Here is a 72,089-nt window from a genome sequence, read left to right as displayed (position 1 = left end):
AGGAGCATTCCTTCCCACCATTTTTTAATATCGGGCATAGGGTTTGAACTTTAATGATTAAAGACTGTAAATTACAGAGTATGTTAAATGTCTAAGAAATGGTTTAAACACTATTTCATACTCAAAATTTACATTTTTTAGGAAACTTTTTTTAAAAAGTAGTTTAAGCATAAAATCTAAACTTAAAAACAAAACTTACTTAACAAATGATAGAAATTTCTGTACATCTTTCAGATTGCAGCAGAGGTTTTCCAGAGAAAAGGTTTTAGGTTGAAGCTCTCAGCATTATAATCATCTTTAGAGAAGCTTTTTGGTGTTTTTGTTTACTTAATTCTTCTTCCAAAACCACTTCATGTTAGATAACATGTAACCTGTGACAAGCCATATGCATCTAAAATGGCGAAGAAAAAAATGTGGAAAAATGTGTCCTAAATCATTCCTATAAACTATTTAAAAGGATATTATAAATTATGAATAGAAACTTTTAAACCTGTTTCATTCACATACACAACATGGGGCATCTACACAAGTTTTTCGAAATATAATACTCCTTCTTCATGCTTTTTTGGTTCGAATCTCTACTTGCAACTTTCCTACTTTACTTTAGAATAAGTAGAGGTTCAAACTTTACTTAAGAATATCTGTCATGTCCCTGTCATTAAGACAAAAAAAAAATGTTTTGAGTAATTTTGCTCAGAGAAGTTACGGAAAACGAAAAAAAAAAAGAAAAAAAAACAAGCAAAAAAAAAATAGAAATCCAACTTTTCAAAGAAATGGGGTTTAGTATAAATGAAAGATATAGCTATGATGATGAAACGTTACCTAACGTTCTTTAATTGAAGGTTAATGGCGCATTTTTTCCTAAATATAAACAAGCAACACTTTTTAAAATGTGTTTATTTAAATTTTTAAAATTAAATTACATAAGTAAAATTTGTATAAACGCACTGGAACGTGTCACCATAGAAAAAAAAGAAAAAAGGTATATGTAATGCTATGATAAATAATTAACGGCGTTAATTTTATAGCAATAATGCTTAAAGAGTTAATTCGGCAAAGAGTTAGTTTCTTTTTATTTAAAGTGCGATTAATTTTTTTTCTGACTAATTGCAATTTGAAGTGTCAAGCTTTCATCGAGTTATTTGCCAACTTTTATTAGCTATTGATTTTATGAGGCTATTTTGTGTATTTAAATGATTTGTATATCCGTCTATTAAATTCCCATTCGCAATATTATAAAAATTTAAAATAATCACAAAAATGCTTTATTAACAGGTTATTTTATTATTAATTTTAATTTTTTAATTGCAACAAACAATTTCATGAGATACTAAGCGCATAGTTTTAGTCGTTTATTATTATTTTTTTCAAGTACTTAATGTATTACGTAAAAGTTATTACATTTTAAAGCAAAGCAGAGAATTTCAACACTTTTTTAAATTGATTCAGATACCAATCAATGTGTTTTTTCAGTTTCTATGACTTCTAATGAAACTATACATTAACAAAACAACTTTTATGAGTAAACAAATCTTTACTTAAATTCAAACTACAAATGCCATTTTAAAAACTCGTCACATTTATTTATAGTTTTTTTAAAAAAAATTATCACACTTTTAGCTGGAAACCGAAACACCCGACAAAAAGTCTTGTTGATCTTGGCCAAATATATTGAATTACAGAGTTAGTTGTTTAACAGAAATATTGATGCTGTTTTGATGAATAAATTTTTATTGAAAAAACTTTCTAAGAAGGAAGGTAGTTGGCAAAATGTTTTGCATTCAGCCTATTGCTTCTTATATTTTTGTTGAGTTCAGCCTTGTATGTTATCAAAGTTTTGGATATGTTTAGCTAAAATGTTTCTTGAATTTCCGAGCTTATTTAACTTTATAAATAAAAAACGTTTAATTTTTAAATATTTCAGTTTTAGTCCTTACAAAAAACAGTTGCTTCTTAAGAGAAATCGTAGCATTGCAGCTGATTGACAATAATACCATTAATAAACAACACTTATAACAGTCTGATCAAGGTTTTTGTTTGATCAAAATTTGTTTATTATGAGTCATCTGCGTTAGATCAAGAGGAGTCATCGGCAGTGAAATAATTCCCATTTTACATAAAATAAAACTACGCCAGCGATAATGCCATTCGGTTACCTTATTTTACAGTCGACGATTTTCCTATATTGTCTTATATCACCAAATGTCACTACTAATCTTATTAGATTCCTTTCTGATTCTTTGTTAATTTCTCTGTTATTTTTGAAAATCTAGAACAAATATTAAAATTGTAGACATCCATAAATATATTGTTATTAAGATTTCAATTCAAGGAGAGGTTTGTCTGGGGATATTCAAAACAGCTAGCTTTACTCATTAAGAAATGGTAAATAAAAAGTACTACTCGTAGTAAACAGTTTACATTATCAAGTTAAAAACATTTCTGCACGGATTTACTTCAGGTTTAATATTTTGTAAACTCCGCATTCCCACAACTTCAACAACACTAGAAATTAAAAAAGATTTGATATTAAAGTATAGGTTAGATGGATATTTGAGGAGTTTACCTTTTAAGGGCAGTAAACTCTTTAAACTAGTCGTAAGAATTTTTTCTCGGGGAACCTTTTCTTTAAATTTTTTAAAATTTATGATCACCAAGAACCCTTCGTGTTTGTGAAACTAAATGATTTTTCTTTCAGATCAATGAAATTTATATTCGCAAGTTATGCGAATAGATATTCGATTAACAGATAATAGATATGCGATTGATCTTTCGTAACTAAGCTCTTTTTTTGTAAAGTACTTAAATACAATTGGCTCATTTGTCAGACCACCAAACACGTGCAAAAAAAGTGTCAATTAGTTGACGCAGAGGATATGGCGCAACTCATCTTTCAATAAATAATATTCTGATGTAATTATTCAATGGTATACACAGCGCCCATTCACATTTCTTCGAAAAAGTGTTAATATTAAACATTTACTTTTTTATGATATGAATAATCAAAATTTACTTAATTGAAAATTTTTTTGACATTTGCTATTTTATAAATAATATATATATACTGGGAGACCATCAGACAAGCTAAAGCCAGGCTTCTACAAAACAACACTTAAAGAACCTAAAGTCTTAATAGAGTACTTTTTTCTTGATTTGGTAACAAAACATAGCTATCAAGAATCTTAGAAGAATATACCTCATACCATTAACTTATAAATGGACTAATATTATATATCTTTAAAAAATGTTTAAACAAGATTGTTGTTTAACATTGATTTACTACAATATATGTTCTAAAAAGTTCTTTTAATATTTAAAACAAAAAATTGAAAAATTGTTAACAATCACTTGAAATTCAGGACATAATCAATTAAATATTTAGAAATATGAAATCAAAACTTTAACCAAATTCATTTTAAAAATTTGAAAAAGTACCTTTCCTTGTAAAAAAAAAAAAAAAAAAAAAAGTCTTAATCTAATTAACACCAAAATTAAAAAACTTTTTATCTAAAAATTAAATAATAGTCAATTCAGACTTAAAAAAACATAAGATTAACTTAACTAAAATTAAATTATGAATAATAATTCAACAATCATCGAATAGAGTTTTCTCTCCTAGCTAGCTGCTTTTGAGCAGAAGCAAGAACAATACGACCACATATGTTATCAATGTGTTGTTGAATTTGATTGTAGACAACACTATCTCTCTTCGCCATTACAATTTGAACAAACTTTGTTCGGTTCATCATGATGTTGATTTGGTTCTGAATCTTGTTAAGCGTCTCTTTCAAATCATGGTAAAACTCTGCATGTCGCATGAAATTATAATCTAAGCCATTTAGTGCTTTCATAACCTGCTTCAGAATGCACATATATTTGTTGACATGATCTTTGTTCTTTTTAGCAGAGATGATCAATTCCATACAGTTCTGAATCGAGGCAATCACTGACATGTTTGCTACTTCTTTGACTTTATAAGACAAAATTATTATAAGAAGTAATACTTGTAAGTATTAAAAATTTTACCAAGTTCGGGAAACTGTAGCTGTTGTTGGCTGAAGTAGATTTAAGTTATCTATTTATTATGATTTAAACCAAAAATATAAATAACTTGAAAATGACTTATTCATTCAAAAAGTCTTTAGTCTATCCCATTGAATCTTAAGTATGGTGGATGAAATTTCTAACTTACTGCTGATATGATAAACAAACCAAACTTTTACTTTTTAAACGTTTTTCCAAGTGTACAGTATAAATTGATGAATCTTCTAGCTACCGTCGTCGAATATCTTATAGAATAACAAACACAGAACACATTGAATGTTGTTACTGATTAATCGATATTCACTGTTGCAAAGGTAAACCATCAGGTTGGATAGTCACAAGAAACAAAACCTTTTAAGCAGGCAGCAGTCCGGTTTTCAAAGATGTGTAGTTGAATAATTCGAGTATGTGTTTTATTAAAGTAAAACGCGATTTATACTTATGAGCTGTAATTTCATTGGTCTAAAGTGTTTAAAATGCCGAACAGATTTCCATTTTTCATAATGGATTATTGGAGTATAAACAAACTAGTTAACCCCAAAAAAGCCGGATGTTCCCATATTATTAGACTTATAAATCGGACATACGTTACATTATTCACGTCTTTTCTTGTAAATAGGTTGTTACCATGGATGTATAAGAGATGGACGTGTAAAATTGTTTTATATCAAAGAGGCCGCAGAAAAGAGCGACTAATGCGAGTTTTCGACAAAACTCTAACTTTTCCGCCGTCAACAAAAAATCTATTGAAATGGCTGCAGACAGATTTAAAACAGAAACTCTGATCACGTGGTATTAGTTTAAACTTTTATAGCATTTTTTTAATATGACTGTTTAGGATAAAGTAGCTACTTCACGCAATTACAAATTACTAAACAAATTACACTAAGGTAAAGGAAATTAGTTGTCGGCACGAACAGATTTTCAACATCTTTTCAAGATAAACATTTGTGAACTTGGAAACTTTTTTCGTGAAACACAAAGTCTGTCAATGATAAAGTAGACCTGTAGGGATAATTTTAAAATGACTCAAAAAAGTATAGCAAAATATAAAAAAGCTTAAATAAAACTTTTTTTCAAGATCTGGTTTCATTCAACTCCTTGGTCCTTCATTCATCAGCCTTAACTTTGTTTATTTTTTTAGCATTTTTTCCGATATATCGCCATTTTTTGTCTCGACTACTCTATAAGCTCCATAATATATATTCCACTATGGATTATTTTTTTAGTTGGTGTTTGATAAAGCAAAGCGTTTTAAAAAGTTCAAATTTATTACTCGCAAAATGCGGCCAGAGATTTCATGTTTTCATTTTTCATATTTCATATATTATCTCATTTGTCATAAAAAGCACATTATGACCCATTTGTATTTATCAAATAAAAATTAGTTTATATATAGCTTTAAATACTTAGTTATTCTTGCGGTTTGCCATAAAGTGGCTTTGCTAAATTCTTTAAAATTGTGACAAGCTATTTTTTTTCTTTGTTTTATTTATATTCGTTATATTTTTTTAACTATATATATATATATATATATATATATATATATATATATATATATATATATATATATATATATATATATATATATATATATATAGTGTATAGTACATTGGAATCCATTGGACTTAAAGTAAGAGATATAGTGTTTGTTGGAGCAAGCCCATATAAAAATTTCTATGATATTCATAAACTGGAAATCTACAGCAATATAGTAGATGGAGTAGTTCTCTGGACATGAAACCATTGTGCTCTAGATAGCTACAAACCTGTTGATATTTTGTTTTATTTTTTATATCTCTAGTCATACATGTACTCAAGTAGTTAAGTAAATGGTCTCAATCTTTATATCATCATCAGCGTTATTTCTTTAAATATTCAGAATGTCTAGCTATCCAAAATTAAGCTTAAAAGTTGGTTCTATTGCTGTTATCTTGAATAACTAAAAGGAAGTTGATGTGACTGGTTAGACGAGATCAAATATTTTCGACGAATCCAACAGATTTCAAGAGAATCAAATTTCTATTGTTTCAAAAGATTTGTAACAATGCGCAACGAGCATGGTTCGCAAAAAAAAACAAAGTTATTTTTATTATTTCATTTATGTAAATAATACATCCATTACGCCCGCGTAATGGATGTATTACGTCTCCGATGTTCAAATACACTTTCTTAAAAGTTATATAATTATATCTGATTCGGTAAAGTATTATCTTTAGGATTGCTTCCATTTAGGTTTGAAAAAAAATAACAACTAACTGCACTACAACATCCACACTACACATTTTCGGCGTGTATTTTTATTACAAGACAAATATGTTCTGTAGAATCTATTACGATTATCACAAAATAAATGTAACGAATATAAAAGTCGAGGTATAAATGACTTAAATGCTTTCTGTTTTTAGTTTCTACTTATAAAAATAAATATCGTTATTTAAAGAAAAATTTGATAAGGTTTGAAATATTGAAAAGGTTAAAAGAAATAAAGTTGGATTTTTTAAGGCTTATTGCATGTATTTAGTGTTACTGAAAAATGGTAGAAAGTTTGATAGAAAAATAATTTACAAACCTGACGAAGTTAGCATTATAAAATTCCATGAATTGACGTTCTTCATTTTGAATTAGTAACCATGGCAACAACTGATTTTTTTTTTATTCATCCTTCCTAAAAAATACCCCCAAAATTATCTGAAACTGATAGTTTTCAAAAACAATAAAAGGGGGGTGAGCCCATATTTTGAAAGAAATGGAACGCTAAACTTGGAAGCAATAATTTTGCTTTGTAAGACTTCATGTTGTTGGAAACAGATGTTGCCAACAACATGCCAAGCAATCCATTTAGCAATAGTTCTGAGAGCAGGAAAAACAAGAACCACATGATCAAGTCTGAGTAACAGCAAGATAGTAATGTTTGGGGGTACGAATTTCTGGAATTTTTCTATTCTCGGAATAGCGGAAGAATTTGTTACCTTACCGAAAATTTTTATTAGTCAAAAGAGCAAATTTAAAACAAATTGTGATCTTTTGTGAGTAGCTTCAAACAAATGAAATTCTATATGCAGATTTGAACTATTTTTTTTATTTATTTTTGATAAACTTTTTTTCATTGGTCAGCTATTAATTCAGACCACTCACTTGTAGCAAGTATTGCCATTGTTAATAACAACATTATCAACTTTCTGTAGCTACTTTATCAAACATAGTATTAAAATAAATCATCATCCAAAACTTTAGAAGAAAATCTTATTACCTTTTTTTCCTTCTATAATTATCTTTTTTCTTTCTACGAGCAATCTTTTAATCAGACCATTCCTTGACTAAACAGTTTTCTTTAACATCAAGTTCTTTAAGCATAAGATCAATATGTCTTAAGCTATCAATAATATTGCATTTCTTCTAAAAATCATTTCAGAACCTCAATCGTTTTAGAACCTAAGGTTTTTGCTAAATTTTCAATCAAAAAAAGTTTAAGACATCAGACACCATTAGTTTTTCTAATCCTAAATTCACCGGAGATGCTAAAATTTTTGTGGATTTTGCTACTTTTTTGATCTTGATTAATTTAAATCATGGTCAACATTAAATTCCTTTTGAATCCAAATTTCGTTTTAGTCCTTTCACAAAATGATCTTTGGAATGATGTTTTAAAGTGAAAAATTTTTTTTAAAGATCTCCTTCATTGACAAATTGAATGTTATTATCATCTTACTTTTAAAAAGTAAGAAAGTCATTGCCTATTTTTTACCATTTCCGAAGGATCATCATATCTAGAACAAAGTGTATCAGCTGACAACTTTTGATTAAATAAATCATTAGACTTAAACAACCTTTTCAGTCTTTCTAATTCAAGATTATAAATCTTCCAATGAAGTAAAAATATTTAAAGTTTAATTTTTTGAATATTTATCTAAATCTATTTATATAAAAATATTTATCTATTTATCTAAAAGTTTGAATCCAATTTCTTTCATTTTAAATTTTTTTTTTTTTTTTTTTAACGACTTCCTTATTATAATTGTAGATAAGAGTCATGACATCTATTTGAATTTTTGGGGAAAGGTAGTCTTTTTCTCGATGCAACTCGCAAACTTCATCAGATTTTCTTATTCCTTTTATAGAAAATCTATCTGCAGCTGTAAAACAAATAAGCTTTTTACCCAGTAACATTTCATTTATCATTTAAATTTGATTGAATGCAATATTATTTATTAGCTGACTCTTCCCCCTTTTTGAAAAATGAAATTATGAACTTTTCCTATATGTCTTTTTAATCTAACTATAGAACCGCCTTTAAAAGATAGTAGTCTAAGAGAACGTCTTCATTTTGTCTCGTTTTTTTTCTGCAGATCAAAATGGCTCCAAAACGTTTTTAATATTTGAATGAATTTTAACATTGATTTTCTTTTTTAAAATAGCGTTAAGAATTGTTGGGTACAATTTAAGGCACAAAGAAAACAAACGCTTACAGTTGCATTAATTACTGTAGTTTAAAATTTAAAAATAAAACTTCTTCGCGTTATGGTTAAAAAAGAAGTCATGAGCGTAAAAAAAGGTTGTAACATAAAAGATTATACATAACACACGTGACATGTGACATATAAATCATGTTAAAATAGGGAAAAAGTGCATAACGTATTAAATGAGAAACACGTTAAACTCTATTTAATAAAACGATATATGGGTAATTCCGCATCAAATCACCCAAAATTTAGAAAATTTTGAACCATGGGTCCTCAAATTTTTTAAAAATTTCTTTGGCTGTTGCATCTTAAAAAGAAAAGTTAACACATAAAATTTCAGCTAAAAATGTTGAGCGGTTGACAAGATACTGCAATTTTAATATTGACCTGGTTTCCCAAAATAACCCGGTTTTCATAACATTCTGAAAAAACATTTTTCTTAAAAAAATAAGAAATAAAAATGGCAAAAATATGAAAATAAACATATATAATGTTTTTTTGATGCTGAATTCAATAAAAGTACTTAAAATGCTCAAATATAAAAGGAACATGCTTAAAAGTTAATAAAACATCTAGTTTCTATAAACCAACTTTGGGGCCCAATATCTCAAAACACCCCTGTCAAATTTTTTTTTTTTTGCTGTTAATATTTTCAACTGCTTATAATCTTACTAGGCACAAAAAATCTAACTGGAAAAACAACTGAAACATATGGAGCTTTAGTTTCAATGATTTATTACTTTTTGAAGAAATTATTTTAAAAAAAATGCAAATAGAATTCTGTAAAATATTATATTTAGTTTATAGACTCCTTAAAAAAAAAAAAAAAAAAAAAAAAAATTTTGTTATATTTAAGGAAGTCTTAATTATATGATAACTTAGTTATTTGATCTTAACAACTGAAAAAAACATCCTGTTTTGTTTTTATATAAAAACTGAATAAGTGTGATATTGATGTGCATTTGTTTTTAAAATTTTGACAACTATATTTTGTAAAAGTTTATAATAACTAGTTTATAAAAAGTTCAGTTATAAAACAATATTTATTGGTAAATTTTATTTAAATTTTAACAAATTAACAATTTCATATATATATATTTCATATATATATATGCAGATTGTATATATATATAATATATCTATAATGAAAATAACCAATATCTATCAGTGTAAAAAAATATACAACAGAGGGATTCTGAAAAGGTTTGAATTATTTCTTTATCAAAAAATTTTCCAATCTGTCTAAATTACATATATTCACTGATGGTTGCGCAGGGCAGTACAAAAATTGTAAAAGCTTTTACAATCTATGTGAATTTGACCTTAGAAAGTGAATTTGACCTTAAAGTTGAATGGAACTTTTTTGCCACGTCCCATGGAAAGTCACCATGCAATGGGATTGGCGGTACTGTAAAAAGGTTAACAGCACAAAAAAGTTTAAAACGACCATACAGAAACCAAATTCTCACATCAGAAGCTATGTATGAATTTTGTATTGAGAAAATCAAGGTTGTTAACTTCATTTACATAAAGGGATTGGACTTACAATTGCAACATGAAGAGCAAAAAGAAAGGTACACTGGTGTAACAACTCTACCTGGTACTGGTAGCTTTCATCAATTTATGATCTTGTAGATTAAAGGGTTGGGGCAAAGAGGTGTAGTACGGACATTAATTATTTAATAATCCACAATCTTAAAAAGAAACAAGATATATTTCAACTTGATACTGTTGCTTTAGGTTGTTATGTAGCTGTAGTCTGTGTAGTAATGGATCGGCATTGTAACTAAATCCAACCTAGAAGAAGTTGATGCTAAAGTTAAATTTCTTCACCCAAATGGTCCATCAATCTGTTTTAACTGGCCTGAAAGAGACAACTACTGTTTTATTCCCAACACCAACATATTGAAAAAACTATCTGTTCCATAAGCTTGCTCTAGTTCCGGTAGAAACTATGTGTTTGAAAATGCTGAAATAGAGGAAGTACAAGTAAAATGGGAACAGTATTGTAAACTATTACAAACACAGTCAAAATAACTTACATCTTCGATACCTTTAAAAATCTTGTATATTTAAGTGACTGTTTAAATTACGATTAACTTATTTTTATTTTATTTACAAATATTTTTTGGGAATTTCTTGAAAAAGTAATAGATCTTTGAAATTAAAGTTCCATATGTTTCAGTTGTTTTTCCAGTTAGATTTTTTGTGCCTAGTAAGATTGTGAGCAGTTGAAAATATTAACAGCAAAAAAAAAAAAAAATTGACGGGGGTGTTTTGAGATATTGGGCCCCAAAGTTGGTTTATAGAAACTAGATGTTTTATTAACTTTTAAGCATGTTCCTTTTATATTTGAGCATTTTAAGTACTTTTATTGAATTCAGCATCAAAAAAACATTATATATGTTTATTTTCATATTTTTGCCATTTTTATTTCTTATTTTTTTAAGAAAAATGTTTTTTCAGAATGTTATGAAAACCGGGTTATTTTGGGAAACCAGGTCAATATTAAAATTGCAGTATCTTGTCAACCGCTCAACATTTTTAGCTGAAATTTTGCATGTAATATTTTTTTATAATAAGGAATAATGTGTCAAAATATAACACAAAAGGAAGACACATGGTTCAATGGACTGGGTGATTTGATGTGGAATTACCCACATTTTATTCTATTTATAAACTATATACTTTACGCTATTTAGTAAATGTAAAAATGTATTTAAATGGTCGGAAATCGACGTAGAGTGTTTTTAAAGTGACCATTATGAAAAATTGTTATATTCTGAATTCTTATGATATTTTCCTAAAATCTCTTACATCTCAGATTGTCGATTATAAATTTTCAATTCTGGAAATAACGTGACATGGAAAAGATATTGATTTACACTTTTTTGCAATAACTTTTTTTGTTTTGATGTTTACTTAAGTCTTCAGCTGGTTGTGTTCGTTTTTAGGTTACATTGTGCTGTGTTACATTATGTATGTGCTCCTTAAATAAACAACTGTCGCGCAATAACTAGGAAGTTATTGTTTAAGTATGGGCGGGAGATTGGTTTTTTAAAACCTTTTTTCAAATCAAACTTAACTGGTGTATCCTTGCTTACTTCCATGTAGAATAGAAGAAAAAATGTTTTTCATTACAGTTTTAAATTTTAATGTTATAAACTTCAGACTGATTTAGAAGGATTTTGTTAAAAATAATTAATAGTATAATTCCTAATAAAATCCCATATCAATGTTATTCATTGATACATTGATCATTGATAGATTGTATAGGAGAGCGATGATTTTTATCACGTTAAATTTTGTGATTTCGCCATTGATAAGGGTACAATTTATTCTTTTAAAACTAGTAATTTTTCTGCACTGAAATGCTTAAAAACTTTAGGGCTCTGAGGTTCAAGTAGAGGGTCTATAAGCCCCAGGTTAAGATCAGTTTGATTAATACCTAGAAGTACACTAGTTATTCTTTAATGGAATTGTTTTCCTGTTTTTCTTCTGTACACTCTCCTAGGTATTCCAAAAAAGTAACTTTCGTATTACCACGATGTGGCAATGTTTTGAATCTCATATTATGCACAATATTTTGGCATAAACTCTGATCATATTTTAAAGACAATTAGAACTCATGTCAAAGTATGAGCGTGTATAGTCAATATTAGTAATTAGAAATTTTTAAGAATCACGAATAAGAGAAACTTCATTTACATCATGCCTAACAACTCAGTAAAAATTAGAGATAGGATCATAATTGCTGTTATTGTGCTTAGATTAATGTTAGGATTAATTGAACATAAAATCAGATTGAAACATAAACCATTTAAGACCACAACTTTTGATGTTTTAAAAATAAAGACAAGAACCTTTTTAGACACTGAAACATGTTTAAATGCATCTAAAACAAGAACATGTTTGAATTATAACTTATTTTAATTTTTAGTAGGTTTTTGCTTTAAAAAGCAGTTGTCTTTTTCTTAGAAGACCTTGATTTGAATTAAAATAAAAACAAATTAGCCAAACTAGTAGTTAAAAGAAATCAGGACCTTTAGCCTAACATGATTGCATAACTGCTTGATAGCTTTTGAAATTTAAAACAACCTAAGGAGAAAGAGGTTCCGACATAAAGCTGAACCACAACTCAATTAGGAAGCACTAAACTTATATTGAGATTTACTAAACAATAAATATTACATAAATTAATTTCAAGATTAAAAAAAGTACAGTACACAATAATTATTGAGCAGAATTGCCTCTTCTAGCTAGCTGCTTTTGCGAAGATGCAAGAACAATACGTCCACAAATGCCATCAATATGCTGTTGAATTTGATAAAAAGTTACACTATCTTTCTTTGCCATTATAAGTTGCAGAAATTTTGTACGGTGCATCAAGATATTGATTTGATTCTGAATCTTGTTAAGCGTCTCTTTCAAATCATGGTAAAACTCTGCATGTCGCATAAAATTATAATCTAAACCATTTAAAACTTTCATAACTTGTGTCAGAATGCACATGTATTTATTGACATAAGCTTTGTTCTTTTTGGCAGAGGTTATCAACTCCACACAGCTCTGAAGAGAGACCACAACTGACATGTTTTTAATTTCTCTAATTTTATGTTAAATTAGTAGAAAAGTTCTTTAAGATAGTTGTATTAAAAGTTTGGGTAGCTGTTGGGTTTGTATATATCTTCGATAACTAATTTTCACAGTTAAAAGCAAAAATACACAAGCCTTGAATGACTTTACTTATTCAAAAAAAAAAGTCAAAAGTCTATCACATTAAACTATAAGAACGTTGACTGTAAAGCTTCGTAAAGGTAGGAAAAACAGACCAAGTTTCAGTTTTCTAAACGGTTACCTCTGGCAGTCAAAATTGAAGAATCTTCTAGCTACCGTCGTCGAATATCTTATAGAGTAACAAACATACAACACATTGAATGTTGTTAATGATGAATCGGTAGTCACTGTTGTAAAGTTGAACCATCAGGTTGGATACTCACAAGTAGTAGGACCTTTTAATTGAGTCGTAGTTGATTCTTTCAGTCGAGAAGATTTAAAATTATACGTTGAGCCAAAAATTTTGAAAATCTGTATTTATACTAATGAGCTAAAATGCGATTGGTTTAAAGTGTTTAAAATGCCGAACAGTCTTTGAACAGTCATGGAAAGATAACGAAGATAAAAACAAGCTTTTTCGAAAAAAAAAACCGGACATTCTCAGTTGTGTCACAAATTTAAAAGTTTGTAATAATCTTTAAACTAAAGTAGATTATCTAGAAGGCTCGACATCATTGGCGAACTTAAGAAACAACTGTTGTTCAAGCATTAAGATTTGTTGGTAGTAGTGAATTGCTCATAAAAAAACATTCCCTTAAAATAAGAAAGGAATTTTATTAGGAATTTCAAAACAACCCTAATTTAAGCAATATCTTATTATCATTTTGCTTTTCACAATTTAAAGTAAACTTGGTTGAGAAAAAAGAAATTCGTTATCTTGTTTTGGTTTGAAAAACACGACTTCATTAACTTCTTTTAAAGTTTTATTTTGTCACTCAGGGGAGGCATTAAGTTAATCCACACCGCGCTACGATGTATAAAACTTTAATCAAAAGTTGGAAAAAAAGTTGGGGGTGTTAAAGGCGCGTAGCCATAACTAAAAACCACAATCTGACCAATTAAGCCAATTATTTTGTTGATTAAAAACAAAAAAGGGGAAGCACTTAAAGGAAAAAAACGTGGGCTTTCATCCGCTTAAAATTGCTTTAACAACATTTCGCGTTAATAACTAAAAAAAAGACTTCATAATTTTAGAAAAATTTTTTATTCAGAATAATTTCGTTACAATATTTTCTAAGCAATTCCTGCCTTATACTCTGATATCACTCTACAAAAAGTCCAGTTAGAAAAGAGGCTTGTGCCTGATTTAATTCTTTCAAAAAAATTTGGTGTGGTTTTTGAGTAAATGTTTAAATTAACTGTTTTTAATTTTCTTTTTTTTTTTTTTTTTTTTTTTTTTTTTGTTTCGCATACCTGTTTTTGTTTTCAATGAGAGGTTTACCCAACGAAACATTTTGTCTTTACGACAAATGTCACAAACTTCAGATTCGAATAAAAATGCATTATTTTGAAAAACACCAAACACCATTTCTGTTGCTGAATAGAATACTATTTGAAGTTAGGCTTTGATTCACCTCCTAAAAGGTAAACTTAGTTTAAGTGGAAAAAAAGCTGAAAAAACCAGCCTCACTTGAAACAATCAAGCTGGATATTAGTATGTTAACACACGAGCACTTATTAAAATAATTCCCAGGATGACTCAGAACTATCATTTTAAGTAAAAAAAAAATCCGATTATTTAATATAAGTATTTACTTATAGTATTTGCTATTAAATCTCTAAATCTCAGCAGAGATTAAGTTTTTGGAATACTCGTTATACAAAGCCTTGTCTCATACCTGGATGTGCTTAGATTTCAGTCTCATACCTGGATGTGCTTAGATTTCAGTCTCATACCTGGATGTGCTTAGATTTCAGTCTCATACCTGGATGTGCTTAGATTTCAGTCTCATACCTGGATGTGCTTAGATTTCAGTCTCATACCTGAATGTGCTTAGATTTCAGTCTCATACCTGGATGTGCTTAGATTTATGTATCGTTTAAATCGATTTTTAAAAAATTGCAACTTGTCGTCAAGTAAACAAAGATTGTAAGATATTTAATCTCGTTGAGTTTTTCTTTTCATTTATAATTAGTAAAAAAAAAAAAAGTCAACAGGTTTTTTAATGAGTAAACTTTTGATGTTTCAACAACTGTTCTTTTTGCATTTTTTATTTAACTTGTATTCATTTTATTAAAACACATTAAAATGATTTCATTTATTAGCAAAATTTTAATGGTACATTAAAAATCAAAACTTTTAAAACAATACTTTTGTTACGGTACTTTAAATTTATGTTTTTTGTGCAACATTGTGTCTGAGTAACTTTTTTGTGTGATGGTTTTAAATATTACCAAGGTTCTAATTTATTCTAATGTCACAAGTACTTAAAATTCTTTGATTATATAAGCATCAATAGTTTTTAAAACGAGCCAACAATACCCTACCAGCTAGTATAGATTAAATGTAGATTACTCTTTCCAGCGACAAAGAAGATATCGAAGAAAAAATCTAGTCAAACGTGTAGTAGATGTAACCAGGTTACGCAGGTAATTATCTCTAGATACTAAAGCAAATAGCTCCTTATAAAACAAACGGATGCAAGAAAATGTATGCCAGTATGTGATTAGCACGTGTGCTTGAAATTGATCTATGTATTCTAAAATTTTTTTTCAGTTCTTTTAAAAATCCACACACGTGTATTAAGAAAAAAAAAGCCTTATATAGTTAAACTATACTCTTTATATCTAAACTTAACAATGCTGGAGAAAAAAAAATAGAAATACTGTAGAGAAGAAATCTTTAGAGAACGAAGACTTAACTAAATATAGAATTCTTGGAACTTTTAATAACAAAAAAATGCAAAGGAAAATTTTTGCTTCAAGATTGATAATAAGATTTAAAAAAACGCTGCAAAATATTTACCTTGGAACCTGGGAAACAATTCTTCGCCGACTCTCAATATGATACTTGAATGAAGAAACGTAATAGAAAAAGCAATTGTGTTTAAAAAGTTAGCAACGAGGGCAATGCCTGCCAGGACCCGATAAAATAGTCCAACTTTAGGCACATAGCATTATGGGATGTCTTGCGGGACCAAATAATCCTAACTAAATGCTACTTAATGAAATATATCAACCTTTTCATTAATCATTTTTAAATATTCTTTTGCTATGATATAAAAAGAAATATTTGTAACACAGTTTTTGCATGAGTTTTTTTAATTACATATTATCACTTTATTCGTTTCCTATTAGTTTAAGTATATATTTCCTATTTAGATACTAAATGCTGATAATACTGAGAAAAAAAAGCTGATAATACTGAGAAAAAAAACTTTATCAATCGATATAAGAAAGCTAAAACAAAATTAAGCATGTATAATACGAGCCAACTTTTTTTTACATGTCTTGTTTCATGCTGCCATATCTTGATTATGAAACCTTATAAAATAAGATACTCTCATATAAACAAATTTTTTAATTAGCCTTTCTTTCAAGTGAAAGGCATGATCAGCATGTTCATTATAAAGACATGTAAAGTTGCAATTGCTTTTTATTACTTCAATAATTTGTTGTGTAATATTTCTTTTAGTTAATAAAATGTTCATTTGTGTTAGAAAAACAGATTCGATTTCGTGTAGCAAATTTTGTAAAAAAGAATCAGTATTAGATTACTTTCACTTGGTGTCAAACTTAAAAGAACTTGAATACATTTTTGACAAATTTGAACTTTCTTTATCAAATAATCAGCAATTGATTTCAAAGCCTCTTTAACTGAGTGATAGAAAATTAAATCACTTGAAACATTTGGTAATACACAAGGTCCTAATTTTTTTTTTCAATGCAGATTGCTGTTTGAAAATCACTGGTTCAATTGTAGAGATTTGGTTCTCAAATACAATGTTGGTAACTGAGTCAACTGAACTACAACAGAGAAACCTGATTCCGGGAGACAATTACTGTTAGAATTAGATTGTTCTATTGAAAGGAGTTTATCATTCCAGCCTCCTTTACCTCGTATTACTGCAAAATAATTCTTTTCACTGTCCTGATTAAACTGAGCTGTGCAAATATTAAAAAAATCCTCATAAAGCAATTTGTTTTTAAGACAAATATTATTAGAAATAGAGACATCTAAACCCCATTAACTGGATATACCTTTTTGACTGTGAGTACAACAAAAATGCCACCCCTTGATCCAAATATTCAAATCTTCAAGCTGTTTTATAAACTTATTATATAGAGTTAAAGCAGAATGTGTTGGTTTATCTGCTTTTGGTTTACAAGAATTCAGTATGCCAAATAAAATATCCATTATTTTAATAGAAAAGGCTGTAGAAAAAATATTTTTAGGCAATAGTTTGACAGAAGCATATACATTCAAAGCAGTAGCAATTTGACTACTAAATATTTGTACAATCCTAGCTAAATTAGAGCCTTTTTATGTTTATCTTGGTCATTTTTTTTAGCCTTTCCTCCACTTCCTTGAACTCTTTGGTAACCAGATTTACATACAGCACATTTAATTATCTTGTAGATAGTACTATTAGGTATATTCTCAGTTTTAAAATGGTCATAAGAGAACTTTTTACCAGCATTTCTGTAAGTTAAATAAAATTCATACACACATTTTGTAATCTCTTCTTGTTTTGAACTTTGTTTTTTATTCATTTTTTTATAAAAAATAAAAACACTGAAAATATTTAAAAAATAAAACAAAAATACTTTCTATATCATTTATCCTTTTTATTTTACCTCATACCTTAAAAGAGATATGAGTTCTTAAATCCAGTCTTGTTTTTAGTTGTAGCCCGTTGTTATTATTTTTTATTATCATTATTATCATTACTACTACTGCTACTATTATTATTATTATTATTATTATTATTATTATTATTATTATTATTATTATTATTATTATTATTATTATTATTATTATTATTACTATTATTATTATTATCATTATTATTATTATTATTATTATTATTATTATTATTATTATTATCACTATTATTATTATTGTTGTTGTTGTTAATATTATTCTTTCATGAATCTAATAATTCGCTTGTGTTAGCAATATCCATACAACTTTATTTACAGGAGATGCAACAGGAACACTATTAGCTATGCTGGCATTAAATATGCTGAGACATGGTGAAAATTTTAAGCTTATTAGATATTATGTATCAGTCTATCACCATATTAATGATAGTAAAAGAATAACACAATGTAAATCATATTTCAGTTTAAGCTAACAACCTAACATCAACTTTATTAAAAGCCTAGTTTGAGTTGCTTTAACATTAAATAAAAATCTTGCAGTCAACCATTTAATAATGAATCAAGCAACACTGATTTTACTTGAAACTTTCATCTGTTAAATTTTTTTTATGTAATAACATATACGTACGAACTTTTTCTGGATAAACATTTGAGATGTTTTACCATATTTTTTATACGAAAGCAAAGAAATATTCCGGAACATTTATTTGTTCTGGGTTAGCGGGGCGGTACAAAAGCTCCTCTAATGTTTCGTGAATTTTTGTTCAAGTTACGTTCACATCAGAGAATATTTGTTCATGTTCCATGTTCCACGGAATGTTCCATCAAATATCCCCTCGTATGAATAGCATATAACTTGTGCGCAAGTTTATAAAGGATTATTGCTTGCGATATTCTTTTTAAGTAATTTCACGGTTGAGATTGCTTAAAGTTGCATAACAACTTTTTTACAACATAGTTCCCTACTTAACTACTTACGCTTTATTTTATCAAAGTATAGAAGCAGCAGTAAGCAAAACATAGGAAGTAGAGTACGTCAAAAAGCTTACTTATCGTGATGAAAAATGTAAATGATTTAAAAAAATATTAAATATAAGAAAAATTCCAATTACCAACGTTAACTTACATCAGGAAAAACATATAATACTCGATCTGTTTTTATTAAAATCAAGCTATTTCCTGGTCTATTGTGCACCGGAAGACCAGACCGAACATTAAAAAAATATATGAATTGGCACATGTTAAAAGGGCCTTAATACAAATCAGCTGGTTTTGAGAAAAACAAAATAAAATTGTTTAACCCAAATATGACTCATTATTTCTTTTTGTAAAAAATGTTAAAATTTAGTACTAAAATAGTTTGATTTGCAGCTAAGGAGCCAGGTTTTTTAAACTTTTTTTACTATATGAAAAATTAATGGTAAGAGTGCTTGACTGAGGCCCTTTTAGCATGTCGTAGGGATTTCAGAGAAAAACAGATTGTTTTAACTGATAACACACGCTTTATTATGCTCATTATTTAAAAGAATAAAAATATTTTGTCAATACAAGTACGTATGTACGTTAAAGACTAACTTATTGACAATAAAAATGTTAAAAAAAGTTCTCAATTATACTCTTCGCTGCTGTTGTGTTGAGCGTGTCCTTCAAGGTTTCTGTTCCATTCCAAGATTTCTTTGTAGAACTGGAAGTATTCCTCGGCAATGTATCGCAGTAACTTTTGGATGTCTTTGATTTTTTCATCTTTGATTGGCACTTTATCAAGTGGATAAGCAATCGCAGTGGGTAAATTTACTTCACTAATTCCCGGTTGTTTTAGGCTAAATGTGTGTGCCACGATTGAGTCTATGAAATGCTTTTCAATAACTTGAGAAGAGAACTTTGAAACATATGTGAAGTGCATGAACGTACTTATTAAAAAGTTAACTTTTTTGTCTTTCGGTCCAGTTCTGATCTTAAGCTGAGTTTCCACTCATGCGTTTTAACTACGAAAAAGGGAAAGGGACGGGAAAATTAATCACGTGAGCATGCGCAGTAATTAATTTTCAAAATTAAATTACAAACTTTTGTTTTTTTCTTGACTAGATAACAATGCTGGTTAGTTCATTGAGGCTGTAAATCTTGTCGTGATTTTTTAGAGTTCTTTTTATCATACCGAAATTACGGTCACAAGGTAAGAAAGAGTGACCTCTGACAGGGAAAAATTGCTCAATTTTTTCAAATCTTTTTGTGTCTATCAAAGCCATAAGAAATCTGGTCATTACATGGTTTTTATTTTGTCTGATTAGTCAAAAACCATTGAATACACCTCATTCGGACCTTTTTTGGCAGTCCCTTCATGGTACAGGTAAATTACTGATTTTTTCTTTTTGATATCATGAATACAAAAAACTGTGGTAGTCAACTGGGTATAAAGTTTCTTGAACAGGGATCTTAGGCAGCTGGACGTTTTGTATATAATCAAAACAAATTGATAAAACATGAGGCTGTTCTTTTTCTTTCACTTCCTGATCAAGAAGTTTGTAAAATTTTGATGCCTTTCTTTTGTGTATCACTAGTTCGGCAGCTGCAGCTCATTTAGCTGTTTCATTTAGATGTGTACTTTTAAGTTTGTTTTTAGGTTCTTTGCAAGTGCAGCAACAATCACTCTGCGGTCTTTCAAAGTGTAAGTTAAAGTTTTCCTCAAAGAAAGTAGAAAAATATGTCTGACTTACTTTGTTGCCTGGGTGTTTTTCATTGTACATTGAACACAGCAGTTTTTTGGTTTAATCGAGCATCTAAATACCTGTAGGGTTTTGATGCATACTTTGTTTGTTTATAAGGAAAACTATTTATGTGCTGTCTTAAAAGCTGCCTAGTCTGAACAGAATGAGCCTTCTTAATGTGCATTCCTCGTTTATCAATAGGGCTTTTCCTCAAACACTTGCGGGCTCTTAGTCTCTTTACTCTTTTATTGGTGATGTGTGTAAAGAAAGAAAAGCTTTGAAATATACCTCTAATCTTTGTGAACCTACAAGCACATGGTATTTAAAAAAATTGCTGTTAATTTTTGCTTCTTCACCCTTTCGTGGACGACGCTGCTTTACTTCTTTAACATCAATACGGTGTTGTAGGTGCAAATCCTGTTCGTTTTTTGACGGCAAATCGCATAAATGTCTCATGATCTCTTTTTGTTCTTCCTCTGCCACAATGTCAAAACAGCTATTCCTCTTAAAACTGAAACAATACGATAAATTAAGGTTACATTCTTAGCTCCATTTATTTAGGGCTCAAATAAAACAATAAAATTAAAGATGTTTATCAAACTTGGCAGATCTAACTATTGCTTATTTTTGTCACTTCTCTTAATGGCTATAAATTCTAGAATAAATAGATTAATACATTATAGGCCTTAGCATAATTGCGCTATAGTAAGTAAATTTATCCAGTATTAGCCATTTTTAGGACTGATCGTTTGCTGAATTGGCTGGCCTAACTAGCCTAATATTATGTACTGTAATCTTACCTGCATGCAGTCCCTGTTGCCTTTTTGGGAACAGTTTCAAATTAATTTGTGAAATGTAAAATAATGCTTAATCAAATTAGCTACTTAACAGCAATAGGCAAATAAGTTTGTTTAGATCAAGTAATGCTTATCTACTAAAGGCTCACAACGATCATCTTTTTGTTAATGAATGCTCAACGACTAGATGTGAATGGAAACTCAATGATATTATATGACGATGGGTAGAAATTTGGTTCAATCGGAACACTTAAAACGAGAAAGTGTGGTGAGTATTGGTTGGTTAATGTTAATTGATTTACAATTTCCTATTTATTACACGTGTTATAACTGAATTTTAACAATTTTAAGTCAAGTCAGAGTTGTTAGTGGGTTGGGTTAACCCATGGGTTGGGTTGGGTTGGGTTGGGTTGGGTTGGGTTGGGTTGAGAAAGTATAACCCACTGATAACCCACGCCTTAGCTGCATTTTCATTGTATTTTCGCCGTTTCACCGTTATGTTTATTTCATTATTTGCGCTTAAGATTTAACGGATTTGCTATCGAATGACGCAGTTTTATTAAAGCCAACCGTCGAAATTCGTGATGTGACTGACGGCATAAAAGATATATTTGAAGGTATGGAGAAGGTTACTGAACCAACTATGCAACTAGTAGTTCCGTCTTACTACCTACTGATTAAGCGGCTTCAACCTGCACCAGGATTGACAACAGCAGCAGCAACATTTCGGCAAAAACTCATTAAATACTTAGATTTAAAGTTTTGGACATCTATTAAAGCAATGCATTGGCTATCTTGTTTCCTAGATCCCTCTTTCAGAAATTTTGCATTTATACCTAATGTGACGGCAGCTGACAAAAGATTTAAGCGTGACTTGCTCAATGACGTCGATCAGTGGCTTCTGGCTGAAATGCAGCCCGCTGCTACACAAATTGCCAGGAAAGCAGCAGCAGAAGAATTGATGGAACAAGGTGTCCAACTCCAATTGGAAGCGCCAGCAAAGAAGAGAAGAACGGACCCGTTTGATGAGCTGCGAACAATGCAGTCAACGCGAGATCGGCCACAGACGCAAGACGCGCAATTACATAATGAAGCAACAGTGCTACAGGAGACTTGCCAACATGAACTGTCCAGCTACAAGAGTCTTCGTGTTACTGCTGCGTGCAAGAATCCCGTAACCTTCTGGAAGGACAACGCAGCCGATTATCCCATTCTAGCAGCAACATCTCGCAGACTATACTGCATATCAGCAAGCTCTGCGCAGTCAGAAAGAGACTTTTCTTCTGTTGGGCACTCCATTACAGACACAAGGTCGCAACTATCACTGGCTAACGTAGAAGCTATCGAATTAGTACGCTGGGGAATGCGAAAGGACATGTTTCACTAATATAGTGCTCATTTATGTTAAAGCTGTTCTTTGTTAGTTTGCTTACTAACACATATAGTGACAGTAACTGAGTAACAACATATTATTTGTATCTAATATGGTTGTATAGGCTAGAATGTATTAAAATGTCGCCAATTTAACGGTATAATTATACATGTTTGCATGCACTCCGTGGGTCAACCCATGGGTTGGGTTGGGTTCATGTGGCAGTGGGTTGTGAAAAATAAAGTTATGAAAAATAGAGTTATGAAAAATAGAGCACGAGCTAATTTTCAATAATTTCAGAAAGAAAATTGGATTAAATAAAAAAATAGCAGTATTCAATTTTCTTTTGCTATTAGCTAAAGCCACTGAGTCATTTTTAATAATAACAGTTGTATTAACAGCAACAACAACAACAACAACAACAACAACAACAACAACAACAACAACAATAATAATAATAATATTAAAGTATTATTAATGTTAATAATAATAATAAGGATGGTGATTATTGGCCTCTCAAATCCATAAGTGAAAAAACAAGCTTATTCATAAAAATTCCGGACATTTTCAGTTCTGTAACAAGTTTTAAAATTAGTAACAATCTTTAAACTAAAGAAGATTATCTAGTAGGCTCGATATAATTGGTGAACTTAAGAAACATCTGTTGTTCAAGCATTAAGATTTGTTGGTAATAGTATATTGCTCATAAAACACATTCCCTTAAGATAAGAAAGTAATTTTAGGGAACCATTTGGAGGTTGGCTTTGATTTGCTTCCTAAAAAGTAAGCTTAGCTTAAGTAAAAAAAAGCTAAAAAGTCGGCTTCACTTGAAAACATTCAAGTTGGATATTAATGAAACATCTCATAAAAAAGCCATGAAAATTTTAAAGTCATTCTTTCTGAAAAATAAAAACAAAAAAAAAAGTAGACTGATTACAAAAAGGGTGTGTTTTTATTATGTTAACGCTATTTTTACCGCTCGAGAAAAACTCAACAAGATTAAATATATTAAACTCTTATTAACTAAATGTGATAACACGTTTATAAAAAACTTTAGGACCATTTCTATAAATTTCGAGGTTAAGAATATATAATTTCTTAGGATTATTGAAGAGTAATTTTTTATCATTATTTCTTAATATGTTTTCTCACATGAGCACTATTAAAAAAAGACAATCTCATGATTCAATCAAATGATTACATTTTAAAGACAATTAGAACTTATGTCAAAATATGAGCGTGTATAGTCAATATTAGTAATTAGAAATTTTTAAGAATTACGAATAAGAGAAACTTCATTTACATCATGCCTAATAACTCAGTAAAAATTAGAGATAGGTTCATAATTGCTGTTATTTTGATTAAATTAATGCTATGATTAGCTGAACATAAAATCAGATTGAAACCTAAACCATTTAAGATCACAACTTTTGATGTTTTAAAAATAAAGACAAGAACCTTTTTAGACATTGAAACATGTTTCAATGCGTTTAGGACAAGAACATGTTCAAATTATAACTTACTTTATCTTTTAGTGTGTTTTAGTGGGTTTTGCTTTATAAAGCAGCTGTTTTTTTCTTATAAGACCTTGATTTGAATCAAAATAAAAACAAATTAACCAAACTACCCAGATAGCACATAGACGTTGGCCCAACGTTGGATCAACGTCGAAAAATTCGTTGGCCGATGGTCGGCAACCGACATCTAGCCAACGTGGATTTGATAGCCGGCGCGACGTCGCAACCAACCGTTGGGTTAACGTTGGCCCAACGTCGGATATCGACGTTGGGCGAGCGTCGCATTCTGACGTTGGTCCAACGTATAATTCAAATAATATTAGTTTTACTTGTTTGCAAAAACTTTAATTTTGATTCAAAAGGTGTGCCCATCTTTTCAATCAAAAACAAAGTTTTTGCAATCAAATTAAAACTATTTATTTGACTAAAGTGTAACTTTTTTCAACTAAAGGGTAACTGTTTCTTTAAGTAAAGCGTAACTACTTCTTTGTAATGTTGAATAAATTGTAATGTCCAAATAAGTTTGAATAAAATTTGACGCTGATGAACGAAAATAAAACATTGATTAATGAACCAACTTAAATTAAACAATTACTAAGAGAAAATCAATATTTGTTGTAATAAACATAATTATGTTAAAGCATTTGTACAAATGTTCAAACAAAATAACGTTCTTCTCGACTGCTAAGCATCCTTACGAATCTTGTATCTTTACTTCACTTGAGACTACAACAACGTTCGAATGTTCCTCGTTATACAATTTGATATAAATCTTTCGTTTTATGAGCTTTAGGCATTGCCATAGCTACTGCTAAAATTATAGGTGTTCATATATTTTTGTGTTTATATATATTATTAGCAAACACTTATCAGTTTCAATTTTTTTACACAAAGTTTCGTCAATAAAGACTTTTCAGAAATCTGGAGGGAGAGGGGAGGACTAATCGCTAATTGGATTTTTGAAAAGTCTTTAAAAGTGATTTCTAATAATTTATTATTGCTTTGTTTTTGTAAGAATAGAGGGGGTGTAACCTCTTCAAATTATCAAAATATCATTTTTTTTTTTTCGTTTAAATTTTGATTTTCCCCCCTTAACTTTTGTTTTAGTTCCCCCCCCCCCCCAAATCTTTTATGATCTTCCTATGCCACTGCATATATGTATGTATGTATGTATGTATGTATGTATGTATGTATGTATGTATGTATGTATGTATGTATGAACATATATATATATATATATATATATATATATATATATATATATATATATATATATATATATATATATATATATATATATATATACATATACATATACACACACACACACACACACACACACACACACACACACACACACACACACACACACACACACACACACACACACACATCAAATACAAAATCTATATTTAAATAATAAAATAGTTAATAACAAACATATGCAAGATATAAGCACTATATACAAATAAAATTTCCGTATATATATATATATATATATATATATATATATATATATATATATATATATATATATATATATATATATATATATATATACATATACATATACATATACATATACACACACACACACACACACACACACACACACACACATCAAATACAAAATCTATATTTAAATAATAAAATAGTTAATAACAAACATATGCAAGATATAAGCACTATATACAAATAAAATTTCCGTAAATAAAAACATAAAATATTTTTGATGTATTACCTGCATAAACATGTCGACAAAATATTTTTTTTAAAATAATTAGTACATTTGTTGATATTTCACTTTCATTTTTCAATGCCACATCTAAACAGAAAATTATTGAAAAATAGTATCAGTATTTTACTGCAAAAACTAGAAGTAAAATGCTTCAAAATTCTCTTATACAAATAATATATGAATTCCAATCACCATTAAAATGCTGCAAATGCATATAAAATACATTACCGTATCCCTCTTTAACAGCTGTTAAAGAGGGATATGGTAACAAATGACAAATTACAAAACAAATGCTTCACTAGACATAACTGAAAAAAAAAATTTTAACAAAAGTTTCATTCAGTAAATAATGAAACAAAGAAATTTTAAATTAACACAACACTCAGCTAAAGATGCGATAATACCTTTTTCATCAGGATTGCTATCCAGATCACTTTAATTTTCTGAGTCTGATGTGAAATAGCGTTCATCCTGATCATCGTCATAGTGATTATTAAGAATTTGAAAAGGAAAATTATCTTCATCATTGTCAATATCAATCTCATATGAATTGTCATCATAACAAACATTTTCACAATCATTAGAAATACTGCAGGTAGACACATTACTTTTCTGATAACTTTCACCATAAATTTCTTATATATCTTATCAACTTGCTCTTTCACTCTTCTTCTGTTTGTTGCATATGAAGCAGCCATCTAAACTATTAGTATCAGTTAAATTATATTGTATAACATTAGTAGCCTAATATTATAAACCATTATTAATACAAAAAAACAAAATTTTAAAAAAGATTTAACTTGACTACTTTAAAAATAAGAAGAGCAAGAGGTGATTTAATTCAATTTTATTTTATAAAATAAGTAAAAATATGGATAAAGTTAAATGGAATCATCCTCCTAAAATAATTAAATATGCAATAAAAAGAGGTCATACTCAGAAAATGCAAAAGCAGTCCACACATTCTACCACAAGATTTAATGTCTTCACAAACCTAACAGTTAACAATTGGAATAATTAAACAGGAGAGATAATCAACTCTGATAATGTGAATGTCTTCAAAAACAAGTTTGATTGTTTCAAAAACAAACAAAAGAAAATAGAAATATAAAAAAATGAAAAATAAAATGAACACTTTTCCAAAGCTGTCAAAGTTTAACATCTACAGATGTTAGACTCACCACATTGTATGTGTAGAGCAAAAAATTTATTATTATTACTATTATTACATTCTAGCATTTTATATCTTTTACAAATTTTACATCCTATCATAAATATATAAACAGTAAATTACTTATAGTTTTTTTAGAACATTAAGAAATTTACTATCAATATTGATTAGTCCAAATATTGATTCGTCAATTCAATTTTTATTAAGAAACATATATCTTTTGAATAAAATACAAGTATAAGAACATAAAATGTAGTCTTAATGCATGATATGGTAGCCTAATAGAAGCTTTATAGCACAATTTTGTAGATTCTCCTGCAATCAGTGCTGCTCTGAGGAGAATTTGGTGAAGCAGCACAAACTTACTTCAGGCCATGATAATAAACAGGGTACTCAAGTTCTTGATACAAATTAAAAAATTCTACTATCTCTAATGTAACATAGAAAAAGTTTATTTACAAATTATGTAGCTACATAATTAGTAAACTACTAGTTTAAAGTTAAATAAACACAAAAATGGAAATAAAGTACCTGTATCTCTCTAACAAACTGGATTCTAACAAAGGGGATTTCTTTTCACAACCACTTCTTCGCGTGATTCAATCTTTTTTGATTCTTTTAATACCACTTCTTCTCGTGGTTCAACCTTTCTGAGTTCTTTAAAGACTACATTTCCTCATGATTCAACCTTTCCGAGTTCTATAACGACCACTTCTTCTCGTGATTCAATCTGTTTGTTTTAGAATAATTTCTTTACAACTTCTTTGCATAACCAACAGCTAACTAAAAACGGGATTTTTTAAGAATGGCGGAAAACTTAACACTAAAACCTGTAACACACTGAACGAATTCAAAAAAGCAAAAATTCAGTCGTATTTAAGCATGGAATTCTCGAAACTATTTTTGTTTCGATACGTTACGAAACGAGACTCGTAACGGAACTCTTCTCGATATGTTTTTGAGTTACGAGAGTAAAGTTTTTAAACTTTCGAGAAATTTATTTCGATCGGGTCCCGGTTGTTACGAGAATCATTACGAGAACGGTTTCGAGTTTCTCGTAATGATTCTCGTAACAACCGAAACTCATTTTTCCCAAATTTTCATTTTCTCATTACGAGAATTATTTGTGTTTCGGGATATTTCGGGATATTTCGAGTTATTTCGAGTTCCAGAAATGATTTGCAAAAAATTTGATTAACCAGTTAATCAGTTGAAGTACGCATTTTTAGGACATTTGACGAGCGCGACAGCTGAATTTTGTTTTCTTTTTTTAAAAAACACAATTAAAGGTTGAAAATATCAATTTAAAGTCTTTTATTATATTACTTATCAAGACTAGGGTTAGGACTATTGTAATTGTAATTGTAAAAATTAAATACAATTACACATTACAATACAATAAAATTGTATCGTAATATTACAGAAGATTAATTCTTCTGCGGCTGAAAATTCAGCCACTTATAGACTAAAAATTGCTTCTGCGGCTGAAAATTAACGCATGCGCAAGTATTCATATTAATTTACTTCATTTTCTTAACTTAAATATCATTGTGAGATATCTTTTAGGAATTTGAAGAGAATTTGAAGATAATTTAAAAAATACAATGAGCGACCTATCGATTGGAAAATCTTTTGAGAATTTAGTTTTTTTTTGATGTTATCATTTATTTGTCATCTCGATGTAACTTTGCGCATGCGTTAATTTTCAGCCGCAGAAGCAATTTTTAGTCTATAAGTGGCTGAATTTTCAGCCGCAGAAGACTCAAGCATTACAGAAACAATAACAAAATTTTACTTTAGTAATGTATTGTTGTGATGAAAAACAATTACAATAAGTATTGTATTGTTTTTCTTCTAACAATACAATAAAATTCGAGAACTATTGTATTGTTTTAATGAAATAAAATTACAATAACTATTGTATTGTTTTAATGAAAACAATTACAATAACTATTGTAGTGTATTACTTTACATTAAAGTAGAAAAGCTAACGTATTTTAACGTATTTATATTCATCTCTTAACGTATTTATATTCATCAGTTTTTTGTTAATTTTTTAAAAAGTAAATGTACTATGTATAATTTAAATAATGTATTTTTTTAAAATTTTATTAGACTGTTTCAATGGTCGAGCGGTCTGAGGCATATGTCCCGTTATTAGAAAGTCGTGAGTTCGATCCCGAACAATCTATGACGTTTCGCGATTTGACTATTTCTTTAACTTCATCACTTCTTCAAACTACGTCACATTGCAAAAGCAAACCATCCTCAAAGCAAATTATGACCATTGAAAATTTTTTATTAATATTTTTTTCATTTTCTCGATATGTATCGAAATTCAGCTGTTGCGCTCGTCAAATGTCCTAAAAATGCGTCCTTCAACTGATTAACTGGTTAATCAAATTTTTTGCAAATCATTTTGGGAACTCGAAATAACTCGAAATATCCCGAAATATCCCGAAACACAAATAATTCTCGTAATGAGAAAATGAAAATTTGGGAAAAATGAGTTTCGGTTGTTACGAGAATCATTACGAGAAACTCGAAACCGTTCTCGTAATGATTCTCGTAACAACCGGGAATTTCCCGTAACGTAACCGAAATGTTACGAGAAATTAGTTGATTTTTCGAAATCGCTCTCGTAACTGATCGAAACCTCTCGTATCGTAACGTAACAATTTTCTCGATTGATTTTTCCCGAAACGTTTCGAGAATCCCTAGCTTAGTCGTATTCCACGGTCGTTTACATAAAGCGAAACAGCGCTATGTTATTATGCGCATGCTCCAAAAATAGAAATCGAAAGTGATGTAAACATGAAAAAAATTTATGATTTATCAATAGCTGCAATCCTAACATTTTCTCAAATAATTTTACAAATAGGAATCTTCTAAAAAAAATGTAAGTAGGGATAGTTCCTATTATAAGCAAAGTTTACATCAGCCTTAAAAAAACCTTGAAATTTGATTGCGCGCGAATGTAAAAAACTGAAAAAGCAGCTTGTCGATAAAGGTCAAATTGAGAATTTTAAAGTCAGGATAAAATAAAATCTGATCGTAGAATTTCTAGATTTTTTTTTTAAAACTGAAATTCAGTCTATATACAAAACAAAAAAGCAAGTTTTACTGAGCATTCAATTTTTTTACTTTACGATGATGGCTTACAAGTGATGACAATATTGCACTGTTTTTGGCTGGTTCTAAACTATGTATAAGTGCTACAACTCAACTCAACCTGCTAGCGTTGTTTATAAATTTGCATTCTCTAATATTATTTTTTTGTCTTTAGATGGAACTACACAACACAAATTTGAAATTCATGTGCAGAGTTTGTGGCAAATGGCTCGGAAAAAAGCAATACCCTATGAGTATTAGCCTGAAAATCAAAATAGAAGAAGTTTTTTTTGTCAAACTGACAGATATAGAGAGTGTTCATCCCAAAAGAATATGTCATAAATGTTACTGTACAGTTAATAATGTTAGCAAAAGGAAAAAAACAACATCTGTGACTTTATTTTCTGGCTGGCAGCTACACAACATCAACTGTGTAGTGTGTCAGATTGCTGAGAAACTACGAAAGGGAGCAATAGGCACACAATCAATTTTGAAAACAAAGGAAGATTTTTTAGGAAGACCTGGAAAAAATAAACGTTGGACAGTTGCCATGCTTACATCAATAAAAGAAAGCTTAACACTTAACACTATATACAGCCTGAGTGAAAATATAGATATATCAGAGCTTAAAAATGAACTAAACCCTTACTTAGAGCTATGTCTATGCTGTATGTGTAATAAAATACCAAAATTACCTGTTACACTAAAACGATGTGAACATTTGTTTTGCTTTTTATGTCTAGTTGAAGAAATGAAACAAAAGCATTTAAATAAAACATTTTGCCCACAATGCAAAGAAAATATTTATTATGACGACTTGATGGCAAGTAAAAAAATTGATTCCCTGCTTAAAATGTTGACACTTGTATGTTCTGCATGCAAAATGAAATTCAATGCATTAAAAGAATATCAATCATATAAGTTTCATAAAACTATCTGTATTGCAAAATCATCCTTATTATCATCATCATTGTCATCATCATCGTCGTCATCATCTTCATCTTCTACATCATCCTCATCTTCATCACCATCATCATCATCATCATCATCATCATCATCATCATCATCATCATCATCATCATCATCATCATCATCATCATCATCATCATCATCGCCATCCACACCATGTAGATCAAGTATCACTATATCTGAGATGTTTAAGCTAACTAAAGATAGTGATATTCCATTAGAAGTAGAAGAAGCCACACTTCACATCATTAAACAAAAGATGGAAAAATCAGGAGGCAAATCAATTCAATTTAAAAGTGGAGGGCCAAGAGTAAGTAACTTTTCTCTATTTCAAAACAAACAAACAAAATTAGCTTTATTAAACCATAAATTATAATTAATTTACTTGCTTACTTTCCAGCCAATGTTATTTGCACATACACCAAAAGCTTATGTCTGTAGCAACCAGGCAGCAAAATCAACCACCCGCTGTCGAAATTCTTCCATCAAGAGACATCTTGAAGTTGTAGCAGGCACTTTAAATAATGCAGTTGGCTATCAAACTTCAAAATTAGTAAAAGCTCTTCCACCAGAGACAAGACAATCGATACTAGCAAATTCAACAGTTAAACATATTGAAATAAGTGCAAGTAAAATGGTAGCTATGAAAACAGATATGGGTATCCCATGGGAAAAACTTAAAACAATGTCCAGGTAATTGCAATTGGATAATGATTTCTAATCAGTTAGTTATTGATATCAACATAAGCTGAAATAACTTATTTTCTTAACAGGTGGCTTAAAACATTTGACATAGGCACAGCATCATATGCTTCTCAGAGAGTAGTTGCTGAAACCTGGTCTGGAGATGACATTGTGGTTGAAAATGCTCCTTTCACCTTTTACAAAGAAGAAAATGGAAAGTTTGAAATAAATCAAGCACCTTGGGGTTATATAAAAGATCTTTCAACACATATTCTCAGACATCTTGATCAACTAGAAAGGTCTAAAGTTACCTAAGCAAAAATTAAAATCTTTAGAAAAAATATTAGTTAAGCAAATGTAGCATATATCAATTTGCAAATGACACATCTCTTACATTAAAGCAATTTTTAACACTTCAAGTGTAGCTTACAGCATTAAAATACGATTTATATGATTTGTATATTTTTGTAAGATGGCAAATTACTTATATTTTTGTTTATATATATATAGTTGTAATGGTCTTGTGCATCATAAGTTCATTCCTGAAAAAGATATTCAAGTTAAAATTGGAGGAGATTATGGTGGAGGAAGTTTTAAGATGAGTTACCAGATTGTAAATACTTTAAATCCAAATAGTAAAGAAAATACTATTGTTTTCAACATTTTTGAGGCAAAGGACTACAGAGTGAACATCAAAGTAGCCATGACAAGATTTCAAGAACAAATAGAAGATCTACAAAGAATGAAGTATAAGTAAGAGAAGCAAATAATATATATACACATATATGTATGTATGTAAATATATATATATATATATATATATATATATATATATATATATATATATATATATATATATATATATATATATATATATATATATATATATGTAGCCTTACTGATTTCAAAAAATAGATATATTTTATCTAGGGATAACAACCTTACAGTGTTCATCTTTGGTGATTATGAATTTCTTTGTGCACTTTACGGTATTTCAGGAGCTTCAGGTGAGTTATAAAAGAAATTCGACTTTAAAAGATGAATTTAATTTTAACAACTTGTAGTTGTTTTTTTTTAGGGAGACACTGTTGTCTGTTCTGTTGTGCAACAGCAAATGAAATGAAACTTAGTAAAGAAGAAAGAACAGAAATAGAATGTCGCACACTTGAAAGTCTTCAAACTGATTATCAAAGATTTATGGAAAATGGGGGTCTCAAGACAGATGCTAAAAATTTCAATAATGTCATAGCAGAACCAATTTTGAAGGTACCTCTAGATCAGGTAAAATTATTTCTCTCGTTTAACTCAACTTTAACTAGTGATAATTGCTTTGCTGTATTATAACTCATACGCATACATTTGTACCAAGGTTTCTTTACCAACTCTGCACATTGCTATTGGGATTTATCTTAAATATTTCAACATGTTTGAAGAAGAAGCCCATGAATTGGATATTCTAATAGCAGCAGAAGGAGTATTAAAAAATGATAGCAGCATCTGTTCTGAAAAATATCATGAATTTATGTCAAAGCAAAAACAACTGTCAGACCTTCAAAGTTCTATTTTTAATCTTGATGAACAAATGCAGCTGGTGAATGATGCTATGACAATGGCTACATTAAATAATCCTGAAAATGTGGAAAATATAAAGTCAATTTACTTCCCTCAACTTGATTTTCTAAAGAAAAGGAAAAAGGAAATGGTAAGGATTTCTTAAAAATTTGGCATTGATGACATGATAATGTTAAACTCTCAATCCTTTGATTTTCAGTGTAATATTTTTTAAAAACTATGTACAATGAAAAAAATTCAGTGTTATTAAATAATATTTTTCAAATTTGTATAATAAAAAAAGAGGAAAATTTTGAAATTTTATAGGCTAGTACCACCTTAAGTACTTTATTTGTTATATCTGGATGATTGCAGACCAATTTTTCCTCATGGAAGCTATTACTCCTGCTATTTAACTAATTTTTATTTAAAAGCAATTATAATACTTCCATAGAAAAAACAATGTAATACTCTGGAGCTTCAATCTACACTGAAGAAAGGTGAGGGACCATGCACACAACAGATTGAAACAACATTACAAAAACTGAAAGTTCAGCGACAAGCATACCATGGAAAAAGTTTTATCGGGAATCATGTGCATAAAATGCTTCAGGTTCCCTTTCTTTTATAAATGAATTTATTCCAAATCTAAGACATTATTATTAATAACAATAACAAATAATATAAAATCATGCAATATATCTTTTGAAGAGACAATTTTTTTTTTTAGAAAAACTCTATACTAATGTTGTGTAATTCTATTCCAAAGCTTGTTTTTGATGAAGGATTTTCTGGAACAAGCATTCACGAAAAAGCAATTGAAATCAGTAGAAAATATAAATTACTCTTTCATAAATTTTCTGCATGCTATAGCATATTCTCCTCAAAAAATACCATGACAGCAGAAATATTAAATGAACTTGGTATGTTTTATTTGATTTTTTTCTTTTTCTTTCTGCTTTTAATGAGTTTCTCAAAGCGATTGGAAATTTTATTGTGTTATAGTTATTGAGGTTGAAGAGTATACTGAAACTACAACAATACCTAGGAAGATAATTATGATGATTTAACTTATAAAGCTGGGATTATAAGTAAGCCATAATTCATGTTGCTATCATTTTTTCTTTAGAAAAAAATATTGATGAATTGATGAATTTTTACCGTACAACTTGGCCTGAGGCTTCAGTGCCTCCAAAGTTACACATGTTAGAAGATCACGCTATTCCATTTTTGAAAAAATGGGGTGCTGGCTTTGGATTCTATGGCGAACAAGGTGGAGAATCAATTCATCTTGAGTTTAACGATTTAAAGCGCGTTTATCAATCTATACCTTGCCCAACAAAGCGGTTAAAAAGCATCCTAAAATGTCACCATCAGAAAACTAATCCTAAAAGTAGGGTGTTAATTCCTAAATCATATAAAAGAAAGAAAAAAAACGAAAATTTTAATAGTTAAAAATACTTTTGGCAACATCATTTACATTGTTAAAAAATATATAGCTCCTTTTTTATTAAAAAACATAACTATATAAAATGTAGTTTTAATTGTCAATAAGGTAATCCAGAAAAGCGTCTTTTTTGTCCATTAAAAAAATTGAATGCTAAGAAGAGCCAAAAGAAATAAATGGAGGAAGGTCTCTTCAAACTTTTTCAAAAAATTTGGTTACATTTCCACGATTAGAAATCTAGAACGCAGGGTCCAAAAAGTGTAAACAAATCACAAGTAGTTAACCAGCCACCTTTCTCAACAACAAATGTTAGCAAACGATTAGATGTTCCTTCTCTTGTTTTAAGTATTTTAGTACACAACTGGGTTATCGTTAAACTAATTTGAATTAAAATAGCAACAAAAGACTTTATTTATGTTGGCAAATATGCAATTACTTGGTTTCTAGTGAAAAATTACGTTCGTTGCCAAGGACCGTAGCCATTTTGAAAATGTTGATTTTTTTTCGTAAAAATTGCGCATGCGTATAATAACATAGCACCACTAAACGACCGTGATTCTGACGTTGGCCCGACTTTGGTTCGACGTTATCACTTAAGTGATAAAATAAAGCAACGCTTCCGACGTTGTGCCAACGTTGGCCCAATGTATATGTGCTAGCTGGGTAGCAGTTGATTGCATAATTGCCCAATTGTTTTTGAAAATTAAAACAATCTAAGGAGAAAGAGGTTTCGACATAAAGCTGAACCACAACTCAATTAGGAAGCTCTAACTAAATTTATAAAACTAAATTTATAAACCTAAATTTACAAAACAAAATTTATATCTTTATAAATATTATATTCAGATTTACTATACAATAAATATTACATAAATTAATTTCAAGATTAAAAAAAGTACAGCACACAATAATTATTGAGCAGAATTGCCTCTTCTAGCTAGCTGCTTTTGCGAAGATGCAAGAACAATACGTCCACAAATGCCATCAATATGCTGTTGAATTTGATAAAAAGTTACACTATCTTTCTTTGCCATTATAAGTTGCAGAAATTTTGTACGGTGCGTCAAGATATTGATTTGATTCTGAATCTTGTTAAGCGTCTCTTTCAAATCATGGTAAAACTCTGCATGTCGCATAAAATTATAATCTAAACCATTTAAAACTTTCATAACTTGTGTCAGAATACACATGTATTTATTGACATAAGCTTTGTTCTTTTTGGCAGAGGTTATCAACTCCACACAGCTCTGAAGAGAGACCACAACTGACATGTTTTTCATTCCTCTAATTTTATAGTAAACTAGTAGAAAAGTTCTTTAAGATGGTCGTATTAAAAGTTTGAGTAGCTGATGGGTTTGTTGTTGACTATAAAGTTTCATATAGGTAGGAAAAACAGACCAAGTTTCAGTTTTTTAAATGGTTACCTCTGGCAGTCAAAATTGAAGAATCCTCTAGCTACCGTCATCGAATATCTTATAGAGTAACAAACACACAACACATTGACTGTTGTTAATGATGAATCGGTATTCACTGTTGTAAAGTTGAACCATCAGGTTGGATACTCACAAGTAGTAAGAACTTTTAATTGAGTCACAGTGGATTCTTTCAAACGGGAAGACTTAAAATTAAACAGTGACCCTGTAAATCAGAAAATCTGTATTTATACTAATGAGCTAAAATGTGATTGGTTCAAAGTGTTTAAAATCTCAAACAGATTAAGTTAGTCACGAAAAGATAATAACAAAGATAAAAACAAGCTTATTCATAAGAAAACCGTATATTCTAAGTTATGTAACAAATTTTAAAGTTAGTAATAATCTTTAAACTAAAGAAGATTATCTAGCGGGCTCGACATAATTGGCGAACTTAAGAAACATCTGTTGTTCAAGCATTAAGATTTGTTGGTAGTAGTAAATAAGAAAGGAGTTTTATTAGGAATTTCAAAACAACCCTAATCTAAGCAACATCTTATTATTTTTTTGATTTTCGCAATTGAAAATAAACTTGGTTGAGAAAAAAGAAATTCGTTATCTTGTTTTGGTTTGAAAAACACGACTTCATTAACTTCTTTTAATGTTTTATATTTTGTCACTCAGGGGAGGCATTAAGTTAATCCACACCGAGCTACTATGTATAAATCTTTAATCAAAAGTTGGAAAAAAATTTAGGGGTGTTAAATGCACATAGTCTTAACTAAAAAGCACACTCTGACTAATTAAGCCTATACCTTGTTAATTAAAAACAAAAGTGGGAAGCTTTTAACTCGCTTAAAATAGCTTTACCAACATTTTGTGTTAGCTATTTTGAACTAAGAATATTTTTCAAATTATGAAGTCTTTTTTAAGTTTCTAAGTTACAATATTTTCTAAGCAATTCCTACCTTACAATTCCTACCTTATACTCTGATATCACTGAACAAAAAGTCCAACTATAAACTTCTTAGTTAGAAAAGAAGCTTGAGCCTGATTTAATACTTTCAAAAAAATTTGGTGTGGTTTTTGACTAAATGTTTAAATTAACCGTTGTTAATTTTCTTCTCTTTTTTTTCGCTAACCTGTTTTTGTTTTCAATGAGAGATTTATCCAACGACACATTTTGTTTTTACGACTAATGCCACAAACTTCAGTTTCGAATAAAAACGCATTATTTTACAAAACACCAAAAGCCATTTCTTTTGCTGAACAGGAAGCCATTAGGAGTTTGGCTTTGATTTGCTTTCTAAAAAGAAAACTTGGTTTAAGTGGAAAAAAAGCTGCAAAAACCAGCCTCATTTGAAACAATCAAGTTGGATATTAGTATATTTATGAAACACCTTATCAAAAAGCCATGGAAATATAAGTCCTTTCTGAAAAATAAAAAGAAAAAAAAAATTAGATTGATCACAAAAAGGGTGTGTTTTTTTTTTATGCTAACGCTCTTTTAAATCGCTGTGAGATCAATATTAACTTTGATTTTGTTTTTAAAAGAATGTTCGCATTCTAATTTGTATATTTAATCATATTCGACTAATTGTTCTGTCGAAAAGGGTTAAATTTACAAATGAGACTAAATGTACCGCTCAAGAAAAACTCAATAGGATTAAATATCTTACTATCTCTATTTACTAAAAGTGATAACGCGTATTTAAAGAACTTGAGGATCATTTCTATAATTTTCAAGGTTAGGAATAAATAATTTCTTAGGATTAGTCAAGAGAAATTTTTTATCATTATTTCTTCATATGATTATTTCTTCATAACATTATTTCTGCATTTTTCTTCATATGTTTTCTCACACGAGCACTTATTAAAAAAACAACCTCCCATGATTTTCTGAAGTTTAATCGGAAAACTCAGAGCAAACATTTTAAGTAAAAAAAAAAAAATCCGGTTATTTAATAGTATTTGCTATTAAATCTCAAAATCTTAGAAGAGATTAAGTTAAAATCGATTTAAAAAAAAATTGTAATTTGTCGTCAAGTAAACGCGTGTAAATGTCCTGTTATCTTTTTCAACTTTAAGTTGAAAAAGATAATAGGATATTTAATCTCGTTGAGTTTTTCTTTTCATTTATAATTAGTAAAAAAAAAAAAAAGTCAACAGGATTTAAATGAGTAAACTTTAAGGGATTAAATTTAGTTTCGAAAACTCCGAATTCTTTTTGCATTTTACATTTTATTTGCATTTTATTAAAACACATTAAAAGGTTTTCATTTATTAGCAAAGTTTTAGGAATTTATGCAGAAGTCCTAGATATCAAAATAGGATCACCGTAAATCAAAATTGCACATGTTTGAAAATTTCATCCATTATTACCCTGATATTTATTCCTTTAACTTTTTGGAGCTCAATAAATTCCTCAACGAATCTTTTTAACTAAGATATTTTCAAATTGCGTCACACCCCTCTTTTTACGCTTGTGCGAAAGTGTGCATGAGGAGCTTTCTTGCGTGACGGTTTTAAATATTACCAAGGTTCTAATTTAATCCAGGTCACTTAAAATCCTTTGATAATGTAAGCATCAGTAGCTTTTAAAACGAGCCAACGAAATCTTACCAGCAAGTAAAGATTAAATATAGATTACTCTTTCCTGCGACAAAGAACATTTTGAAGAAAAAATCTAGTCAAACGAGTAGCAGATATAACTAGGTAAAGTAGCTAATTAAAGCAAGTAGCTCCTTACAAAACTAATGGACACAAAATTCAGAAAATGTACGCCAGTATGTGATGCATTAGCACGTGTGCTTGAAATTGGTCTATGTATCACTGATCTCTATAATAACTGGATAGCACATCTCTAATATCAAAATTCACGCCAAAATCGCCATATTGGAAAGCCCCAGAACAATGAAATCTGATATGTGTGATAAAGCGATAAAGCGATAAGCCGAAAAACAGAACTTAAAGCTTACGGGATTAAAATTTTTGGGGCTTTCCAATATGGCGATTTTGGCGTCAAAAAGTAAGAAGTTTTGCTCGGAGTTGCGCTATCCAGTTATTATAGAGATCAGTGCTATGTATGCTAAAATTATTTTTCAGTACTTTTAAAAATCGACACACGTGTAATAAGAAAACAAAGCCTCATATAGTTAAACTATACTTTTCATATCTAAACTAACGCTAGAGAAAAAAAATAGAAATACTATATAGAAGAAATCTTTAGAGAACGAAGACTTTAGTAAATGTAGACTTTTTTACACTTTTAATGACAAAAAATTGCAGCAAAATTTAAAAAAACGCTATAAACTTTTTGCCTTGGAACCTGGGAAACCATCCGTTACTGTCTCTCAATATGATGCTACAAGGAAGAAACATAATAGAAATAGAAAATTTTGCTGCATAAATTAAAAAAATGACGTAACTTAATCAAGTGAATGGAAACTCCCATTTTTAAAGCTATCTTTCTGAGAGTAGGAACTCATAACTTTCGTTTTGCAAATAGGATTACTAGCGCACATCTTTGACATTTGAAAAATTTTCACCAGATTAAAAGCTGGATTTTGCTGCATAAACGTATATTTGCTTAAATACTTAATGATTGCAATTCTTTTCATCCGTCTCTCAGGTAAGGCGAATACCTAGACGCACATGCTATAAGTGCGGAGAATTAAGTTTTCTAAATGGTGCGCTATACAAGTCTTTAAAGGATTATTGCTAGTGATATTCTTTTTAAATTTTTTTTTAAATATCATGGTTGAGATTAAGTTGCATAATTTCTTATTTACAACATACTTGCCTACTTAACTACTTAACTACTTACGTATTATTTTATCAAAATATAGAAGCAGTGGTAAGCAAAACATAAGAAGTCCCAGCAAACATCGATTCTAAAAAAGATATCTTTTAGAGGTATAAAAAGCGTCTAATACGTCTAAAAGACATATTTAAGACGTCTTTTTTAGACTAAATGTTTGCTGGGGTAGAGTACGTCAAAAAGCTTACTTATCGTGACGAAAAATATAAATGATTAAAAAAAACTTAAATGTAAGAAAAATACCTTTTACTGAAGTTAACTTACATCAGGAAAATCACATAATCCTCCATCTGTCTTGACGAAAATCAAGCTATTTCCTGGTCTGATGTGCACCGGATGTCCAGAGCGACCATTAAAAAAATAGACGTGAAAAACTTCGTAAGCCAGTGCTTGCCGACAAAATAAGCTCCACGAGTTCTGTTTGAAAACACAAACAAAACGAAAATTACTATTCGTAACGATTAAGTGCGATTTTAGTGTTTTTTTTTTTTTGTCTTTCTCAAAATAATCTTTTTTTGAGTTCACGCCCATTTCAGTTAGCCGCCTTTTTTTGATAGGGAATGTTTTATTATAAAGTTTTTATCGCGAGAAACCCAACAGAGTAGCTGTGTTGCGGAAAGGTTTACTCGCTCGTTCATAATTTTCTAACACGAACGAGATAACAGATAATTTTGAAACATTTCAAAAATCTATTAAACCGTACTTTATAAATACCGCTGATTGAAGAAATGAACAACTGTGTTTATTAGGACAAAAATTTTAGAAAGCCTTTTTTTGATATTCGTTAATCATTAGAGGTACAAACTCACTGTTTGACATTCATAAGAATTTTCTAAATGCATTTTTTAATGCAAGTTTCTTATTCAAAGTCTGTTCGGAAAATTCTTGATTAATAAAGAAAGGGAGGGAGAGGGTGGGAAGAAATGGATCGAGGAAGGGAGACTTAATTCGAGAATAGATTATGGCGCAAACAAATACAACGCAAGAAGTTAAAATACGTGCTTTAAATTCTTGCTGTGTTTTTTAAGTTAAAATGCGAGTATTTTCTCAAGTTCAAGGTACCAACGAGATAATTAAGGGATTTTATTAATGATTGATTTGTTTTATCCAAGCGGAAATGAAAGTGCAAAATTTGCCCACGTTTTATTTTTATCATATGTCCTTATAACTGCAACAACTTTGACTGGCTTGGCCAGCAAAAACTTTTTTTCCATCCAATTTCTTAAATAAACTTTTTCAAAACGATTTGGCCAGTTGTTAAATGGTCTTCTTTAAAATTTAAAAACGCTAGTAAAACAAAGAATGCCATGAAGTTTTTAATCTATTTCTTATTAACATAAAACATTTTTTGAAATATGTTCATATGTTGTATAATATTTGATACTTAGATCCAATTAGAGAGCATTAGTTTGTGAAATGTAAAAAAATGCTTAATCAAATAAGCAATTTAACAGCAATAGGCAATTAAATTTGTTTGGGTCAAATAATGCTTAACTACTTAAGGCTCACAACATCATCGTTTTATTAATAAATGTTTAACGACTTTATGTGAATGGAAACTCAATGATATAATATGACGATGGGTAGAAATTTGGTTCAATCGGCGTTATCAAAACGGAAACCTTAATACGAGAAAGTGTGTATGTATTGGTTTGTTGATGTTAATTGATTCTCAACTTCCTATTTATTGCACGTGTTATAACTGAACTTTAAAAGTTTTAATTCAAGTTACTAATTGGATTAGTTTAATTTTGCTTTAAGCGATTAAAACACATCGTTTAAAACCGCAACCTACTGAGTTGTTATGTTTCCAAACGTCCGTGTCGTTAATGCATTTTACAACCTGAAAGCGATATTAGTCAATGGAGTAGCTGTATTTTGTTTTCAGCGAATAAACTCAAGTTATGAAAAATAGAGCAAGAGCTATTTTTCAAATGTTTCAGAAATAAAATAGGTTAAAATAAACAAAAATAGCATACTTCTTTTGCTGTTACCTAAGGTCACTGAGTCGTTGTTAATTATAACAATTGTATTAACAATAATAATAATGATTGTAATATAAATAATAATAATAATAATAATAATAATAATAATAATAATAATAATAATAATAATAATAATAATAATAATAATAATAATAATAATAATAATAATAAAAAAGAAAAAAAGTGACCAACTTTTAACATTAGGATGCTAATCCTAACTGAAGCAGTCAGACTATTCTTCATGATTTGAAGAAATTGACCGTTGTAATATTTTTACCAGTTAACCAGCAACAGTGTACAAACAACTAAATTATATTCTGTAATAATTTATAATATATATACATCATCATCATCATCATCATCATCATCATCATCATCATCATCATCATCATCATCATCATCATCATCATCATCATCATCATCATCATCATCATCATCATCATCATCGTCATCATCATCATCATCATCATCATCAAAATAATAATAACAGTATTATTATTATTATTACTATATTATCATACTTATAGTAGTGTATTAACATATTACTATATTAACAGTAATGATAATGGTTTGTAAGGTAATGTTAATAATGTTTGCGATAATCTTATCGATAATCTTATCGATAATCTTATCGATAATGCAATAACTGTAACGGGTAATGTCTTCATGAATAACGTTTTCATGTAGTAAAGGAAGGGTTAACTAAATTTATTTGGGGGCATTGTGGAATCCAGCCATGTTTTTAGTTTTTTAACAGTTGAAAATGATCGGTCAAGATAGTTGAAAAATTATCGAAAAGGATCGATTAGAGTTGCATTGTTTTCAACCCAGGCAAGGTTTTACAATCTGTGAGGTAGTGGGTTCATTTTCGCTATATTTGTATTTCATAGCATTTTTCCTCATTAACAATCAAAATTGTACACACAGCAGGAGAAAATTAAAAATTAACAACATTGAAATTTTAAATACAAGCTGCAATAAAAGTCGCAACATAAGCGAAAAAAAATCTGTACAAATTCAACTATTGATTACATGAAGATGATCTTTCATAGATACCGATTAGCGATTGAATCCATTGAATAGCTTCTTATGCTGACTCATTAAACATCATTCAACTTTCAAACATAATTTATAAATCAAATGAGAGCAAAGTAAACAAAAATCATTAACTAGATTTTAAAAAGTTTTCAATTTTACGAGAAAACGAGAGTTTTTAACAAAAACAAAAATGCAACTACATGTTACAATTTTTTTTTTTTGGTATACTGTGCTGTCGATCCAAAAGTAATGGCAAATGAGAAAAGGCTGCTTGTTGTCCTCTAAGGGTGGAATGCAAGAACCGAACTTCAAATTTGAAGTCGAACTTCAAACCTAAAGTGCGACTTGAGCGAATGCACAAAGCGAACTTCAACTCAAGTCAGACTTGAAAACCGCTAAAAATAGACCTTTTTCAAGTCTGACTTCAAACCAGACTTGAGAGAGCAAAAATTCCTTCCGAATGCAAGAACCCGACTTGAAATTTCAAGTCAGACTTCAAATCTCAAGTCTGACTTGAACGGAATGCAAGAAGCGAACTTGAACTGAAGTCAGACTTGAAAAACGAGAATTTTTGAATTTTCAAGTCATTTTTTCAAGTCTGCTCCAGACCAATCTTGAAACCAAACTTGAAAAAAAAAACAGACCGCCATTATCATTTTGCTGATGCGTAACAAAACTTTACTATTACTATATAACTTATTACAACCTTTGCAAGTATGAAAATGAGTTTTTAACAAGCAAAAGTAGTTACTTGGGCATATTCACCTAATTAATTTAGAAGGTTACATTGTGAAAGTATATTTTTAAATGAATTCATTACAGAAAACTGAATCTTAACATTGCGAAAACGTGTGTCTTTTAAAACATCCTGTAACTCGTATGTAATGATTCAACATGTCATATTTTGATGCCATTAGAAATGTTTATTAGCTTTTTGAAATGTCGAACATCCTAGCATTATAAAAGGCTGTTGATTAAGGCACATTTTTGTGATACAGTATAAAAGTAAATTCCATTTAGTAATAAATAGTTGCAGTTATACAAAGAGGTGATACGTGTAAAAGGAGTAAAAGAGAGTTCATGAGAAGTAGTTACAATTACATGAAGTATTAAAAAAACTTTTTTTTAAATGTTCAAAAATGAATCGGTATGAGCTGAATTTTAGAAGAAGAAGAAGAAAAAATAAGCCAAGTCACATACCAAGGTTTATTATTGACAGAGCTAATCCTTTAGAAGTTTACCACGGTATAGAATTTAAAAGGTGCTACAGATTTTCCAATAAAAACCTTTTTAATATTAGCTTATGACATTATTAACAACAATGTTAACAATCGAGGGTGCCCTCTTTCAACTGTACAACAACTGGCTATTGCATTTCGGTTTTATGCTACTGGTTCATTCCAAGTGAGTAGATATTCAAGAAATGGTATCAGAAAATGGCACCTTCTTATTGTAGATTTTACATTACGTTTTTAAATAACAACATTTTATACCAACAAATGATAATATACTTAAGTAACAATAAATAAACTCTCTTAGAGAATAACAGGAGATTTGGAAGAGCTGAAACTCAACTGTTTGTCCAGTGGTTTAGAACATTTCAATTCAAATGGCTAACAAAAGATATCAGTACATAAAGTTTCCAACAGAAGCTGATTCTTTGATAATTCAGCAAAAGTGATTATAAGTTTTCATGGATATCTGATTTTGCTATTTCATACAAAATCAGATATCCATGAAAACTTATAATCACTTTTGCTGAATTATCAAAGAATCAGCTTCTGTTGGAAACTTCAAACTTTTCTTAGATAAAGAAAATATTTATATTTATCAACCATTATTTAGATTTTACCAAATTCAAAAAATCCCTTTTTTTACCGAAACAAAAAGGGATTTTTTTTTGAATTGCCAGGTCATTGCAGGTGCTTCAAATGAAACTTTGAGGCAATGAAATACAAAATAGCAATGAAGAATGTGGTGCTAAAGCATTCACTAAAGATATTTTTGCAGAAACAAAGCAAAAGTCAAATTTCAGACTTATTTTTTTAAAAAAAAATTTGTGTCTGATAATGGATAAAGGGTGTAATAACAAAAACATTATTTTCAAATATTTATACTACATATTATTTCAAAAGAATTACATTTTATATTTCAAAATAGTATTATATATGAAAAAAACAATTTCACTAAAAAATAAAGTGATAAATTAAAACATTCCAAAAGCAATTTGGATCTGATATTGTTAGAAAAAAATAATCCTCACATAGAATAATTCTGTTGTGTTGCTTTTTTAAAACTTTGTGAAAATTTTAACTGTGAAAATTTTCACAAAGTTTTGTTTGTATTGTTGCTTTTTCTGGAGAGAGTTTTTTTTTTATATCATCATAAGATTCTGCATTTTCTAGAACATTTCCATGTATTTTAATTTCAATCCGAAGATTTTATGATTCCGGGTGTTATCCAGGGATTTTGTTGAGTTTTTGTTTTAATAAATTTAGTTGTTATTGGGAATGCTTTATTGTAGTGACATTCAAATATATGATAAAATTTATCGTAAGCTTCATTAGTATTTTTTGTTTTCAAAACAGGTTCCCAGTTTGTTGTTGATAAAAGGCTATTAAATGTCGCAAGAGAAGCGTCTTTAATTACTCGTTTTTTAGTTTTTACTTTTTTAGGAAGTTGATTTAACGATTTTTGTGCTGTTATAATAACCGGAAAATGATCAGATTTGTCTGTAATAAATATTCCAGTTTTAATTTTTATGTTTTTGAAATTATTAATTATAATTTGATCAATTAAAGTAGCAGTATTTTTTGTAATTCGAGTAGGTTTATTTATAGTTGGAATAAATCCATTTTGAAACATAGTATTAAAAAAAGTTCTGACGTCTTTGTTTTTGTTGTATTCAAGCAAATCTAAATTCAGATCGCCTAAGAAGTAAAAGCATTTGCCACATAATTCTTCGCTTATAATTAAGCTTTCAATTTGTTATATTAAAATACTAAAGCTCATTTACTGAAAAAATGAGCGCCCTTTAACACTAACATACCTTTGATAACTTTTGAACATTATGATTTTATTATGAATCGAACCAAAAAATTATCTGGTGCTGACTTTAAAAAGAAAAGAAAGCAGCGCCAAGAAAGTGACGAGAAACTACGAAACTGTTTCAAAAAGTGGTTGGTAACAAACTCAGTGGAAAAACAAATTATTTCAGAGAATACTTGTATTGAAGTTAATGACAATTCAACAGATCCTATAATTGACTTAAGTTCAGATCATCATTTGGAATTAATTCAAGAGGAGATTCTCATCAGCCAAAGTCAAAAAGAATTTTGCACAGCTGATTCAGAACCAACAAGGGAAGATGGAAATGCCCAGCTTTCAGGCCCAGCTGAAATGGACGAGGATGAACTTCATTCAGAAATCTCAGAAATTCCAGTGGCCTCGGGAGAAAATTTTAAGATTTGTTCCATGTGCAGCTCACACTTTAAATCTTGTTGGTGTTCATGCTGCTGAGGTTTCCCCACTAATGATTACGTTTTTTGGAAGGGAGCTTTTTTTGGACGTGGAGCTTGAAAAAAAGTTCAAGCCATCTTAAACTTTTTTTCAAGTTCCATGTCAAGATGGGAAAAACTGATAAAAGCGTTGACCATCTCATAAAGGGAAACAGTGACACAAGACGGTCTGCCAAAAAAGAAGCACACCATTGCACAAACAAAACAAAGACCTTCTTCAAGTTTTGAAATCCATTATCCACAATCCCATGACAAATGCTGTCACAGTTAGCAGTGCAAAAGAACTTCTCATTTAAATTGATTTCAGTTTTTTGTGTTTGTTGGGTTTCTGGTGTCAAATTCTTTCTCTAATTGACCGAGAAAACAAACTGCTTCAGTCAAAAATCTTTTCAATTGACATTGCTGCAAAAAAAATGAAAGGATTGAAGGCTTTCATTCAGAATCTTCGAGAAGTTGGGGTGGACAACATTATCAAAGATGCCACAGAAAAACCTAACCAGAGCGGAATTGATGGTGGCTTTCCAATCAAGAGAAAGCGCAAAGTGAAGCGGATGGCACTTTATGAAGCTGAAGATGACTCTCACCTTCTCACAGCAGAAACAGAATTCGGATCTCAGTGCTACCTTGTTTTTGACAGCATTGTTACACAAATTGAGTCGCGGTTTGAGGCTATGTCTGCTGTATCCTCTGATTTTGACTTCCTCAGTGGGCATTCTCTCTATAAACGTTCAGTGGATGAACTCAAGTATAAAGCTGCAAATTTATCTCAAATTTACAAGGCAGATTTAGATTCTTCCAATTTCCAGTCAGAAATGGCAAGCTTTAAATATCAAGCTGCCGCAATGATGGACAACTTTGAAAAATTTAGCCCGATCGACATTTTGCAGCTCATTCATAAATATTCTTTGACCGATGCTTATTCCAACACGGCAATTGCTATTCGCATCTTCCTCACCATACCAGTCACAGTGGCTACGTGTGAGAGAAGTTTCAGTAAACTTAAGCTCATAAAAAACTATATGAGGTCAAAATGGGTCAAAAACGTTTGTCTAGTTTGGCTATAATTTCAATTGAATTGATTTTGATGATGTCATTATTGAATTTGCCTCAAGAAAAGCCAGTAAAGTGACATTAAACTAAAGTTTGTGCAACCTTAATAACAAATTTTACTTATAACTTAATGTGATAAATTTTGTGATCAATAAATCATTTTTTTCGTTGAATTTTCTCCTTTTTTGGGGGGGAGGGGGGGGGGGGGGAAGGGCGCAATTTTCTTTTCTTGCCCGAAGCGCAAAATTGACTCGGTACGGCTCTGCTGACAGCTCCCTAAAACTGTTTTAAAAAAGTTTAGAAACTCATTACAGAAATTTTACAAAGTTATAAGGCAACTAAGTTTGTTTGATGCTCATAGCTGGTGAAAAAATGAAATCGTTTTATTGAAATGAAACCACAGTTGCAAACAAACTGACCGACTAATCTTTAATTTAATACGTGTCTACGAGAGAATTTACAGCGTATTAAAAAAAGAACCATTCAAATATATATTTCCTTATCCATATGATCTAAACTACTTAATAACTCTAAGCTTGGATATTTTTGTACTATCGTAAGATAACGTATCGCACGCCAATTCACTTATTTAGAAATTCCAACCTGTTGCTTGATATCTTATCCTTACTTAAAACAAATAATATGTTTAAACTCATAAAAGTATGTAATTGAAAGAAGTAATTTGGTTAAAACCATAAAATTGTGAGTTTAAAACTAAATTCAAAACTCTACTGAACTCTTTGGAAGCAGCGTTAACTAGTTTGCCTACAGATGACATGTTTTATGCTTGTATTATTAGTCTTTGAACTTTTGTAGAGAAAATAATATACTTCATGTTTCTTTCTTTCTACGTCCTTTATCGTCATACTTATCATCATGTTAAACAATGATAAATATACCTTTGTAAAGTTACTGTGGATGGTAAATTCTAAAGTTACAATAAGTTAATACCTTGTTATTAATTGAAATCAAAAAGATTTATCGAATCGAAAGTTTCCGTAGCATTTTTGTTTAAACATTTTTCGTTAATTTACGTCGTTTCAAAATTTGAGCAGTAGCTAAAAAACTTTGTTGTTGGGTTTAATTTTAACTCATTGAGTTTCGCCCGCCCTTTATCTATCTTTGATCATATCCACGATCTTTGAATCATGTTGAATTATGTTACTTTTGTTAATTGAAATGAATCTTCTTTTACCCGACTTTTGCTTTTTTACATATTTATAATTATGACCATATTTATAATTATAACTATAATTATGACCATATAAAGAGGTTCATTGATCATATAAAGAAGTTCAGAATATTTTCTTCTTTTAAATATCTTATTTGTTAAATATCAAACTTCTCATGTGGACTTACATTATTTAAAAAATTTCTAAAATGCTGACTCTACACTTTTAGAAGCACTCTTTTCTTTTTAAACATTTGGTAAGATAATTCGTTACTTGTTTACAGTTTCGGGATGAACTCGATGGTAGGTAAAGAAGAGGGCATTTACAAACAAAAATGAAAGCGGAAACAATATTTTGGCGCAGTTGTCTATTACGTGCTGATCACCAGTAACCAACACGAAGGGTCCTATATCTATTTTCTTAATAGTAGGAGGATTTTCCTTTTTCTCTGGTTCGATGACCTAGAACAAATAAAAAAAGAAATAGTTCATCCTTAAAAATGACATTTTTAACTTGGCATAGTTGATTTTTTTTTTAATTACGAGCCTAAAAGGAATTTCATATCTTATGGAGCATACGTAATAAACCCATGCAATATATTTACTTTTTCAGCAAGAAGAATCGAATAAATTCATTAATCCCTTACAGAAACCTCGTTATACTTCTTTGTTTTCGATCTTTTTCCTTTGTTCTTCCATCCAGGAGAAAAATCTGGATCTGTTATTCCCACGATTGCAAATTCGACCAGAGCACCAAAGACAAAGATCATGCATATCAGCATGTAGTAATCGAGACTGCGAAATGTTTTAGCACTAGGGGCTGTCGATCGAATATTGTTGCTCATAGTTACAATTGTTAAAACAGTGGTGATACCTGAAAACAAGAAACAAAAACAAGACTTGTGACACACTAGATAACGTTCAGGGTACATTTTTAACAATCTTACATTACAGTTTAATATTTATGTAGAATAAATGTTTTCAATTCATTCATTATGAAAAGGTAATTTGAACTTATCCACTTGAGCATGCAATGACCTTTGTTGTATTAAGAAAGGCAGAATATTTTTCTCCTATATGAAAATTAAAAATCTCACCGAATGTTGATCTGGCAGGTGTTGATTTATAACTCAGAAAAAAAGAAACCCAGCTCAACATAACAGTCAAAATGCAAGGGAAGAAATCTCGCAGGAAGTGCAAAGTAAAGTCACGGTGTAATGTGAACTTCACTTCTAGCGTATCGAATAGCACTGAAAAAAAAGTAGGCAAAAACTTGATAAATCATCATGGTAAAAACGTTAGCATAATTCGGCTCGCTTTCCTCAATTGGTTCCTATATAGAAGTAAGACTAGAGAAGTACACCAAGTTTAACATTTAAATTGAAGATCAAAGAAACAGAAAACTTTGTATAAACAGTAAATGCGACAAACTATTAAAATCTCCTCTGTGAATTGATTTGTTGGTTCGAATTTTGACGTAACTGTAATCAGGAACATGCAAGTCTTTTCCAGAACGTTCTATTGGTTTCTCCATCCATTGTAATTCTACGTACAGTTTGGATTGAGCAACTAGTAAAAAGGTAAAAAAAAAAAAGTAAAAAAAAAAAAAATTGGAAATAATATTCTTACACGAAAGATACACAAAAAGCACAAAGTATTGTATTTTATTATGCTCTTTGCAGATTTTGCTGCAATCTTCGCAGATTTTTGTTCTTACTAAGAGCTAAGGGATTTTATACTTTGTAACTAATTTTTTTTTTTTTTTAAGTTTAAAAAAGAATGCTTTTGCGTAGTTCTAATTTTAAAAAATGACCAATCAACTGCAAGTAAAAAGTACATTACCATGATCATACTTACACGCTTCGAGCTTAAATGTGCAGTCCTGTATATCGAATGGGTAAAGTCGAAATTTCATAGGACAAAAGGATAAGACAGTCAACCTAAGGAGTAAATATTTCTTAACAAGCTCGATTTGAATTTGGGGAGTTAGAATGCAGTGGATCAAGGGGTACAGAGAATCAGAGGCATCAAAAATCAGGAGTTTCCTTTTCTTGATGATTTTGGTGATTTCTTATGAATTCATCTGAAGATCTATGATAATTAATGATCTATGATGAATAATGATCTCAATCATTATGCCTATAAAAAAATAAAATAGATATTTTAATTTTTTATCAAGTATATAAAATAAAGATTCTGATCCACTGTCCCCCTATTCAGTAACGCTTTAGATTATATAAAATTGAAATAATTGAAACGATGCTTAAATAATTTTATGATGCCTGTTGAAGTTGTGTGTAGTTATGGTTTAATGGAAACTTAATATCTCAAAAAAGAAGAAAAGACAACGAATAACTTTTTTACTGTACCTTTGACTGAACTTGACTGTCCCGTTTCCGTAAATTAGAATGAAAACGTTTTTAGCAATAAGTTCATGAACAACCCCCTTTTTGCCAAGCGGAAAATAAATGTTTGGAATCCATATGAGTGAGGCTACCTGCGCATCAAAAGCAGCATAGATTTCCCGGCTTTTTTTGTCGTACGCAAGTCGCTTGTCCTCCCAAGTCATGCGAAGTGTAAAATCAACACTAAAATGCTAAAAAGGTAGCATTTTTATTTTGTTTTAAAAGGTCTGTGGGCAGGTTAAAAATATTTTTGATGTAGTGTGCTTTGTACAGTATCGGCCAAATTAATGGAATCAGCCATAAACATTAATAAAACATCATTTTATTGTACATTTTTTAATACTTAATATATCTTCCCTTAGTATGTATGAGTAATGGGTTTAACATAGAAATAATTAGCATCTGTACATTTTGAAACCATTTGTTAAGTTTCTAAACCTAGTATTGATAATAGACCACAGAATTTCGATTGGATTATGGTCTGGTGAATTTGCTGGCCACTCTAAAGTTTTAATGTTATTGTCTGTGTGGATTTACTGAATTTCTTTGAGGTATAACAGGTAGCCGAGTCATGTTTAAAGTTGTCGTTGTTCGGAAAGATCTTCGTTATTTTTACATGATCTTCATTACTTCCAGTTCGAATGGATTATCTGATCGATCTGCGAACGAACTGTGACTTCTATCCTAGTACTTCAAAGCGTGACTCATCAGAAAAATTCACCTGCATTTAGAAATAGACATCCTAACATTAATTTTAATGACAGAACAACATGATTAATGTTAACAGTATTGAATTGCTTTAAGTATTTAATCATGATCTTGAAGTCATAATCTCAAATAATCTAAGTATCGGTATAAAATTAAAGTTAGAAACGAGAAGTAGTATTTCTTACCTCTCTCTAAATTTCCTAGTGCCCAGTGTCTGTGTTGTTTAGCCCATACCAGACGTTTCATCTTCAAGGCCAGCGTCAACAACTGCTTCTTTAGTGGCTTTCTGGGCGGCTTTCCAGTATTAAGCAGGCGTTGTCCAACCGTTCTCGAGCTCTTAACAATCTTACGCATTGCAAAATCACATTTTATTTGCGCACGTGTTTTCTTGGAATCTCTGAAGCTTTGGTGCAGTTGAAAAGGATCTCTCGTATTTGTCAGACGTTTGAGCACACAGCGATCTTTTCTCTAGGGTGAAAGTGTTTTTTCTTTGTACAGGTCGGAAATTTTGCTAACGGCAAACTGTATGACTCCACAAAATTTAGTAATTTCTTTTGACTTTTACCACTATGATTTGATAAAGTTTTGATTTTAGAACGTTTACGTGGACTAACGTCCATCTTTGTTTACCATAGAGTTTTAAATGAACTGAAGAGCGGTGAATATAAACATAGAGTCATATATCATCAAGTTATGTCAGTGATTCCATTAACATGGCAACAACTGTATATAAATTCACCAAACTAACCCCTCCCCTCCCCACTCTCCCTCGGTAAAAAGAAAAGAAATAGCAAAAACAAATAGCGATAGTTTAAATTTCTAATACAACTAAATTTCTAATAAATCGGTAGGAAAAAAATCAAAAACTTGATAAGCTTTATAACAAATTATCAAACTGCTTGCCTTTGGAATATTTTCTAGTGGAACCATGTCGTTTATAAACAAATTGGTCTTCACAACAACAGGTTGATCTAGATTAAATATCAATCAAATGTTTTCAAAGATTTAAAATAAACTGCTTGAAAATATGTTTATCAAAGTGTTTCGCTGCGCATGACGCTAACTAATTAATATTAATATAATAACATATAATAAAAAAACATAACAATAATAAGAACTTAATATTTATTGCGTGATAAATATTTGAGTTTCTTTAAAATTTTTTCTAACTAGAAAGTAAAGATTTTTTGATTTATAAAAGATAAGATGCAATACTACACCGAGGTACTTTCCACACCCAGATACCTTCAACACTAAATTACTATCAAATAACCCAGCAAAAAAAAATTTAGCCTCTTCCTGTAATTAAAAAAAGTCCTCTTACTATTGTAGATAGGAACAACTTCTTTTCTATAATCTTTCAGTATTGTATGTAAAGCGCTCGTTGCCTTCTCTAAGTTCATGGCGAGGTTTGAATTGCCAGATGAAATTTTAAGACTAGAAGTAAGCATAAATTTTTTGGCTACATTTAACACAATGAATAAATAAAACAAGCAATGATAACAAAGCAAGCCAAAAGATAAAACGAGAGATAATGTGAGGCAAGACAGTCATATTAACTGTTATATCTTTTTATAAAAACATTATCTACTAGTTTCAACGTACATAACTTTTTTTTTGGGCTGATAATTCGGTGAAGATTTTCCCACGAACAAATAGCAGTCGATTTTAAAATAATGAGAAATTAGTTGCTTAATCAAATGATTTCCTATTTAGTGGTAAAAAGAGCCATAGAGTAATTTAATTGCGAGTCACAATACAAAAACTTTACTAAAAACGGTTCCAAACGTTAATTCTTGTATAAACTTGCGTTTATCATAATACTATAGTATAAAAATACTAAAGTAATAAAAAGGAACAAAAAAGTCAAATATATTTGTCAAATAAACTTGCGTTTATCATAATACTGTTTGAATATTGATTTTACCATATATACAATATATACCACATATACATACATATGTAAAAAAATTTTTTGTATCTTTTTATTACTTATAATATATTCAGCAAAATTAGAATAGAATGGAATAGAATAGATGCAGCTTTTATTTTTTATTTTACCACGTATACCATACTATATATACCATATATGATATATACAATATATACGATATACGAAATGTAAAACAAGAAAAGACTTACCTTTGAAATATCGCAGCAAAAAGAATTAGCTGAAACAGTTTCATTTCTTGGAACTTGTAAGCAACGCTTCGATTTAATGTGAGTAGCGGCCAGATTTATTGTTTAGCGGTCCGTTTTATTTGTTTCTAAAGCAAGGTTACTCTACATACTCGACATGATACTTGGTACAGCAAAATCTAAAAATTGATTTTTGTTCATCGCATAATTGAGAATATTTTAAAAATATTTTATACACAATTTACTAATTTTAACAGGAAAATATATACTTTATAGTTTGACACTTTAGATACAATTAGATTACAATAGAGACTTTTATCTGAAGAAATAACAAAATTGTAAAAGATAATCTACCATTACGTAAGGTTATTCACAACCAATCAAAAGAGAACAGTTTTTTTACTAAGAAAAATATTTTTGTTCGATGAAAATTTGTGCTTTAATTTTTGTAATTAAGCATATTTAGCTACACAAGTTAAACAATTGCTTTTTACTGTAGAAAAGTTTTTCAGCTGAAAAAAACGACTCTTAACTAATTAAGACCCAACTTTTGGTAAATGTTTCAAAGAGATCAAGCTTAAATTGCCTTTTTTTTAGATATATGGCAGAAATTGTGTCGAGAAAATTTCAAGGACGAGGCCAAATACCAATTCATGCGCTTTTTGTTATTAGAAAACCGTTGTTATCTGATGACTATCAAGGAACCTGTTTTTAGTTTGTAAGATAAATCCGCAACCTAACTTGGGGAAACATTGGAGATGGAGTGTAAAATTTACTTAAAAATTACTCAAGTTTTGTTACTAATGCTCCATCTCAGATGTCTGGTTGCGTAGCTGTGAGCTCATCTTTCAAACTAAAAAGACTAATTTAATTGTGAAATCAGCCCAAATTAAATCGGATTCCCAAAAAAGATGTAATTTTTATGGACTATGCAGAAAACTGCTTTCATTTAAAAGTTAGAGAAGAATTTGAAGACCCGCTTAAATCCGACCTTGATTCCTATCATAACTTTTTCTATACGTTCAGTTAAGATTTCTCTTTGAAATTCACATGAACTTTCTAAATAGATTCGTCAAAACGAAACTTGAAATCTGTAACTGTTGCATAACAGGATTTAAAAGTCATGCTTACCGACTGCTCTTTCCGTTTATTTGAATAAGACACACAAAAAAGTGAAAATTCTTCTTGAGATAAATGGTTAAAAAAAACCATCAATAGATTATGCTCTAAAAGTAATCAGTATGCTGAGGGTATGCAAACAGGTTTCATAAAGTTCTGTTGTTTCTCATCAAACTTGACTTAATAAAGACCTTTGTGAAAGCAATGGGATAATCTTTATAACTTGACTGGATTTCAATAATTTGGTAAGAAAGTTTCCTAAAATCAGCGACACGAAGCTAAATTAGGAGTTTTCTGTTGCACTTCAAATTAGGGATGTTTTACAATACGAATTTCAAAAATCCTCTCACAGACGAAGAAAAGGAAGCTTGGGAATTTTTCACTAAGGTTTTTATTAACTTTCTTGGTAATCACAAGTCAGCTGTATAAGAAACAGACATTGAAGAGTTGCTTTATTCATAAAAAAACATGGGATATCACATGTCAAAAGGGTAAACATAAGTTCTATTTGGTGCTTATCTGTTTAAAAAAGATAATTTTAAGGTTATAACCCTTATTTAAGCCAGTATTTTATTAGAAAACTTTTGTAGTATAGTTGGTGCTTTTACCCCTTTTTTCCCTAAAATGCTGTAAAGTCCAACTTGTGTACGACTCATACAGAGGTTAGAACAGACCTCAAAATTGCTATAACTTTAAGAAGAAACACACTGTGCAGGATTCCAATATACATATGTTGAATCCTGCACAGTATGTTTCTTCTTAAAAAAAAAAATTAAAACCACCGGAATAAAAAGTCCCTTAAGAAATTTGAAATCTTAATAATATAAAAAAATGCTTTTGTCACTAAGTGATGACCAAAGAGCAGAGAATGCACACCAGTTCAGTAACTTCAATTGCATATATTACAAATAAACCCGTGGATATTTCTCCATATGAATAGCTCTCACAACCTAATTCAAATAACTTTTAAAATACAGCATGGTTTTAAAAGGTGGTTCAGCATATACCTCATTGCAAAATATACAGCATTATCAGTATAACTCTGTATCTTTTTCTAGTGGTGTTCCAACTGATTTTTCTCACTTCTTTAGCCATCTGAATTGTAGATTTTTTTCAAGAAGATATTTTTGGTTTATTTATAACTACTGGGGCTTTGTTAACCTCTTTATTAGCATTTCACCTGTTAGCATCGGTAGAATTGTTCTAGTTATTACTCGGAATTCTTATCCTACTTTATTTGCCTTATCTAGCTTCTTTTTTTTTCTCTTTCATTAAGACTTGGCATAAAGTCTGGGATCTACCAACTTTTGTTTGAAGATCATTATAAACAGTGTTGGCAAGAATAGATGACAAACAAGGGGACTCTGGAACAATGAGTGTTTAGTCGATTTACTAAATTATTACGATAGTCAGGTTGTTCACATACTCCACTCAGTCACACCATGAATTTATAAATCCTGAGTATTTACCGGGGTTTTTAGGTTCATGTATTTAAAACCTTGTTTTATCCGTTTTTTCGAAGAGGGCCAAAAGTTTGAAACACTTATGAGATATGTGTAAATATATGATTATTTACAAATAGTGGTAGTATTTTGTTAAATTTAAAACTATTTTGACCCATCGGTGTAATTATCTATGAGCAAGAAATGCGTATATACTAAATATTTTGTTTAAAAAAAAAGTTAGTAAAATATGCAATAATGTCTAAAATCATAAATAAGACCATTTGATGTTATTTCTCCTTTTATTTATTTATTATTTAATCTAATTTTAAGTATAAGTCATTTTTATTGTTTCATGCTTAAATATCGTTTAATTGCTTACACTTAGGGATGTACAAGTGAAAATAAGTACAGCTTTTAGAGTTAAACGCCACTATAGTCTGTAATTGACTTCTTTAAAATAAAGGCATCAAATAAATGTAAATAGTTTGTGAAAAAGTGATTTGCTATTTTGTTATTGCACAATGAAAAAAAAAAGATCTGAACGTACTAAAGCTGAAAATATTAGGCTTAAAATCATCTTGCAATACAGTGATAAAAAGTGCAAGCCATCAAGATATTCCTTGGTCATGAGGTCTAAAAACTACAACAAAATAAGAAAAGCAGTTTATTGTTGAAACCAGTAAACAAAATTAATGACTCACAGCACCAGAAATTTGGGTTGAAGTGAACTAAACGAGGAATAGACCTGTATATTTTAGTACTGTTAAAAGACTTTTTTGTTCATTTTTTGTTTGGTCAAGTTGTTAGCCGATAATCATTATTTCGGTCTAAAGATAAGAAAAAAGTTATAGAATGGACCTTTGAAAATCATTAATAGAAAAAAGAAGGCTTTTAAAAAGTACTTTACAGTGACTGATTGAATTTATAAATTTTTGGTTCTAAAAGAAGAGTTTACTTTTGCCGAAGCGACAAAGAGAAGGTCTTACAAGAGTAAGTGATGCTTACAATTAAGCATGAAATGGGCTCCGTCATGTTTTGTGTTGTTTCTCCTGATCTAGCATTAGAGATTTAATTTGATTTAATAAAATAGAAACACAATATGATTCTTGAACAAAACGCAGTTTTATCTGGGTTGTGATTAAATGGTGCTTCATTAACTTTCCAGCATGACAGTACTCCAAAACAAAACTCATAGCTATGTAGAGGTTATTTAGAGCAAAAGGCATGTGAAAACATTTTAAAAGACAAGAATTGGTCTCCACAAACCCGTGATCTATTGCCCGTTGAATTTCAGTAACAATCTAAACAGAAAATCCCGCGACTGGTGTCCATCATCAAAGACGGATTTGTGAAATATCTTGAAAGATAATCAAGACAAGTCATATCGCTTAAAACCATAAACAATTTGGAAGCTCAAATTCCCAGACTTTTGTAAATAAGTAATATAACCAAAAGAGGGTTTATTGAATAAAAAATATATTATAGATATATTGGTATTTAAATCTTGTCATATCTATTTTTATTTTGTGTTCTTTAGTTTTTTTTGATTTTACTTAGTCAACTTTAATTTTAACAAATATTTGTCTGCAACAAATATTTACAAGCTTTCAACTTTTTGATTTTTTCATAACACTCTCATACTTTTTTGATGTACCAAAATCCCCAGAAGGCGATGACCTAAGTCTGGTCTTTTAGAATTTTAAACGAATAAACTCAGATCATTTAACGTAAATTTAGATGATACAAAAACCAAATGCTCTACGTACTTCTTTTATTGACGGGGAGGCAACGAATAAGATAGTGAACACTTTATTTAGGCAAAAAATTAATAACAAATCGCCCGAGAAACCATTTTTTATTACATTTTTAATGCAGATTTTATATTAGAAAACTTTTGATGCTTTTTTATCAAAAAATTACAGTATTATATTTGAATTGGTCGTTGTTTAAAAAAAAAATTAAATTTTTTTCGCTTTTCTCAGTTATTAACCGTTTTCACGTCTGTTTTTGCAATTGTATAGAATATTATGCTGAAAATTGGTTTTGAATAAGGTTTTGATACAAACTTAGATTTTAGAAAGCTATTTATGATTTTCGGAAAGTTTACCAGTGCTAAATCGCCCTCTTTTAACAAAGAGCGATTCATTAAAAATCATTCGTAGGTTTTAAAAACGTTAAACCACCTTTAGTGGCCTGAATAAAAAAAGTGGAACCACCAATACAAATTTGCTACCATGTTAATTTGAAAATAAATTAAGATGACGTATTTTGCTGCGTCAAAGCATTTTTTAATGAAACTTATCATTAAACACAAGTAATCACCTAAACAGAAGTCATAAAAATTATTTGTTTTTTACTTGCAACGGAAAAAAACTAAAATATATCATACTTAGTAAAGATTTAACCATTTATTAAACAAGCCTGTTTAGTAACAACAAAATAAACTGTCCTTAAAAATCCAGTTGTCTAAACTTACCGATTACAGATAAAGCTTTGACGATTATTTCAACAACTATTCTCTCTGATATAAATACTACGACGATAAACAAATTTATTTCAAAAGTATATGTTAAACTTTGACATAAATTTATTCAATTAATTTTTTCACGACGGTCACCAAATCTCATTACGATATTAAAATCAAATCGGCAGTTTTTATGCTCTGAGATTTTGGGATTACCATAAAAATTCTCACGCGTATTTGTTTTTATCGTAACCAGACAAGCATAATTTAGCATAATCCAAACTATTTCTTTCAAAAAAGATTGGCCAACTTTTTATCACGTGATATAAATTTTTTATCAGGATAAAAGCTATTAGTGCAAAAATAATCTAATGATTAATGACGAAACGATTCGTTTGACAATCAATTTTGGGTCGAGAAGTTTTTAAAGCAGTCAATCTGATTGGGATTTTTCCAGGAGAACTTTTTCATGAAATCATGACAACTTGTAAAACCAATTGAGTTAAGGATTTTATCATTGTTTTATACAAATAATATCATGTAGACTTTTCAGAATGAATGGACCGTCGCTTGCGAAGACTAGAAGAAATTTAAACAGCCTCAGCAATTACAACTATGGGTTTTTTAAACCAATCATAGAGTACACTGTAATTGCAAAGAATATCCTGTAACGGATGTCTTTTTTTTTTTTTTTGTAAATATAAAAGTACTTGTTGAGCTGTTGGCTCAGATTTTTTTTGCGCGTTTTACATTTATGCATATAATATTCCCTTACTTGTGGAAGTACTTTGAGTAGCTTTATTGAAAAATAGTTCACTTGATTTTTGTGATTATAAATAATCTATAAAAAGCTATACAGTTGAGAAAAGCTTAATCCAATTAAAAAAGTTGCTGCTTTTTGTTGCAAAACTTTTGTTAATATTGAAACTTTAATACTTTAGGCTTCCGTCGAATGAAGTTATGAAGAGTTGATACAATTCCTATGAAGCTATGAAGAGTTAATACAAATCCTATGAAGTTATGAAGAGTTAATACAAATCGTATGAAGCTATGAAGAGTTAATACAAATCCTTATATCTTTATCCTCATGAAAGAAAAGAGAAACTTCATTTGAATAAAACATTCTTTTTAACAGTTAATAATTAGTTAAACAAAGGATTTGAACCACGAATAACAAAAAATCCTCGATATTAGAATCTTTTAAACGTTGCGATTCAACACAATATTGTTCATTTACTTGTTTTTCTTGTGTGTATATCTTTTGAGAACGAATTATCAACTTTGGTTTTGGGCAATTAGTTATATTACATGAAACTAGGAGAGAATTGTTTTTTTTATGCGAATGACAGTTATTATAAAATCAAATACAAATTCCTGTTTAAAAACGTCATGTTTTTATTTTGCATGCATTTTAAATTTTCAACCTGCTTTAATTTGTAGTAGAAAAAAGAAAATTAGATCGAGAGGGGGAGAGGAGGGGAGAAATGGAGAGAAGGGAGGAGCACTTGTAAATATTTAAAAATACGAATACGAATAAATGTTATAGTTTAAACCAATTTTCTGGCTTAATACTTCGTCTTGCAGTTGTCAACCAACATACCCTCGCTTTAAAATCCCTAATAGAGTTTTTCCATCGACCAAATGTCTTGCTTTTTGTATCACTAACTTCACTAAAAATTAGTGAGAAGTGGTATAAAGGAATCACAGGAAGTAAATTTTTAAAAACAACTGGCAGCCAAATTTGTATTTTGCATTGAGTAAGCTCTAAAAATCACTAGGTTTTTTTTTTTTTTTTCTAAAGGCGACTTTTAATTACCTTTAAATTCCTTCAATTTTTTTTTGGCTTCAACTGAACTTTTTCAACTTTAAATAAACTTCTTCAACTTAGCTGAACTAATCTTTGGTAACATGGAAAGTTAGGTCCTGAAAGCGTTTTGAGTTGGTTTCAGATTTTCGCAAATTAAACCGAAATTCTGATGTGTAAAGGTTTCACGGTTTTAAGCAGAATTAATGACACCTTCTCCGGTTCTATTAATTGTCCTTAAAGGTCACTTACGAGTCACACAATTATCATCATCAGCCTAACTATCGAAAAAATGAGGAAGCAGCAGTGCTTTGCAAATCCACTATACATTCCTATTAAGAAGCCCATCATTTTAATATCTGGATAGATTTTCGACTGGTGAGCTTAATACAAGATAGCCTGAAACAGCACTAGCATGCTATTGTAGGTCTACAAAAATCACTTTTGTTCCTTCTTAATGAGGAAATTACAAATGAACAAAATTGTAACAGAAAATATGTCAGGATTTTTCACAACTGCGACATGATAAAAATATCAGTATGTAAAAAATTCTGTAATTGTGAAAAGAAACAACATTAAACGTAATTAAACATTAAATTTAAATTATTAAATTATAAACATATTAAACATCATTAATATCTGAAACAACGTTGTTACATTAGAATTAGTAATTTAATTCTAAAAAATAAAAAAAGTAGTCAAAGTCCTACGAAATTATAATTTTATTACAAAATTTTATCTTTATTTCAGAAACTAGACTTGCTGTAGAATAATTAAATACGTATTTGAAGTCTTTTTCACTTAATTAGGCTATTGATGAAAAATCCTTCATCTGCATTAATTATCATAATTTTTAAAATTTAAATGGAAAAATTTTGATTAACAGTAATACTATTATTAGTAATAATCGAGATTTTACTTGCTTACTACATAATTGCAAATCCTTATAATTATGTTACCTTTGTGTCTCCAGACATTTTGACTTTTTGCCTATTATTAAGATAAAAGATTATTAATGGGCAGTCGAAATGATAGTCGAAAACATTTGCTGATAAATCTTGTTATGCTTTGTCATCTTGTTATGCTTTTTAAATTACTTTTAATACTTTATATTGAACAGTTGAATAAAAAATTCTTTGTTAAAGATTTAAATAATAAAAAGCATTTAGTCTAGCAACTTGAGACCAGTATCAAAATAAGAATAGGAAAATTTTATATCAATATATATATATATATATATATATATATATATATATATATATATATATATATATATATATATATATTCACCAATTATCTTGGTTGATAATTTAGAAAGATACGCATTTGATGTGACTATGTGACTGTGCTAATGTCATTTAAAATTGGTTTTCTATTAATTTTTTTTTAGAAAACCAATTTTAAAAAACAATAAAGTAAATGTCTATTTAAGTTTTACGTTTTTCTAACTTTTTGTTCGTAGCTTGAAAGATTATTGAACTTGGAAGAGCTGCAATGCGTTGTTCTTCTGCTCATCAAGCCTTAACCCTATATACAACCTCTAGAGTGATTCATGGTTCTAATCATTTTAACAAATCTTTTGTTTTTTAAATATTGGACTGTTAGAGTCTAATGTGTAGCAGTTTTTTTTTTAGCGGGGTCAAAAAAACTGATGCAGTTTTTTCGGAATAGTGAAGGAATAGTTGGAATATTTATTCAAGCAGTAAAACCTCTGTTTAAGAGGCCTAAGATTGCGTAGAAATTTTTAGATCAAAACTAAATTGTTTGTTTTAAACAGAATGAAAATAAAGTGTATTTCTGACAATTGATTGCAGGAACACTTCAAGAAAATTGTGGAGTTTTCTTTTCAAAATTCTTTAAATTGAAACACTGAAGAAATAGGGTAATATTAAAATAGCAAATAATAGATATACTGTTAAAAACAAGCTTAGTTATTAACTTCTAAGTTTAAACAAATAATTTTGTTTAAACGAGAGCAAGTCGGATTATGAACTAACACCATCACTAGCAGAGTTTCAAAAATGAGAGTGGTGTATACGTGACGAACAAAAAATATTCAAAACATTCCTGTGCATCATGTCAGATTTATAACAAAAGCAATAAAATAATTTATAACAAAAGCTAAAACAATAACAACATTTTAAAGATGTATAAATTAAATGATAAATTTATATATATATATATATATAAATACATATATATATATATATATATATATATATATATATATATATATATATATATATATATATAGATAGATAGATAGATAGATAGATAGATAGATAGATAGATAGATAGATAGATAGATAGATAGATAGATAGAAAGATAAACAAGTTTCTTAAGATATGAAAACTCTGTGGCAGGTAACAAGTTATTCTGACCTTAGACCTGAGTTAGTAACTCAATGGCTATGGCAACTGGGACTGGGAATAAAGTTATGTCTCTTGTCATGTTATGCTTTCTCTTTTCATCCTTTAAACCATGGAAATGCAGACGTACAGTAGCTAAAGACTTCAGTTGAGGCCTGGAAACTAAACAACTAATACCAGAGTTTAAATAGTTTGTAAAGAATCTTTAACTAATCTTGAACTACAGTAAGAGGGCTGTAAAACTGGTTCGGTTAAAAACTATGCTCTATAAGGTTGATAAAAAAAAGTAGAGTAAAAATCAGTACTTTACATGATTTGAATAAATATACTATAAATAAATATATTATATAAAAATATACTACATGACACTTTTCTTATTAGGCGTTGATCAATAAAGCCTACAAGGGTGAGAACAGACTTAACATTTTCTTTGTAAATATTTAATAAATGTAAAAGCTGAATAAATGGACAAAAAAAAAAATTGATTATGCAAATCCTTCTTTTTAAAAGTTGAACCAAGTGAATTAAGCTGAATAACAGGATTATATGACAACAAATATTTTAAAATTCATTTATTTAGTGAACTTTTTATCTTTGTTGTTCCATTAATGAAATGAAGATTAACATTTGATTTAAATATCATTCTACTGAATGAACATCTTAAACGAGGTTTTATTTTCAAATTTGGTCCCATAAAAGAATCCCCAAAAATCGACCGAAAAAAAGTCCAAAAATATTTCCCAAAATGAACTTTTGGCTCTTTGTTATTAAGTAATACCATAATAACAACACCATTAAAAATTTTTCTAAAATAATATCAAGGTTAAGGCACTTTAGAAGAATGCAATATTAATTGAAATTTTGAAAAATCTTTTTTTTTTGAAACACTGGCAATTAAATATCGATACCTGAAAGTCAAAAGGCCCTAAGAGTTCTTCTTTTAAAACACCTTAAACCTTCGTTATGAAGGCTTGTATTTTGGGAAAAATGTAGACTAACAATACACACAAGTTTATAAAAAAAAAAAAAATTGATTTCACCAAAAATGTCATCGGGGCTTTTTGCCTTTCAGGTATCGATATAATTTTCCAGCATAATTATAATTTATTGTTCTTTAAACTTGTTTATTGATTAACCAGTTTCATAATTAAAAAAATAAAACTAGAAAAGGAACATCTAAATGTTGGTATATATTTGTCATTGGTGACTGATCACGTGATTGGCTTGCTACACGTGATTGATTTATATTTTTAGAACATTTCAATTTAGATTCTTAATCGTGGAAATGTAACCAAAAATCTTGAAAAAGTTAGAGGAGACTCAATTATTTCTTGTTGTTCTTAGCATTCAATTTCTCTAATTGACAAACAACGCGCTTTTTATGCAAACCTGATTGACCTAATTGAATAGTTATGGTTAATAAGTAATTCGTGAAAGTTAAAAATAATTTTATTTTTCCCTATTTAAAAGCTAATTTTTTTCCTATTGTCACCTTTTGATGTTTTTCAGTTATCTGACGCTTTACACAGTTGCTGTTTGTTTTTGAAAATTTATGACGCATTCTTTTGGGGTGTGCAGGTTCTCAACCAGTTTGACAAAAGAAACTTCTTCTATTTTAATTCTTCTAATTTAATTTTTAAGACTAATACTCATCTGGCGCTGCTTTTTTCAAACCATTTGCCGCAAACTCTGCGCATGAGTTTTAAATTTGTCTTGTAGCTCAATCGGAAGAAAGAGAAAGTTATGTTAAATAGGTTTAGAGAATAAAAACCTTAAACAACGTTAGTATCTTGAGTAGTAGCACTTGCATATTGTTTTAAATCAGCCAAAGTTCAATATTATCATCACTTGTAAACCGCGTCAAGGAAAAGTAATCCAAATTATTGCTTGGCAAAACTTGCCTAGTTTTACCAAGCAATAATTAACTCTTTACGCGTTTATAATAGCCAGGTTTTTGGCGTGACATGTGAACATTCATATCTAAAGTTGTTAGTTTAAATTTGTTTTAATCGAATTAAATCAGTTTCAATCAAATAGCAACTCTGCACAATGTCTTGAAGGGTTAAAACCAAAATAACAAAATTTGCAAGATATAGCAATTTTTTTTTTTGAAGTTCTGTAACTATGTCTAAATATACAAATTATTTTAAATTAGATTTATTTTAATTTATTTTATTCGTTACATGTTTAAATTTGCGCGCCGGCTGCTTTTTCTGCAACTTATATTTGCGCTAACAAACTGCTTTTTCAGTTGGTTAAATTTTCGCGCATAAACTTCAATCTTTTCAAAAACATTCATAACAAAACTAAGTTTTTTCAAATTACTAATGGTAAGATATTGATAAATCATAAAATTTTTAAATGTTTACGTCGTTTACAATTTCTTTTTCCAGGGGGGGGGGGGGGCATTATCATGATAAAAGTGCTGTTTCACTAAAACTAAACGACCGGAATTGCTAATGCTAGTGACCTGTGTTATTCTCTGCTTCGTATGATATTACATAACAAAAAGTTGTCAGTAGGTTTTTTTGATATTATCTCAGCTCTTAGACTTGTAGAAGCAAAACAATCGTCCTACCTTGAAAAAACGTGAAACCTAAGAATATTATTGCCAAAGTTTATTGAAATCGATGATCAAATGAAGTTTACAAAGTTTTTAAAATGAATGATTTTCATTTCAAACTCCGATTTTAAATGGCCAAAATTTCTAAAAAAAAAAACACTGGTCGGAAAACGGCACATTTGTTTGTTTATTTTCTGAGAGCGGCTAGCAACGAAAAGAGCAGACAAATCAATAAATTCATCAAAAATGTCAGCTACAAAAAAAAACCAATCTTCAATTAATTATGTGCATCAAAATGCTATACTATGCGAAACAATAAAAAAAGAACAAAGAAATGAAAAAATTTATACTAATTTTAGTGTGAGCCAATATAAAAAACGTACGGCTAAAACTCTCAATAAGGTTTTATTTCTAGATAATTGTATGTATGTATGTATGTATGTATGTATGTATGTATGTATGTATGTATGTATGTATGTATGTATGTATGTATGTATGTATGTATGTATGTATGTATGTATGTATGTATGTATGTATGTATGTATGTATGTATGTATGTATGTATGTATGTATGTATGTATGTATGTATGTATGTATGTATGTATGTATGTATGAATGTATTTATGTAATTTAATGTATGTATGTATGTTTCACAACCTTTTTTTTTCAAATTTAGTTTATACCTTAACTGGAAAACCAAACTCTGCACATGACTTTGCTGAAGGAGAAGCAGATAGTAATTTTATTTATCTTATTGAAGAATAACTAACTTTCCAATATTTTAATATAAACTTTGGCTGTAATTGCTCTATGTACTCAAAACACATTCTATTAAAATCTAGTAGAAATAACATCAGATATAGCAATAAAAAAGGTAGAGTAAAACTGTGCAAAACTTTTTTCACACTTCAAAATAAATGTAATAACTTTTTTTTGTTGGAATTTTTTATATATTTTGTTATTGTTGTTGTTGTTTTTGTTAATGAGGGAAATTGAAAACTGTAAAACAATACAATTTTTACTTTTTATTGAAAATATTTTAAAAATTAACAATAATTTTTAAAAAATTTACTAGAAAGATGAAGGTAAAGTGAGTCTTTGCTTATTAACTGTAGAATAACAGTGAAAACAACATTGAAATTACAATTTACATTTTTTGTGCATAAAAAAAAAAATTAATTGCTAATGAACTTTTTTGGAAGACATGTTTTTTTGGAAAACATGTTTTTTGAGTTTTTACGCTGAAGATTCAGAAGTTGATACTTGAAATTTTGGGTCATTTTCTGAGAACTTTGTAATAGTATCTTCTTTTTTTTTATCTTTTCTCTGCAACATAAAATTGTCCTGTTTGTTTTTTTACAAATGCACTGTATCTTTAAATCTCCATATTGACCTGCAATTTGATACTGAATAAAACTTCTAAAAATTTCTTGTATGTATGTATATATGTATGTATGTATGTATGTATGTATGTATGTATGTATGTATGTATGTATGTATGTATGTATGTATGTATGTATGTATGTATGTATGTATGTATGTATGTATGTATGTAACTTTAATTCAAGTAATTGCCTTTTTTTATCAACTAATCTTAAAAAAGTGCAGTTTTTTGGTTGAAAAGTATTAGATTCTCACAAGATTGTCTATTACATATACTGGCTGAGTTTCTAAGAGTGCAGAATAGTTAAGTTGTACATAATATTATTAGTTTAGTAGTCAATGCATATGAAGAATATTTTAATAATAAGTTAGTTTACAAAAATTTTTAAAATTAGCTCTTAGGAAAATGTGCTACAATTTTTAAATATGGAATGATCTTTAAATTTTTCACAAATGTTTACATTCCCAACATATTTAAATAATTTTTTTTTAAACAACTTTATTATTTTTAATAAAAGAAGACTAGTTGAATTTTCTTTATAATATATTTTCTTTTTTTTTTTTTTTTTAATTTATTGGTATAATTGTATTATTTATATGAATTTAAATTTATACTGAGTAGGTTTTTAAATTTTTTACTAAATTCTAAATTAAAAAAAATCTAATAATTCAACACTGGAAAGAGCATCTTTTAAAGTTATTTTTACTCTTAAATCTGAATTTCTTTTTTATATTATATATTTTTTTATATTCTATTTCATTTTTATATTAGATTTCTTTATTATATTTTTATTTTTATTTTTTAGGTGATTTCTTAGAGGTAATGAAGCAAGTTAATCAAACTCCACTGCAAAAGTTTGAGTTCCCTCAAACTGAAGCACAAGAGATTGGGTGGTGTACAACATCTACTGTATGTTTTTAGATGTTTTAACTATTAATGATTCGAAATAATATTCAAAATCCTCTAATGCCCATCTAACTTTACTGTCATGGTATATTCATCAATATTCATTATGGTTTTAATTATGTCTGATGTCTATTAATATCTTTTGTTGTCTGATCATCAGTAAACTCGTGTATAATTTTGTTATATTTAAAAATTATATTTTTATAAAGTTCACTTTGATACGATAAAGCTCTTCTTAAATCATTCAGACCGTAAATTTAAAGTAACTAAAAATAATATTTTTTGTTTTTCTCAGTAAATTTCCGTCCGGTAAAGAGCTTTATAAGACAGAAATTAACAAAATATTTTAGCAAAAATTAGCTAAAAAATGATAGTGATATCCCATAATTACTGTGAAATTTTTATATTTCAATCAAAAAAGTTGTCCATTGTGAATACTTAATTACCGGTAAAATTTGTTAATTACCAATAATAATTGCTATTTCATAGCTCACATAAAACTTTCAAAAACTTTAAGAATTTTGAAACACATAGAGTTTAAAATGATTTCTGTACTTTTAAAATGTACCCATTCTAAAAGTACAGAAATCGTTATATAGTAAATTTGTTTACTACAATAAGAAAGATAATTTCCTTTTATGTAGCTTATACTTATCTATAGATTCCCTATTTGCTTGGTTCCTAAAAGTACTGTGCCGTACTTTTGGTAATCTTTTGAATGCAAACCCTACTTTCAATTGGATTGGAAGACCTGTTGTGTTCAATCCCTGAGGCAATCCATTTAGCTCTAACATCTTGAATAAATCAACAGCAGTTGATAAGGTTTTTGGGAACCTGGTAGCTTCATCAGAACTTATTTAGCTTCATCAACCTTTTTGTTACTCGAAACAATTCTTTCACATCTATGGATGCTTGTAAGCATTTGAGAAATCATACTTTCAACTTTGCATATGAAGCTGAAAGCACAATTACTTGAATTCTCCATTGTATAAATGCTCACCGCTTGCTAATAGGTCGCATTATAGACTGATGATATTAATTTATGGCGCTTGCCATAAAAAGATCACAAATGATACAAAAATATGATAAATTTTATCTATTATATTTTTATATCATTTGTGATATATTGTCATTTTTAGAGCCATGTGCATAAAATCAGGCATCGGCTTGGTATGTAAACACAGTTCTAGCTTTTCAGCAAAGAATTGGTTTTATAATGAAACAAAGTCTAAAGAAGAAAATTTAGTCATTGTCCTTGTCAGAATAAAATTTCAAGTATTTATAAATAATTATAAATAACATTTATAAATAGTTTCAAGTATTTATAGATAATTACAAATAACATTTATAAATAACTTCAAGTATTTATAAATAAATAAATTATTGTCTAAACGTTTAGATATCTTCGAGTTTCTTGTTTCTGTAAAATCTTTACAAACGTGTTTTGAACCGAACGTATTATATTTAATTATTTTTAACCAAATAAAATAGTTTAAGCATTTTCTTTGTATAAAAATTGTTCCCTTTATTTGGTTAGGGATGATAAGAAGCGCCTGCATTTTTTCAGGAAATCTGTTTTAAACAGTTCTCTTCCTTAAATTTTCTTTCCTGTATTTTATGTTATAATTTATTTAGACCGATCCTTTTCGCAATGATTGCAGACTAAATCATCCAAAGAAGCATACTGAAATTACTAAATTTATGGATGCCTATTGGAGACAAAGAGAGCAGTCTATGAATCGCAACTAAATTTCATATTGATGAAGTTTTATAAAAAATATATTTTTGTAAAAAAAAATCCTGTAATCTTCATTTTTTTTTATATATATAATCAACTTGTCATTATCTGTCAATTTTTGCTTTCTTCGAGTGAGGATAATCTTTTTCGGTCACTGATGGAGTTTAAAGAAGCTTTTAAAATGAAGGTCCTACTCATATTTAAGCAGCTTTTAAAATGAATAAACCACTAAATTAAACCACCGAAGTTTCTTTCTTTTTTTTTTTCTTTTTTTTTTTTTTGAATGAAAACTATAAAAAGGGTAATAAAAAAGTTTCTTATAACATAGGAAAGTGGATGACTTAAAATGAAATAGATAGGGTAAGGTGGCCAATATTGTACAGGTGCATTAATTTATTTTTTATCTTTGCTAAATAAAACGAAGGAGTCAACTGTTTTTTTTGTTTGTTTGTTTTTGTCATCCATTAAGGCCAGAGTAAGCCTTTGTTGGTTGGTTATTAGAGATTTCTTAATTTTTGGAATTACATCTAAGCGTATGTTTTTAATAAGTTTGAAGAACTTGATGATTATAATATTGCTGCTGATTTGCTCTACAACATAGAGCAAATTAGCAGCAATAAGTGAAAGAAGTGGTGAAAGAAGAGTAAATACCACTGGAGTATGTTGTGTAATGCTGTTGGATCTTTTGTATCTTGTATGCTGATTTTTAAACGTAAAAGATTCAAAAATGAGCTCAAAGACGGAGCACCACCATTGACAATTTTTGAATATTCTGATAGTGGTTGGATAATTACAGAACTGTTAACTTTGTGGGATTAGGCATTTTATAAGCTTTGTCTTGAACTTTTAACAGAACATCCGGAACAAAAGAAAGTCTCTTCTTATCCTTCATTTAACACATACAAAAAATTTTGAGGTGTTACATCTTACTCGAGATCATGGAATAGTAGTGCTATCTTTGTTACCACATAATACTCTTAGGCTGCAACTTTTAGATATGTCATTTTTAGTTTGGAGCTTTTTGTAAAAATATTTTTCTACCGAGAAACTCAGTAAATGTTTGGAAAAAAAAAAGTGCTGATAGATCTGCTGTGTAGGAGGACGATCTACTGGCTTTCGGTTAATTTCGCATCAAATCTCCTGGTTCATTGTACAATACTTTTCAGATTTGCTTAAAATTGACGACTTGTTTAATCTAGCATAAGAAACGAGAAATTTCAGCTCAAAATACAAAATAGTTAAATCGTTGTTTTATGGAAGAATCACATGGTATAATTAGGAAAAGTTGCAGAGCTCAAAGACTGAAGTTATCACAGGAAGGTACAGAAGAGAAACAAAACTTAAAATAATTTAAAAAAAAATAGAGATTTTATCAATAAAGAACTTAAAAATTTTCATGTATCTTCACTGCATTCTTATTCAAAAACTTCAAAGAATTTAAAATCTGATGCGAAAAGAAAACTTGTACAGACTCAAGAAAAATTGAACATTCGTGGAAAACAAGGAGTTTGTATGCTTAAACAATCCAAATCGTGTTTTGAAAAAGAGCCTCTTATTGGTAAGATATATAGTTTTTGGTGACCCATGAAGATGATTTTCATATTTGTCGCAACGAATGCAGTGGCGTAGCTAGACGTGGAGAAACATCGAAGATGGAGGGTATGCACTACTTACGACTCACCAAATTTGAAAGCAAGTATTCTAATAATCAATCGATTTTTTTCAAAAACTTCGGATCTACTCTTACATTGCCCATTCTCAATTACAATATTTAAATCGATTAAAACAAGACTTTAATTCATTCAGCCTCCATACTTCTCGATGGATTTGCTGGAAACTATGTTTAGATGAGGTAGAAAGCTACGAACATAAATGTACTTTAAACCCAAATAAAAATGAAATGTCTGTTAAAAAAACCAAATACATTAGAAGTCGTGTTTGAATTTAGTGTAGATAATTACAGCTTTCAATCAAATTTTACGATCGTCACGTAAATATCACGGATGAATGAAATCACGGATGATTGAAATCCCCAGCACT

The 72,089-nt window shown here is 29.3% G+C and overlaps 4 protein-coding genes, 1 long non-coding RNA gene and 2 pseudogenes across 10 annotated transcripts; 4 read left to right on the top strand and 3 right to left on the bottom strand.

Annotated features, from left to right (window-relative positions):
• Positions 1 to 8,724: 8,724 nt before the first annotated feature.
• Positions 8,725 to 10,680, top strand: LOC149894677 (uncharacterized; annotated as a pseudogene).
• Positions 10,681 to 24,883: 14,203 nt separating this feature from the next.
• LOC149894676 (uncharacterized) lies at positions 24,884 to 26,775 on the bottom strand (annotated as a pseudogene). The gene is made up of 3 exons (XR_016449057.1): positions 26,482 to 26,775; positions 26,081 to 26,164; positions 24,884 to 25,150 (listed from the first exon to the last, which is right to left on the bottom strand). The product of XR_016449057.1 is annotated as an uncharacterized LOC149894676 (transcript).
• A 3,282-nt stretch (positions 26,776 to 30,057) lies between these two features.
• Positions 30,058 to 35,081, top strand: LOC145188784 (uncharacterized). Of its 2 annotated transcripts, XM_090101143.1 has the most exons (11): positions 30,058 to 30,147; positions 30,535 to 31,638; positions 31,729 to 32,021; positions 32,102 to 32,311; positions 32,523 to 32,765; positions 32,943 to 33,019; positions 33,091 to 33,293; positions 33,382 to 33,714; positions 34,018 to 34,176; positions 34,294 to 34,486; positions 34,693 to 35,081. In XM_090101143.1, the coding sequence occupies exons 2-11, from the start codon at positions 30,535 to 30,537 to the stop codon at positions 35,016 to 35,018; spliced, it is 3,141 nt and encodes a 1,046-aa protein (XP_089957269.1). In that variant the 5' UTR covers positions 30,058 to 30,147; the 3' UTR covers positions 35,019 to 35,081. The 2 variants fall into 2 exon arrangements, with proteins under 2 accessions (XP_089957269.1, XP_089957275.1); XM_090101149.1 differs by lacking the exon at positions 34,693 to 35,081 and having other exon boundaries at positions 34,349 to 34,486.
• A 951-nt stretch (positions 35,082 to 36,032) lies between these two features.
• LOC149894675 (uncharacterized) lies at positions 36,033 to 40,698 on the bottom strand. Of its 3 annotated transcripts, none has more exons than XR_016456619.1 (3): positions 40,486 to 40,698; positions 37,565 to 37,728; positions 36,033 to 36,648 (listed from the first exon to the last, which is right to left on the bottom strand). It is a non-coding gene; the product is annotated as an uncharacterized LOC149894675 (long non-coding RNA). The 3 variants fall into 3 exon arrangements; XR_016456616.1 differs by having other exon boundaries at positions 40,507 to 40,698; XR_016456620.1 differs by lacking the exon at positions 40,486 to 40,698 and adding an exon at positions 37,823 to 39,283 and having other exon boundaries at positions 37,565 to 37,724.
• Positions 40,699 to 47,196: 6,498 nt separating this feature from the next.
• On the top strand, positions 47,197 to 47,847 carry LOC149894674 (uncharacterized). Its single transcript, XM_090078869.1, has one exon. The coding sequence runs from the start codon at positions 47,197 to 47,199 to the stop codon at positions 47,845 to 47,847; it is 651 nt and encodes a 216-aa protein (XP_089934995.1).
• A 1,289-nt stretch (positions 47,848 to 49,136) lies between these two features.
• LOC145192375 (glycine receptor subunit alpha-2-like) lies at positions 49,137 to 59,548 on the bottom strand. 2 transcript variants are annotated; one of them, XM_090096810.1, is made up of 10 exons: positions 59,297 to 59,548; positions 54,260 to 54,435; positions 53,442 to 53,554; positions 52,303 to 53,088; positions 51,374 to 52,130; positions 50,862 to 50,944; positions 50,436 to 50,573; positions 50,102 to 50,254; positions 49,652 to 49,878; positions 49,137 to 49,466 (listed from the first exon to the last, which is right to left on the bottom strand). In XM_090096810.1, the coding sequence occupies exons 5-10, from the start codon at positions 51,571 to 51,573 to the stop codon at positions 49,275 to 49,277; spliced, it is 993 nt and encodes a 330-aa protein (XP_089952936.1). In that variant the 5' UTR covers positions 51,574 to 52,130; positions 52,303 to 53,088; positions 53,442 to 53,554; positions 54,260 to 54,435; positions 59,297 to 59,548; the 3' UTR covers positions 49,137 to 49,274. The 2 variants fall into 2 exon arrangements, with proteins under 2 accessions (XP_089952936.1, XP_089952930.1); XM_090096804.1 differs by having other exon boundaries at positions 51,374 to 51,600; positions 53,021 to 53,088; positions 59,297 to 59,522.
• Positions 59,549 to 66,198: 6,650 nt separating this feature from the next.
• On the top strand, positions 66,199 to 70,484 carry LOC149894673 (cilia- and flagella-associated protein 144-like). The gene is made up of 4 exons (XM_090096818.1): positions 66,199 to 66,400; positions 66,698 to 66,757; positions 68,211 to 68,314; positions 69,947 to 70,484. The coding sequence occupies exons 1-4, from the start codon at positions 66,268 to 66,270 to the stop codon at positions 70,058 to 70,060; spliced, it is 411 nt and encodes a 136-aa protein (XP_089952944.1). The 5' UTR covers positions 66,199 to 66,267; the 3' UTR covers positions 70,061 to 70,484.
• Positions 70,485 to 72,089: the final 1,605 nt, after the last annotated feature.

This window comes from Hydra viridissima, unplaced genomic scaffold (genome assembly GCF_058129835.1).
Source record: "Hydra viridissima isolate aposymbiotic clone 2 unplaced genomic scaffold, HvirCarnegie_v1 scaffold_1, whole genome shotgun sequence".
NCBI classification, from domain to species: Eukaryota; Metazoa; Cnidaria; class Hydrozoa; order Anthoathecata; family Hydridae; genus Hydra; species Hydra viridissima.
Note: the sequence above shows the minus strand (reverse complement) of the source record. Positions and strands in the feature narration are given on the sequence as shown.

Excerpts from the sequence above, each read along its gene's own strand:
- LOC145188784 (XM_090101143.1), top strand. The coding sequence starts at position 30,535 with ATGGAACTACACAACACAAATTTGAAATTCATGTGCAGAGTTTGTGGC. Across the intron at positions 31,639-31,728 it reads TTAAAAGTGGAGGGCCAAGA|CCAATGTTATTTGCACATAC; the intron begins GTAAGTAACTTT and ends CTTACTTTCCAG. Across the intron at positions 32,312-32,522 it reads CATCTTGATCAACTAGAAAG|TTGTAATGGTCTTGTGCATC; the intron begins GTCTAAAGTTAC and ends ATATATATATAG.
- LOC149894674 (XM_090078869.1), top strand. The coding sequence starts at position 47,197 with ATGAAAGGATTGAAGGCTTTCATTCAGAATCTTCGAGAAGTTGGGGTG.
- LOC145192375 (XM_090096804.1), bottom strand. The coding sequence starts at position 54,303 with ATGAAACTGTTTCAGCTAATTCTTTTTGCTGCGATATTTCAAAG. Across the intron at positions 53,555-54,259 it reads TTTGCTGCGATATTTCAAAG|TCTTAAAATTTCATCTGGCA; the intron begins GTAAGTCTTTTC and ends GCTTACTTCTAG. Across the intron at positions 50,255-50,435 it reads TCACAGAGGAGATTTTAATA|TGCTATTCGATACGCTAGAA; the intron begins GTTTGTCGCATT and ends CTTTTTTTTCAG.
- LOC149894673 (XM_090096818.1), top strand. The coding sequence starts at position 66,268 with ATGTCAGCTACAAAAAAAAACCAATCTTCAATTAATTATGTGCATCAA. Across the intron at positions 66,401-66,697 it reads TGTGAGCCAATATAAAAAAC|TTTATACCTTAACTGGAAAA; the intron begins GTACGGCTAAAA and ends TTTCAAATTTAG. Across the intron at positions 66,758-68,210 it reads TGCTGAAGGAGAAGCAGATA|GTGATTTCTTAGAGGTAATG; the intron begins GTAATTTTATTT and ends TTTATTTTTTAG.